Source organism: Papio anubis, chromosome 2, assembly GCF_008728515.1.
Source record: "Papio anubis isolate 15944 chromosome 2, Panubis1.0, whole genome shotgun sequence".
NCBI lineage: Eukaryota > Metazoa > Chordata > Mammalia > Primates > Cercopithecidae > Papio > Papio anubis.
Window position 1 is genome coordinate 101,418,303 of NC_044977.1, and position 60,948 is coordinate 101,479,250.

Here is a 60,948-nt window from a genome sequence, read left to right on the forward strand (position 1 = left end):
TTTAAAATGCATCCATGTTGTAGGAGATGTACATGCACAAAAATTTTCACGGCGACATTGTCCAAACTAGCAACAAACTGAAAGCCACCTACGTGTGCATTAGCAGCAGAAATGGCAATAAATCACGGACTATTCATACAGTGGAATCCTATGCAGCAATGAGAACTAGCAGTCTACAGCCACACCAACAGCACGGGTGAGATGCTTTCAGAAATACTGAGAAGAATTTAGAGATAAAGGCACAATTGGTCCATATCCACAGGGCACTTAATCTAGTGCATCTCCACCAGACACAATTTGTATTTCCATGAGCAAGAGTCATTTGCACTGCTATCTGCTATAACCTACGGTGCTGTAAAATTAGCTCAGGCAATAAAAGGGGGAGGTAGCCCCAAAGAGTATGCTAGAAAGGACTCCCAGTCCTTTCATCACTCAGTGTGTGTCTATTTTCAAAGTCTTTCATCATTTTTCCTTGTAGTTACTTAGTGTGGAATTTGAGACCCCTCTCTTTGTCCCTCTTCTCCCTTTTTGGCCTTGGCTTTCTCTGCATCCTTCCCGGAAGCCCTGCACTCAGCCTAAACTGACTTTCCTAAACACTCCGGGAGCATGTGGGTCCCTCCCAGCTCCACCATCTTTACTGCCTTCTGTTTCTGTTTCCCTCTGCCTGGCCTTGGCCCTGGGAAACCGTCCTATGCTCACACCCTCTGTGACTTTGTCTTCAAAGCCCACCCGCTATTCACTGCCACCTCCATCTTGGCCAACCCGGAAGACTTTCCCCATTGTTAAAACATCAGCTCAAATGGCAGCTTTTTTTTTTTTTTTTTTTTTTTTTGGTAATATCCTCTTGATCACCCTCCCCCAGTTTTTAAGGAGACAGATATAGAGGTTCAATCCTTGGGCTTCCCATAACTTTTCTTACATTCTGTTACTAAACAATAATAAACACTTCTAGGAACTGTATCTTAAACACTTTTGCCTCTACAGAATTTAGTACAATGCTTAGTATTGGTGAAATAGAATTAACAAAGTCTTCTTTCAACACAGAGATTCTCTCCACAAAAGGAGTAGAGAAAGAACAGTTTTATTATGGAATAAGCAGTAAACCAAAACGTTCAGAGCATTATAGGCCTTCTACTAAGAGGTTGCAAGAACAGAAAGAAATCTCCCCCTTTTGTATAGCCAAGTGGATACAATCTGTTACACACGTGTTATCAAGACAAACAATAACGTTCCTCAAGTAAAAGGTCTTGCCAGCACCGTTTGCCATACATGGTTCACTCTAAATTTACCTGGTAATTAGGGTAACAACTTGTGTTAGCTAACTGGCTCTACCCAGAGGAAAATCAAATTTATCTTTAAGACAAGGGATAATTTTGCAGCACAGAGCAAGGTTCTTCAGTTAGGCTCCTACCTTCCCACAGAAACTAGGAGATAGAAGCACTGTCTCCCTTAGGCTTGTTTACATTTCAAAGAGATGACGCCCAGGTCCTTGGAAAAGACTAGCCTAGCTCATAAAGCTGACAAAAAGCCTATATAGTTTCAAAAGGATTTACATGCATTCAAAGAGAGGAGAAAATACATACAGTTTTCTAGGCGGGCACGGTGGCTCATGCCTTTATTCCTAGCAATTTGAGAGGCTGTGGAGGGTGGATCACCTGAATTCAGGAATTCGAGATCAGCCTGGCCAACATGGCTCTACTAAAAATATAAAAATTAGCTGGGTGCTGTGGTGGGTGCCTGTAATCCCAGCTACTCGGGAGCCTGAGGCAGGAGAATCACTTGAATCCAGGAGGTGGAGGTTACAGTGAGCCGAGATTGCACCATTGCACTCCAGCCTGGGCAACAAGAGTGAAACTCCGTGTCCAAAAAAAAAAAAAAAAAAAGTTTTCTAAAGTAAATGCTCTGAGAAAAAAAGGAGGTGAGGTGATCTCTGTCCTAATTTTTAACAAGAAGAATTAAAGGTTTTTATTTTTAATTTTTACTTATCCTTAGACTAGAATATGGTACAGATGCTCAAAAATATTGACTTAATTAATAATTAAACAATTAACAAGTCCGTCTTTCTCAATTATGAAGTATTTGCCTTCAAAATTTTGCAGTTTACTTTGACATAAATAAATAAATACCATAAAGTATTTTGAAGAGGAAAGGGAAGGGTGGGGCTTCAAACACAAAATAATGGCAGGTTTTGTAAAGGGGCAATTCACTAAACCCAATAGGATTCTCCTGTTGCTGTTTTTTTTTTTTTTTGGTGGTGGCTGGAGGGGGTGGTTGGGTGTGCATTTGGCCAGTGTGAAACCCCGGCGGGTAGACAATGCCATGCTGTTCTAGGTGGGCTCATTGCTATGGGAATAGATAGTCACTGAATTTACTTGCATAGGGGATGGGGTATAAAATGTTTCCTCATGGCTCCTTAACATGGAACTCAGCACTCCTCTCCCCATCAGCCTTTGCTCTCTCTGCATCCCAAGGGATGTGTATTATAAAAATAGCTGCCATCATAAATGAGAAAACCATCAGGACCTGGTAAAACTTGGCTTCCCAAACAGTCAGGGGTCTGGGCATGGCAGCCAACTGAGAACCTTTCTGTCTAGTGCAAGGTAAACAAGATTTGCCAAGACTTCATCAACTGATCCAGCTCCCTGTCTCCAAACAGAACCTCATCTGAATGCTCAGAGGCTTTGCCCCAGAGGTGTCATGTTGCCTGTGCAGGCTGCTGGGCAGCCTCTCTGTTGGCAATAGACCACACTTTTGCTGACCTAGGACTCATGTTGCTCTTTAAGACTGCTTCCTTGGCCAGGCATAATGGCTCACACCTGTAATCCTGGCACTTTGAGAGGCCCAGGCAGGAGGATCTCGAGGCCAGATGTTCAAAACCAGCCTGGTCAACATAGTAAGACCCCATATCTACCAAAAATAGCTGGGCATGGTGGTGCACACCTATACTCCCAGCTACTTGGGAGGCTGAGGTGGGAGGATTGCTAGATCCCAGGAGTTCAAGGCTGTAGTGAGCTATGATCACACCACTGCTCTCCAGCCTGGGGAACAGAGAGAGATCCTATCTCAAACAAACAAACAAACAAGCAGTTTCCTTCTGTTTGATTCTTGCTGAAAAATTGAACATGCCAGAGCTAGCAAGGCTCTTAGAGGTGGTCTGGTCCAATGCTTTAATTTCATACATCAACAAACTGAAGCAGAGCGGAGTGACCTGCCCAGGGTCTCTCAGCCATTCATCTTCGGAAATGTGTGGGCTCCTGTGAAACATGTGGCTCTTAAAAGCACTATCATATATTTGAAGGCAGAAACTAGGCTAAACCTTCAACCTTCAGACTTTTCCTCTCCAGAGAAAATGACCCCAGTTTCCTCACCATCGTTAATGGGAGCCAGATTCCTGGGGCTCTGGCAGTGTGGACAACCTAGTGGTGGCTGGAGGAGCAAATAATACCCCACCTTCCATTTTCCACTCACCAATCCCTGAGAGCCAGCCTGCTGGGTTATGAGCCTAGAGGGGAAAACCCCAACCAATTCAGAGATGCATCATGGACCAGTTTCTCTTAAGGGGCCTGGGTCTGCTATTTTCAGTTCTACTTTGAGAGAAGTGGCCTGCAATATCCTGCAGATTTCCCCTCCAGGGAGAAAAACATTGTGCAGTGCAAGGAGCACAGGCTTTGTGGAAAGAGGCATCTGGGGTTAAGATCCTGCCTCTTTTGCTTCCTTGAAAACCAGTTAACCAAATCTCTGGGCCTCAGCTGGTTAATTTATACCATGGGGATCATCATTTCTCAAGTGGGATTGTGAAGAGAATATGGTGGGATCTTGTATGTGGAGCATGACACTTAGCAGGCACCCAGGAATGGCAGCCTCCTCTCCTTCTAAGCTGGGACTTTCTGAGGGTAACTTCAGATTCTGCAACGCCAACAGCACAATGATATCCTCATAAGGAAAGTTTGGGTTGGGGCTCCTCGAGCAATTCTCTACTCTCATTTGGTACAAAGAAAAAAATTAAGCCTTACAATTTTCTTGGCACCAGACTGAACCTCAAACCTAGTCTTCGCTTTTACTAAAAAGCCATAAACAGAGACCAGGAGAGTAAAAACTACCAGAAGATACACTGGATCTAGAAAACAGTAAGCTAGATGTGAAGCCAAAAGAGAAGGGGAAAGCAACATAAAAGGATGTCAGATAGAAGAAGAAATGGATTTGGGCCATCTAAAGAAGAAGGGAAGTATAGAAAAGGGAAGCTGATTGGAAACAATGGGTAATGATGAGCGTCCCTCCCCTAAAAAGTTAAAAAATAAATAAGCAGGCATGAGAAAAGGAAGTAGGCCAGAGGAAGTAGACCAGGATCAGCCGCGGATGTGAGTGGGGAATTTACAAATTTCTACTTGGGTGTGAAACGTGTACACTCAAAGCTCTGTCTAGGTTCACCGAAACTCTCAGCTCAAGGCCATTTAGTAAAACCTTGGCTTAACTGAATAGTGGGTAAGGAGGCCTGAGGATGGCCCAGAGAAGGTTTAAATTCTTACTGGCTACTGCACTAAGTTGTAAAGTGCAGCCTTAGTTGATGGTTCTTTTATTAGTGCAACATCCCAGAATGCATGTGTCTTACAACCCTTGTGGATATGAAACCCAGCTGGGTAGACACTGCAAAGTCTTACCTCATTTGATTCTTCCATTTGGTTTCTATTGTCCCTCAGGGACAAAGGAAAGCCATGGTCCAGCCTAAGATGAAAGCTATTTAGACCTCTGGCAGGCCTTTAACCACCCTGCAGGCCACCCCCAAGGCATGGCCACACTCCCATCTGCTGCCAGGGGGCCCTATCTTTAGGCTCAGCTCCCAAACCTTGAACATCTTGGAGGATACACAAATAGGAGGTGCACTCAACTCAGGCTCAGTATTCCTTAAAAAGCACCTTGCTAAAGCTATCAAGTTCACTGGAATAATTCTGTGAAGGACACATCTTCACTGATGTCAGATTTCTGATGTAAATGGTGCCTTCACATGCTCTGGGGCATTTGGCTACCAAGGGTGGGTTTGAACTAGTTCCAGCACACAGAGTACAAGTCCCTTCAGAACCAGGCAAAACCCTATGTTGCCCCATGACTCATGCTGTTCTTGAGACTTGCATAGAAAACAGAGCTGCTGTTACCCACGCTGATATCTATTTCATGACTACATATGTTCAAAAGCCACATGTGAGAGGCATGGTTGAAATGAGAGGTTGTGTTTTCCAAGTTGTTTTCTGACTGTCTCCCTTCCCACATCCTCAGGCCTTCAGAATCCCTCTCCAGGGATAATTACTATTACCACCACCAGTGTATTCCTTAAGAGATATTTAAACCTTGTACAAAATACGCACACATCATTATTTCCCACAAATGACAGCATACTATGTACATGGTACCTCACCTAGCTTTTTTCATTTACCAGTATATCTTAGAGATTGTTCCATAACAGAACATATAGATTTGCCTGTTTTTGTTGTTTTTCCCAAGTTTCCAAGAGCTGGAAACTGTGTTTTTAAGCAGCTGCTTGGTATTCCATTAATTGGACTTATCGTAATTTGATCTGTCCCTAGTGATGGACATTGGGGTTGTTTCCCTTCATTTGTATTTCAAGCTTGCTGCAGTGACAGTGTACACACTTGCTTGAGCATCTATGTGTCTATGACAAATCCCAATAAACAATTTAAACTAATTTAATTCTTATGCTCTCAAAAAACCTAAGAGGTTATTTTTTAGAGGAGAAAGCTAAGGCTGTTGTTTTGATGCCTTTTTACCACTGGATTTGGGACTCAACTGTTTGGTAGTCATTGTGTCCTTCTCCCCTGCCAGGATTTGAACCCTAAGCCCAGGGCCCGAGTCGCCTCCATCTTCAAGGGAGAGTGGGAAGAGCACAGGCCTTGGCCTCAGTCCCGCTCCCCGTGCTTCCAGCTGTGGGATGGGCCAGGTGCTTCACCCAGCTGTGCCTCCTGTGAGGCATGATGTGTGCAAAATGGAAATGTGAATATAAAGGTCAACAATGTCCCTCAATGACCAGTGCTGATCCTCAGAATCACGTGGGAACTCGTAGAAAGCGGTATCTGTACCACTCTTTCCTCTGTAGCATGGTCCAGATGACTCGTAGCAGGGACCACAGTATGCTGGGTGAGCACCCACTGCATGCACTCACTGTGCCAGCACCGAGAGACTCCTGTGGGAGCCATGGCAATTCTAGGGTCTTCACTGGGGACTCTGAGACAGCAGGGAGCTAGGATGAGGGCTGCAGAGTGTTCTTCTGCCCGCACTGAGCAGACCCCTTGGATGGCAGGGAATAGTCCCAAGCCAGATGGGTGCCCATAACTAGCCATTTGGCTCTCAATACATAATACCACCACGTGTCAGGCAACATCATCCCGCCCAGAGCATGACCTGAATTTGCATCCCATCTTCAGAGGATACATTGACCCACTTCTTCCATTCTGCCTTAACCAAAGCTTTTATGTGAATTTTCCCCATTGAGAAGACAAGCTCCTTCCTGGCTTAGACTGTGCTTGACTGATCTTTTCATGAGCTCCCCACCAAGCCAGGACCACCCGAGGCTTATATGGAGACTCGGTGCACATTAGAGATGTTCCTGTGCACCTGGCAGCCCTGAGCCCAGGCACCCAGTAAGGCAAAGGGCCAGATTTGGGACCCGTCTGCCACTCAACCAGAAAGTCAGTTGCTTATTTCTAACTTCCCTGCCTTCTCCACATTTGTCCCATTCCTTCCTCTCATCATGAATATCCCCAGAGCCATTCAACAGGGCAGTGAATTAAATATAGAACCTTTTTTTTTTTTTTCAGAATTGCAGAAAGGATTAGATTGATAATGATCCAAGTAGAGCAATAAGCCTGACAGTTTAGTAAAAGCTCAATAAAGGGCGGCTTAGTTCCCCTCCCCCAAAATAATCTGAAAAGAAAACGTGTCTTATTTCAGGGGGAAAAAAAATAAAGTGACCTTTAAAGATCAAATTCCCAGGATACCCAGGGTAGAGGTGGAACATGGGAGTCCACAGGCAGCCTTGATGATTCCAAAGATCCAAAGGGCTTCTGCTTCCTCACATAATGCAGGAAACAAATTGAACATGTATTAAGTGCTTGCTGTATGCGACACACTGTGCCAGGTGCTCCCCCTAAAACAGTTCTGTGTACAGGCATGAGAATGAATCCCGATCTTACAGACAAAGAATGTTATACTCAGAAGTTTCAAGCTCACCCATCACTCAGCCAGAGAGGACAGATACAGGATTCAATCTCGGGAGCGCCCGAGTCCACAGAAGTTCCTGGGCTAAAGGACCGACCACAGGCATGTGAAGAGATGCAGGACAATTTTTATTGGATTTGAGGTCAGCTTTGCCAGCTCTTCTCACTGGGGGAAGGGGAGGGAGAAAGTAGCTAGCTCCAGGGTCCCTAACATAGAACCACCAAGGACTTGACTATTTTTACTCATACAGCAGCGTGTCTGGGAAGATCATGCTCTGTGACAAGCTACAGGCACTAAGTAGCAATTTCTGTTTCCCCACATATAGCTTGAGTCATATGAAACTGACATGGATGTGGCTCAAAAATAGCTGCATGTCAGCCATTTTATACCATTCGACTTAAATATTATTAATTAATGTCACAACCAGAGATTATTCTCTGAGAAAAGGGCATTGCAGCCTGAAGCAGAGAAGGCATACACGTTCCCTGAGGTTGAGAACTCATCACAGCCTGAGACAGCTTGGGTCGTAAAGCCCCGGCCCACTTATCCCAGGAGATTCTGGGTGAGATGCAGTCCTCAAAGAAGAGGCTGGGAAGGGAGAAGTGACACCCTGGCTGGGTGGGCCTCATCTTGGTGAGACACCGCCTGGGTAAAACCATCATGGAAAGGGTATAGTGGGGCGTGGAAACTCCCTCAGTTAAAGCGTGAGGCTTTGCTGTAAGTTGTGGTAAAGAGGGAGGCGGTGACAACCAGGAGGCCTGTTTTGAGGGTTTCTGAGGGACCCATCTGCATCTGTGGTATCATAAGGAAGGGAGGAGGAGACACCCAGAGGAGCAGTGTGAAGGGGCTGCCTCCCAGCCAGCTCTGGAGTGAATGACCAAGTCCTGGCTGCGAAAAGAAGGGGAGTGCAGCCTGCAGAAGTGTCTTCTTTTTTCAATTCCTGCTCAGAAAGTAACAGGAGATAAGAATAGTGGGGAAGACCAGACCAAAGTGAAGTATGAGGCTGGTAATGGTAAGGGGGAATTAGTCACTCGGAACCTAGGCCAGTAGACATCGGAGCCCCATCCTCCATCTTGGATCAGCCAGCCCCTCTATGACTGCAGAGCCCTGAATGATGGCAACATCTCCTCTTCACTTAGGGTTGTAGGATGACCAACAGTCCTGATTTGCCTGGGAGTGGGGGGTTCCCAATAGGTGGGACTTTCAGGGCTAAAACCAGGAAAGTCCTGGGCAACCCAAAATAAGGTAGTCACTCTAGAGTGTATGACTGTCTGATACCTGCTAAGAAAGAGAAGGACTTGGTTATAAGGAGAAGAGAAAGTGAAATGTTTCTCAAAAAACAAAGATGAGGGCTTCCCGGTGCTGTTCTGCCCAAGGCTCTGGGTCTGAAGCTTCTCTCTCCAGGCCTAGCTTCGTGGAAAAGTAAGGAGCCAGAGAGTGGAAAAGATGGAAATAAAGGAAGAGAATGGAGAATTGCTTTGGGGAAGTTTAGACTGGAAGTGTGAATTACAACTGCATCCCCAAGTCACCCCATCTCACCCCTGCCTCCTGCTCAAGGCTCTCCCTCTCTCATCCACACATTGGTCAAACTAGCTAGCTTTTGGAGAGAGTTTGGACAGTCAAAGAAAAACAGATCTGTCTCAAGCTTCAAAAAGCCTAGAGCTGGCCAGGCGCTGTGGCTCACGCCTGTAATCCTAGCATTTTGGGAGGCTGAGGCAGGTGAATCATCTGAGGTCAGGAGTTTGAGACCAGCCTGGCTAACATGATGAAACCCCATCTCTACTAAAAATACAAAAATTAACCAGGCATGGTAGTGCACGCCTGTAATCCCAGCTATTTGGGAGGCTGAGGCAGAGGAATTGCTTGAACCCCAGGGGGCAGAGGTTTCTGTGAGCTGAGATTGCACCACTGCACTCCAGCCTGGGTGACACAGCGAGACTCCATCTAAAAAAAAAAAAATTCCTAGAGCCAAATGCTCACGGAGCCATTTACTGCATGACTTTGGGCAAGTCAAAGGACTCTGCCTATCCTGTCAAAAGAGTCTGTTGCAGTCTTCATCGCAAGACTGTTGTGGGGATTAAACAACATGGCAAATGGGAAGCTGGGAAATGTAGTGTGCACCCAACCAATATTTGTTTCTTCCTGCCTGCCTACATATAAGGCCACACAGAATTCCAACTTTGTTTCTCTGAGAACTAATGCAGTTACTTGTTTTTCTTTCTGATCCAGACTGTCACCATGGATCCGTTCCCTGAATCAGTTACAGAAAACTTTGAGTACGATGATTCAGCTGAAGCCTGTTATATTGGGGACATCGTGGCCTTTGGGACTGTGTTCCTGTCCATATTCTACTCCGTTGTCTTTGCCATTGGCCTGATGGGAAATTTGTTGGTAGTGTTTGCCCTCACCAATAGCAAGAAGCCCAAGAGTGTCACCGACATTTACCTCCTGAACCTGGCCTTGTCTGATCTGCTGTTTGTAGCCACCTTGCCCTTCTGGACTCACTATGTGATAAATGAAGAGGGCCTCCAAAACGCCATGTGCAAATTCACTACCGCCTTCTTCTTCATCGGCTTTTTTGGAAGCATATTCTTCATCACCATCATCAGCATTGATAGGTACCTGGCCATCGTCCTGGCCGCCAACTCCATGAACAACCGGACTGTGCAGCATGGCGTCACCATCAGCCTAGGCGTCTGGGCAGCAGCCATTTTGGTGGCAGCACCCCAGTTCATGTTCACAAAGCAGAAAGGAAACGAATGCCTTGGTGACTACCCTGAGGTCCTCCAGGAAATCTGGCCCGTGCTCCGCAATGTGGAAGCAAATTTTCTTGGCTTCCTACTTCCCCTGCTCATTATGAGTTACTGCTACTTCAGAATCATCCAGACGCTGTTTTCCTGCAAGAACCACAAAAAAGCCAAAGCCATCAGACTGATCCTTCTGGTGGTCGTCGTGTTTTTCCTCTTCTGGACACCCTACAACGTTATGATTTTCCTGGAGACGCTTAAGCTCTATGACTTCTTTCCCAGTTGTGACATGAGGAGGGATCTGAGGCTGGCCCTCAGTGTGACCGAGACAGTTGCATTTAGCCACTGTTGCCTGAATCCTCTCATCTATGCATTTGCTGGGGAGAAGTTCAGAAGATACCTTTACCACCTGTATGGGAAATGCCTGGCTGTCCTGTGTGGGCGCTCAGTCCATGTTGATTTCTCCCCATCTGAATCACAAAGGAGCAGGCAGGGAAGTGTTCTGAGTAGCAATTTTACTTACCACACGAGTGATGGAGATGCATCCCTCCTTCTCTGAAGGGACTCCCAAAGCCTTGTGTCTACAGAGAACCTGGAGTTCCTGAACCTGATGCTGAATAGTGAGGAGAGATTTTTGTTGTTGCTTCTTACAGGCACAAAGTGGTGGACCCAATGCACACAAAACCACCCTAGAGTGTTGTTGAGAATTGTGCTCAAAATTTGAACAACGAACAAATTGAACTCCCTTACTGCAAATGTCATCAGAACTTTTTGGTTTGCAGATGACAAAAATTCAACTCAGTCTAGTTTAGTTAAAAGGGGGTGGTGAATATTGTTCATATTGTGGCATAACAAAAGGGTGTCTGAGCCCTCAAAGTGAGGGAAAACCAGGGCCTGAGCCTAGCTAGAATTGCCTCTCTCTGACACTCAAATCGTTTAGTTATTATAGATCCCCCAGACTTACATGACATAGCTTTATCACCAGAGAGGGGCTGACACCCATGCTTCTCTGGTCCCAAGGGCAAAATTCCCAGGGAAGTGCTCTGATAGGCCAAGTTTGTATCAGGTGCCCATCCCTGGAAGGTGCTGTTATCCATGGGGAAGGGATATGTAAGATGGAAGCTTCCAGTCCAATCTCACTGATAGATAAGCAGAAGTACATATTTCCAAGAAGTTGAATTTGTACTGTTCTGATTACACAGAACAAATGCCACACACCACCCTTACCATGTGCCTGACCCAGCCTCTCCCCTGATTACACCAGCCTCATTTCCATTAAGCCCTCCTCCATCACATCCCCAAACCTATAAGGGCTCCCCACTGCCTACTGCATTGAGTCAAAACTCAAATGCTTGGCTTCTCATACCTCCATCATGGGATCCTACCAACAGATTCCCCATTGCCTCCTCCTTCCCAAAGGGCTCCACCCATCCTATCAGCCTGTCTCTTCCATATGACCTAATGCATCTCCACCTGCTCCCAGGTCAGTAGGGGAAACAGAAAAACCCTGCCCCCAAATAAGAAGGGATGGATTCCAACCCCAATTCTGGTAGCTTGGGACTAATCGAGCTTCCGTTTCCTTGTCTATAGAAGAGGGATAAGCCTTTCACATAGAGATCATCCTTTCCAGCAGAAGGAACTAGCCACCAACTCTTGCAGGTCTCAACCCTTTTGTTGCTTCTTAGACTTCTTAGACTTCTGCTTCCCCCACACCTGGCACTGCTGTGCTATGCCCAAGTTGTGGTGCTGACAAAACTTAGAGAAGCCTGCAGGTGCTGCTGCGTGGCATAGCACACAGAAGAGGCTGGTTCTTACGATGGCACCCAGTGAGCACTCCCAAGTCTACAGAGTGATAGCCTTCCCTAACCTGACTCTCCTGGACTGCCTTGAATATCCCCTCCCAATCACCTTGTGGCAAGCCCCTGCCCATCTGGAAAAATACCCCATCATTCATGCCACTGCCAACCTGGGGAGCCAGGGTCATGGGAGTAGCTTTTTTCCCCCCTAGAAATGTTTGAAACAATCTAAAACTTTAAAGCTTGAAAATCAATTGTAATAATGCTAAACAAAATGTCATCCAATCTAACCACATCAATATTGTCATTCCTGTATTCACCCATCCAGACTTTGTTCACACTCTCACATGTTTAGAGTTGCAGTCGTCATGTACAGAAGGTTTTATAATCTGATTTGTTTTCTTCTTCACATTAGACCACAAATAGTGCTCGCTTTCTATGTAGTTTGGTAATTATCATTTTAGAAGACTCTACCAGACTGTGTATTCATTGAAGGCAGATGTGGTATCTGATAAATTGCTGTGTATCTGATAGCTCTTTGGCAGTCTTCATGCTTGTATAATGAATGAGAGAATAAGTCATGCTCTTTCAAGATCATGTACCCCAATTTACTTGCCATTACTCTATTGATAAACATTTAACTTGTTTCCAATGTTTAGCAAATACATATTTTATAGAACTTCCATCTGTATAACTTTCTTTCTCCCATTCAATTATTTCCTGTGGTTAAATTCATTGCCATGGGGAAAACTGAGTCAAAGGGCATGGGAACATGTTAGCTTTGGATACACACATATGAAAGTCAATATTACACAACCTTTACTGAGTTGTATTATATACAAAATGTGAATGCACATCCAGAGCTATTCCAAAAACGATGAGACCAGGCCTCTTCCCTCAATAATTTAACATTTAAATGCAGAAAAGAAGTAGAGGAATAATCACACTTTGCATTAGGTGGTAGCACAGGAGTACTGTGTGACTTCTGACCTGAGTCTTTAAGAGAAAGGGGTTCTCCAGGTAAAGAAAGGTGGCATTCAAGGCTGAGGAAACGGCATGTACAAAGGAAGTGTGTGAGAGCATGAGGATCTCACAATGTGAAAAACCTCTGTGTGAATATTAAAAGGTGTTGGAAGTGGAGTGGGTGGTAGGAACCTTCTGAGCTGAGCTGTTAGCTGTGGGCTGAGCTAAAATAACCAATGGAGCGGGTGCTGGTTCTCCTCGGGGTGTTCACGGAGTTTCTTCATTATTACCTGATCCTCATTCCAACTGTTGAACCATAAGATTTTAATTAAAGTTTAAACTATTTCTGGACTTCCAAGAAGTAGGAAATAATTACTTTGGCTTGAGAAATAAAAGAAGAGAAACAAACACTTTCATTTCTAGACGAAAATTAAATTTGTATCATTAGGAACCTATATTTACTCATTCATTCATTTTTCTGAATAGAACAGAATAGGAAGAAAATAAGGAAGCTCATTGAAAAATCCAAAATAGCAAGGATGTTGGTGTCTAAATAAAGGAAGGCATTTTTGGAAAGGACAGTTGGCCCTCAGAGCACACCTGAATCAGACCCACTCCTGCTTCTGAGCTCTGGGCTTCCCAAGAGCAGAAGGATCTGTCTGTGATGAATCCCAACATATTAACTCTCTGCTTTGGCAGGTTATTTAACATCTCTGAGGCTCAGTCTCCTCATCAGAAAAATAAAGGTAAAAGTAGTTCCCACCTGGTAGGGTTGGAGCAGAGGATTCAGTAAGATTACCCCTGCAAAGATCACAGTGCAGACCTGGCAAAGCAAGCTCGAATGAATGGTGGCTATTATTTTTATACTTATTATTTTTATTATTAGACTGAGCTTTTCCCAGCAACTAAACACATGCTGTCTTGTCCTTTCCTTTTGCTTTTCTTAGTAGCAGAATCGCAGACTCTTGGGTGGTTGGAGATAACTGGGTCCAAATCCATATTTCGTGGGTAAGAAAACGGAGGCTCAGAGAAGGCCAGCAGGTGGCCCAAGGTACCACAGTGAATTACTGGGAGAGGTAGATTCAGTCTACCATTTCCTTCCTCATCTTGATAAAAATACAGATCAATCTGGCCTCTAAGAGCAGAGAACACAGAAGGAAGGTCTGCAGGCAGACAATGAGACAGGGAAGAGCAGCCCGCAAAGTAGCTGCAGAGTTTAACAGAATCAATCTGCACATGGACAGGTGTGTGCTGTGTGGCACAGCCTTTGGCAATTGCAGTTTGGAGACATCTGTATCTGCAATGACAGATGGTGTCAACTGAGACTCAGCAGCAAAGGCTGCAGAATTCCCAGAGGCAAATGCTATCAGGCACCTGCTCCCAGGTCAGTAGGGGAAACAGAAAAACCCTGCCCCCAAATAAGAAGGGATGGATTCCAACCCCAATTCTGGTAGCTTGGGACTAATCGAGCTTCCGTTTCCTTGTCTATAGAAGAGGGATAAGCCTTTCACATAGAGATCATCCTTTCCAGCAGAAGGAACTAGCCACCAACTCTTGCAGGAGGATCTGGGTGGGTGGGCCAAGCCTTAGACAGACTGGCCATGGTGGAGGGACAGCCATATCCAGGGGCTGCCCAGTGCTTGGGCAAAATGCTGAATCCCTTCCACATAATTCCACTCACTTCATGCTTATCTATGGTCATTTAATGACATTCTAAGAGAGTGTCTCCTTCCCAGGGACCTTGCTATCAAGAAAGATGGAGCATATTTGCTTTTATTACTAAGAAGAGCTATCAACCCTTGTAATCCATTGTACCTAGAGTGTGTACAGGGTCTCATGGCTTTTCCATTCATCTCTCTCTGAGATGCTGTCCCTAAGCATCCAGGGAGAGAGTTCACCTCTGGCCTCAAAGGTCAACAACTACACCTGGGAGCATAAGAGCCTGAATGAGAGGTCCACCTTGGGTAGTACTTGGGCCCAATTTGATGCCCATTTGTGCCTTCAAAATTGGAGCAGTTCTCTTAACTCAGCAGCTAATTTTTTCTCCACTTGCACGGTACTCACTGGCCCACGGGGACCACTTCAGTTTCAACATGACTTGTAATATTGTTTGCTTAACTTGCTGAGTTGGCAACAAAATTTTGGGCTACTCAAGAGTAGTGTGATCTGAGAGCAAGTGAGAAAAACGAGTTTTAGCAAATTTAGAAATATCCGGTTTCTCTTCAATATACTCTCCATCCACAGGGGGGCCAAGGGCCAAGTCGTTTTCTGAGGGATATGAGGCATCATGTTTCTATTTCTGTTACATTACAGCAGTTGTTAGGCAACAGGGAGAGTTCCTCCAGACACACCCGGGGCAGCGGCAGTGGGGCAGTGCTAGCAGCTGCAAAACATGCTCAGCAGGAAGATTACTCTTTTACTCCATATTTCCCTTATTTACTGAGATAGAAACACAAATAACATTTTAATTTGCATTTCTTTGAATACTAGGTAAGATTGTTCATTTTTCAAGGCATTTGTTTTAAATTATTTGTATATTTTTCTGATTCTAAAAGAAAGATACTCATTATAGAAAACATGAAAAATACACTTTTTAAAATTAAAAATGTTTTAATTACACGATATTCAACCTCCCAGAGACAACTGTGGTTTAACACTGAAGTTATTTTCTGCCATGAGCATACTTTTTTAAAAAAAATACATAAGAGTAGACATTTCTCAAAAGAAGACATATGAATGGCCAACAGGTAAGTGGAAAAATGTTCAACATTTCTAATTATTAGGAAAATGCAAGTTAAAATCACAATGAGATACATCTCAGATTTGCCAGAATGGCTTTTATCAAAAAGACAAAGAGAATAAATGTCAGCAAGAACGTGGCAAAAAGGGAATCATTGTGCACTATTGGTAGAAATATGAATTAGTACAACCATTATGGACAACATTTTAGAGGTGTCTCCAAAACTAAAAATAGAATTACTATATGATCCAGCAATACCACTTCTGAATATTTACCCAAAAGATGTGAAATCAGTTTGTTAAAGAGATGCCTGCACCCCCATATTCATTGCAGCACTATTCATAATAGCCAAGTTATAGAATCAACCTAAGTGTCCATCAACAGAGGAGTGAATAAGGGAAATGTGGCATATATACACAACAGAATACTATTCAGCATTTAAGAAGAAGAAAACTCTGTTATCTGCGACAACATTGATGGAATTGGAGAACATGATGCTAAGTGAAATAAGACAGGCACAGAAAGACAAATACTGCATATTCTCACATGTATGTGGAATCTAAAACAATCAAACTTGTAGAAGCAGAGAGTAGAATGGTGGTTACAGATGCTAGGGGGTGGGGAGAAAGGAGAGAGCTGATGGTTAGAGGGAATAAAATTTCAGTTAGATAGGAGGAATATGTTGCTTTTTTCTTTTTCGGAGTTTTATTACACAGTATGATGAATCCAGTTAATAATAGAGCAATTCACATTTCAAAATTGCTAAGAGAGTAAATTTCAAATGGTCTCACCACAAAATATGTTAATTATTTGAGATGATGAGTATGTTAACTAGCTTGATTTAATTATTTCACTTTGTATTCATAAATCATAATAGTGCTTTTTACCCCATAGTTCTATATAATTATAAATTGTCCATTTACAATTTTAAAAACTGAACAAAACCTAAAAGCACTTGAATTTCATCAATAAGAAAATGGTTCAATAAATTTCAATTCAGCCATACAATAAAATATTGTATAATTTAAAAGAATGACATAAAAAAGGATGAGTTCGTGTCCTTTGTAGGGACACGGATGCAGCTGGAAACCATCATTCTCAGCAAACTATCGCAAGAACAGAAAAGCAAACACCGCATGTTTTCACTCATAGGTGGGAACTGAACAATGAGATCATTTGGACACAGGAAGGGGAACATCACACACTGGGTCCTATTGTTGGGAGCGGGGAGGGGGTAGGGATAGCATTAGGAGATATACCTAATGTAAATGACGAGTTAATGGGTGCAGCACACCAACATGGCACATGTATACATATGTAACAAACCTGCACGTTGTGCACATGTACCCTAGAACTTAAAGTATAATAAAAAAAAGTTTTAAAGAATGAGTCAATTCTATAAATATGATCCTAAAAGGATGTCCATAATATAGTCTTAAGTCAAAAAGACAAATTTCAGAGCTAAACAGATTTTTATTTTTAAATATAAACATATATATGTGTTTATATATAAAAAAATTTTTATTTTTAAAAACTTTGAGATCAGAACATATATACAGTTTTATATCTTCTTTTTTCAATTAGCATTATAGTATGATCATTTTCTCATCTATTATAATCAAACATGATTTTGAATGATTGCATAGGACTCAATAATAGACTTTGTCCATCCAAGCCCTACTGACAGACATGGGTGCTACTCCCATGTTTTTCACTACAAGGAATGACACTATGATGAACATAAATCTTTGCACAGATCTTTGATTGCATGAAAGGAATTAGTTGACTAATAGATTTCAGCATTTATAAATCTCTTGCTAGCTACTGGAAATTTACTTTTCAGAGAGATGACAATGTGTTGCTTGCTCTCTAAGACTCCCAATCCCTGACCTTAGTACCACCTACCTTCCTAGTCTTTGAGGTCAGGATATTGTGGGCTTTTGTTATTGGGTAACAAACCAGCTACTGACTTTAACAGGCAGAAAGAAAAGACTTCTGTTCTTAAAAGGAGATGGTAAGGCTGCCCTTTAGCGAGAGAAAAGAAGAGGGATGAGGAGATTTTTAAAAAGTGACCAATAACATCACAAAACAGTTATTTTAAGGGAACAGAGACCACTTAGCACCTGGGCTAAGGCGACACAGGAGAGGCCATCAGAGCCATACAGCATCAGGCAAGAGCAGGAGGTGGAGAGACTTGTTCTGGGAATAGAGGGGTTTCCTAGCAGGAGAAGAAGAAATAGAGGTGAGCAGAGCAACCCTAAAGCCGTTGTGCAGTTTGAATGTTTAAACCATCCGCTTCTATACAAAACATAAACAACCTGCAAAAGGCAACAGAGAATTGATTCAAGATTTAGCACAATTCATTGGACTTTCAATGTATCTACCGTCACTCTGGATACACTTGTACATAGCCATCTCAGCATAATGTAGAGCTCACACCTGTAAAATAAAAGAAAGAACGAAATCGAACATTAGCAACTTTATTTAAATATTTCATAAGTTATCTCTGGGTTGCATTTCACAAATTATCTACACTTTATATGGAAGTAAAATTTATTAAAAGTTCAAACCATAGTGACTTTATGGATACTCTATACCTTGGGCTTTACTGGCAGCAGTGATGCTCCAATCAGCCAGGGAAGTCCATGAGTTCCAGCTGTAAGAACTCCTTGGCATATCCAGGTACTCTTGCTTTGGGGAAGAGGATGCCCAGCTGCCAGACTGGGAAGCCTAATAGCAAAAGGCTCATTTACACTTCCAGAACTACTGTATGCATTTCCCTTTGAAAGCACATTATTTCACTGAGGAAATAGAACCAGAAAAGAACTTCCACAGCCTTCCCCAACCACATCTTCCCATCTCCCTGCAGCTGTGCCAGTGCACTCTGCTGCCCCTCCTCGTATTGTGGAAGAATCGTCCCTGTGCTTATCTAAAGCCAAACCTGCCACCTGAACGATACATCCCAGCCCCTTCTACCTTCCGCTCCTGCATTTATCCCCTCTCTCCTGCATTATCTGTCTCTCCCCTCTGCTGGATAATTCTCATTTGGTATGCAAGCAGGCCAGAATACTTCTCATTTTTAGGAGCCTCCTCTTGATGCCGCATCTCCCCCAGCTCCTGTCCAGGCAGAGGCACTCAAAAGAGTTCTCTCCAGACAGCTCCCTGTCTCCCATTCTCAAATTTTCTTCTCACCCCTCCCCCAGACACACTTTTGTCGAAGTCACCAGTGTTCTCTATGTTGCTAAATCCGATGGTCCACAATCAGGCCTCCCCTTACTTGACCCATTAGCAGAATTAGGCAAAGGTGATTGCTCCTTCTTTCTTGAAGCACCTTTTCCTTTCAGCTTTGGAGATGCCACTCTGTGTTCTCCAACCACCTCACTGAGTGCTCCTCTGCAGTCTCCTTCCCTAGTTCCTTCTTGCCTCCCTAACCTCTATGCATCAAGGGCTTCAGGCTCCGTCTCCAGACTTATCCGCTCTTCTTCCCTTCCAGCCTCCCTCTTCTTCTCCCCTCCCTTCTCTTCTGTCCTCTCTCAGCCAGTCTCTCCACACTGACAAGGTCCAAGCCTTTTCTCCAGTCCAGACTTCTCTGAGGTCCAGATGTGTATATTCAATTCCCTAACAACTTCCCTTGGATATAGAATCAGCGTCTCCTGGCACTCAAAGCAAAACCCGCTCCCCTGCAGTCTGCGCTGTCTCAGTAAATGACAACTTTATTCTTCCAGTTGCTCTGGTCAAAAACCTCGGAGTCATCCTAGATGCTCCACTCTCCCTGGCACTCCATGTAGGGCAAAACCCACAGTGGTTTCTTTTTTAAAATAGCTCTACCATGTAGAATGCAGATTCCTCCCCGATTCTCACAAGGTTGTTTCAGTCTTAGTCTGCAGCATTATTGAGCATTTTCATCTTTTCCTGTGTCTTAATTAGCATTGCGATAAAATATTGGAAAGGACTGCCCAGAAGCTCTTACCAGATGCCATTTAAACCTGAAAGTCAAGAAAATGACTTTTATTTACAACATATTTATCATGGTCGTTCATGTAAACTGATCAGAGGCAGCAGAGACGACACTGCATTAATTCATCAGTACTCCAAGTGCAGGCAGATAGATATAGGCTGGAGAAAATAATAAGCAATTAATGCCCATGCCAACTCCTTGCAGTACTGACCGCACTCCATTTGGCTACTTCATAAGGGCATCCAGGTATTTTTATCTGTGGTGGCACGAACCGCTAAGACAGTACCAAAACCTTATACCAGGAAGCATTTTTTTTAATGCTCAGTCTAGGGGTGGTGTAATTGCAGCAATTAAGAGTTGAGAGTATCTCTGCAATCTCCTATACATTTACTGGCAAAAAAGAATTGAAAACACCATGTGTAAATCCTAACTACACTGTCAGAGCAACCTTGAGAGAAGTAAGGAGCCCAGGTTCTCAACCTTTAGCCTGGTCACTTTTGGCCACTCCCAGGCTAAGGGAACCCCTGCCCTAGACTACTCTCTTCCTCCTACTATTACAGGTGCCATCCGTGGAGTCCAGACTCCCCGACTGCACCACCTTCAGTGAGACCAACAGGGACCCAAGGCCATTTTGCTACTTCCTTGCCTACCAGGATCTGCCCTGGCCCCTGCTCAGACCCTGTCTCTGAAGCTGATGAGCCTGAACTTGAAGATTAGACGTCCACGCTCCGAGAGTGTTGCTCTTTGGAAATTACTTAACTGCCTTGTTACTCAGAAAAACGGGGTGGCAAGGCCTATATTCAGGCTTGAGGAGAAAATGAGAGAGTGCAGTGAAAGCATCTAGCGCAGTGTATCGCCCACAGCAGAGGCTTTGAATAGGCCCACTTCCCTTTTCTTCTGTTTTTTGCCCCAAAGGACACAGCCAGCTTCCCCAAAGTTAAGGGGCCCTCCCCGAGGCCCTACTGCTCCCTCTACCAGAGTCAACTGGACCAGCTTGTTTACATTCTTTCCTGATACACCACAATGTCAGCTTTGCTCTTGGTGATTTTACAGGAAGCTTTTCTTGCCCCATTTTTAACCCTTCTATAGCCTGCAACCCAATATCCCTGGCCTGTCTTTTACCTTGAGGTGAGCTCATGCTCCTCCAGCCTTTGTCTCCCATCTTTTGTGCATGAAACAGCATGGTGGCCTTAACTCTAGTGTCTAGAAGCCTTCCCATGGACTCCTCACTTCTCTTCCCTCTTTAGGAGTAGAATGAGATGAAGATTTGTAGCCTGAGACCTCATGCACACAGGTATCCCCAGGTATGCAGCCTAAGCTGCATATGCAGATTTAAACCTGTCTTGGGGCTGAAGTAGGACCTAAAGTTACATGTACTTTTTCATAAACACAGTTTTGCACAGGAGCAGAATATGAAGGATGCAGAGATGAGGAGGCAAGAGGTGTCATTCTGCTCTGTGATGAACCTGAGTGGTCCCTTCGAAATACATGACTCTGGCTTTAGTGGCATGTGCTGGGTAAATTCAGCTGCTGCTATTCAGATGGCACAAAATATTACTAAAGTACTAAAGGCTTGTTGGGGTGAAATTAATGCAGCAAGAAAAATAGTGATTAAGTTTTCACTGGTAAAATCTTGACATTTGGCTGAGTAGGAGATAACCTGAAATTGTAGGAGTACCTATAGTTAGCAGTGCACTGATATTTGTGGACTATATTTAAACATGTATAAAAAAGGATGCACTTCTTTGGTATTTATGACTCATCTTTATAGGATGAATCATTTGCATGAATTAAATTTATCTCTTAAATCTAAAACCACAATTTGCTATTTTTTTCCTAATAAAAGAATAGTTTCTTAGACCATTTGTGCTGCTATAACAGAATACCATAGACTGAAATATTTTAAAAGAGCAAAAATTTATTTCTCACAGTTCTGGAGGCTGAGAAGTCCAAGATCAAGGCACGAATGTTTGGTCTGATGAGGGCCTTCTTACCATGTCCTCACATGGCAGACGACAGAAAGACAAGCCACCAAGCTAGCCAAACGCCGCATGAAGCCTCATAAGAGACTTAATCCCATTTACAAGGGAGAAGCCCTCATGGCGTAATTACCTCTTAAAGAACCCCACATCTTAATACCATCACATTGATAAGACCTGGATTTTAGAGTGGACACATTCAAACCATAGCAAATGGTAAAGAAAACAGGCCTAAGGTGCCTGGGTGCCAGGTGACAGTGTTATGGTGCTGCAACCACTTTGGGCTGCCCACTCAGGACTTCCCAGCACAAGAGCCACAAAGCCTCCCACTTGTTCATACCACCTTCTGTTGAGTTTTCTGTTCCTTGCAGCCCCCTGCAATAAGCTGGTAACTACCCTTCCCTGAATCCCCTGCTTGCCACTCAGGTGTTCACCAGACATCCACCTTCCCACCTATACCGCAGCCATTGAGCCACATAGGTGGTCCCCTGTTCCTGTCTGCCTTGGCCCTCAGGTCCAGCTACTGTGCCCACTTTCCCATGCCACACTGGAGGCCAGAGTCACTCTGCTGCACCCATGCCACACCACATCGTGGGCCTCTCCAAAACATTGGTTATGGCCATCTGCCTAGACCTATTCTCTCCCTAGGGTCTGCTCCTTCCCAGGACTCTGCCTAGGGAGCAGGGCACAGGTCCTGTTGCCACTGGATCTTACACATGATCATGGGTGCTGCAGCGACTGCAGGGCTTTGCCCAAGAGGCAGAGAAGGGCTTGTTCTCTGTGACTCACCTGAGTCTATTCATTTGTAGCTGCCCCGCCCACCCCCTGTCTCCTCCTGCCCAGGAAATCTGTTTACAGTCTAGAAAGAGAGGAAAGGGGAAAGCCTCCTCTTTACCATTGCCTAAGGAATTTAGATCTTTAAAAGGTAGAACCAGAAAAAAATAGGTTAAAATTATCCGTGAATTGTCCTGCTCTGCAGGGCATGGTAAAGACTAGGTGTCAGATAAATGTGAACGAATTTGGAAAGAAGGGAAAAAAGAGAGGGCCAGTGTGCCACAGGGCGTGGCAGAGCCTCTGAACATTGGAAGTCAAAGAGGAAGGTTTCAGGTGGAAGAATTAGATGATGCAGGTGCTGCGGTTGGAGCCTTAGAGACCAGACAAGACTGGAAGAATCCCACAGATATGCCGTGCTAACTGGGGACAGGGCATGAAAGAAGAAATCACAGAGGCACAGGAAGCAGCAGGCAAAAGTAGCCCCCAAGTCCTCTTCATCCTCCACTTCACACAGTCAACCCTCACAGTCAACCCCTCCCTGTTGTCCTTCAGCCAGACCCTCTGTCAATAGCTTCTCCCTGCCCTCACTCTGTATACTACTATCACCACTAACTCCACCGCCAGCACCAAGGCCGGTCTCCCCAACACTGCCGGCACACCTGAGTCTCCTGCCCCGGCTTCTCACCATGCATCCTCCTAGCCATTCCTCCCCAGGCCTTCCATGTTCAAGGCCACAGCATGAGAGGAATGGGATCACCTTTGCTGGAGCTCCTTTCTATCTTGTCACCTCCTTAAAAGACTGTCAGCACTGGCTGGGGGTCTTCATCCCTCCATCGCCATTGTGGCTCCTCAGTCCTCCTGTGCTGGGGGCTGGCCAGCAGTCTATGGGCCTGGTTAGAAGAGTCCCTAGGTCTGTGTGCATGCACACACACACACACACATGCACACGCACATGTGCACACCTTCCTAGAAGCAAGAGAAGGGCCAGGTTTCATGGAGGGTGTGGCAGTTGGGCTTAACGATGTGGAAATGTTGAGAATAAGAAGGAAGCCCTGTGAGAACCCAGGAAGCTTTTGGGAGAAGCCACAAGTCACTGGGTGGGTGAGACCAGGCTAAGAAGGTTGGTGACTGCTTGAAAGAGCAGTGATCCCGGAGACTTGGAAAGGTCCTACTGACATGTGGGCAAAGCCCCCAGCTCTCAGATAGACCCTTCCCCAAACAGCCCTCACAGCCAGACAAGTCAAATGCCCTCCTGGCCCATGGCCACCCACAGGACCATTTGTGAGGGGAGCCTGATGTCCGCAGAGATGCCCCCTCTCTCCGGTCTCCTTATCTCTCCTCATCAAAGAGCATCACTGTCCCCACCTCCATTCATCACTTTGTGTCCTAACTAACTCTGTGACTTCCCTCTCTTTCAGGTTTTTCCACCTCTGCTATAAGGAAGAGCAGGGCTGTTACACACGGAGGCAGACCCAGGCTTCCATCTCTGTCCAACACTTCCCAGCTGTGCAGTGTTTCATCTGAGCCCTCCTGAATCCAGGCAGCTGTCCCCTGGTTAGCAGAATGTAGTCTTCTTGGGGGTAACTGGCATATAGCTAAGGAAGCCACTTCTGTGCAAAGGTATCTGGGATCAGCGATGTGAAAAGTGTGGAGAAAAAGAAGCAGCAGGTATCTGGCCCCAAACCTGCCCCAGAACTTTTCAGACCCTCTGAGAACTCCCTGGAACTGAGTGAAAGCCAACAAGGCTATGGCAGTTTTGGAGTCTCAGGAACTCTGTAGTCACTGGAGTGTACCACAGACAGTTCTGCTGGGAGCCAGGAGGAGATGTGATAGCAGACGGGAGATGCCTGATGCCTGGCAGATGTGTAGGATGCCACTGGAGGGCCTGGACTTGTCCCTTGAACACCTGTGAGCTGCCCTCTCACTCCAGAAAGGTGTGAGGAGATGCTGTCCTTACTCGGAAGACTGGAGACTCAAGATGATGGAGGCTTGATGCTCATTGGGCCCCATCAGTATCCTGGGGCATTTAAGCCACAATAGCCTAGGGACAGTGCATTTATTTCTGAGCTTGTCTCAGCTTCTCCATGTGAAAAATGGTAGTAAGAGCAGCATGAGGCTTAAGCAGGTGGGTTCAACTCCCAGCTCCACTATATATGTACTGACTACAAAACTTGAGGCAATTCATTTAATGTCTCTGTGCCTTGATTTCCCCTTCTGTAAAATAAACATAACAATGGTGCCCAGTGTTGAGTTGTCTGCTGTTTTGGCTTCTCCAAGAAGCAGATGCTAAGATGGGAAGGAATTGGACGTATGAGAGGTGTTAGGGAGAACACCTGTAAGGAAAAAAGGGAGGCTGTGAGAGGCCGAGAAGCCTTCAAACCACGACACAGGTCTGCCCCCTGTGTTGAAGAGATGGAAGGAAAGTTTGGCAAGGCCACTGGGATGTCATGGCGCCCAGGTGATATCTGCCGGGATTGGATCTGCCATACTGAGTTCCTCGACGGGGAGCAACTGCAGAGCACAGTGGTCAAGTTCTCTTCCGACCGTCAGAGCTCTGAGTGCACTTTCTTATGTCTGCCACTGGGCTGTCACAAAATTTAAGGATTTGCCTAATTCTGATAGAAGTGCTGAGAATAGAGCTAGTCTTATCTGTGTTGAGCCCCCATCATGTTCCTCCCAACATCCAGCCTGCTGGAACCATCTGTCTGCCCTCCACTCTCCCCTGCTCCTCCCTCCTTCAATAAGCCTCCTGGTTTTATTCTTTTACCTTCGTCTTCTTCCTGTTTTCTCTCTTTTTAGGTCTCCTCTCAGATCTGCCCTCCAGCCGCAGTCCCCTTCCAGGAAGGGGAAAGGCCACAGAGGGGTAGGTAGGGGGAGAAATGGCACTGGGCAGGGGGTGTGGGAGATGGGTGGTGTGGGGCACGGTGTGCAGCCCTAAATGTGAGTGAGGGAAGGCCCAAGACCGATGCCTTCTTATGCCTGTGCCTCCCCACACTGAACCTTCAGGAAGTGTGGGCCAAGCAGGAGTCTTCCTCAGAATCAAAGCCACACCCCCTACTTAGAGGACCTGTGTCTGAGCCTCCACCCTGGCTTACTTCCCACGGGAGGCTAGGAAGCCCTTGCTAATCAGCATCCAGCTTTCACCTGTCTGCTCCTAAAGAGAGAAGAGAGCTGAGAACAGAGCTAAGAAGAGAGCTGAGAAGAGAGCAGCACTGGGAGCTTCCAACATTCATTCCTCCTGCCTGGCACAACAAAGATCTATTTTAATTCTCTCTGTCCGCTAGTCGCTAGCAGAGTGGAATGACATTAATCTCCCTTGTCAGGGGGAAGCTGAGGAAGCCAATACTTCTCCTTTGAGGTTTGAGTTGCAAAACTCTTCCTCAATCTCCAGCATTATAAATCCTGTTTTTACTTTCACAGCTTTCACAGCTATGTGCAAAATCCAAATAGCACCTTTCTAAAAATGAATAAAATAAGCTATGACTTGTCCTGAAATTAAGTTTCCAAGGCTCTAAGAGGAGAGAACTAAGAGGGGTTATTCCAGTAGGGACACTGCTATCCTTGATGGGACACAAGAGGAGTCATGTACCCTGAAGAATGACCTGACTCCCTCCCTTCAATTTCTAATTCAAGGAACATGGCCCAGGGTGAGACAGTCTAGGAAATTATGCATACCCAAAAGGGTGGCATCGTCTGGGGAAATGTCAGCATCTCAGCACAAACTGACTCAAAGAAAGGAACTACCATCTGCGTGTGTCTGCTGAATACAGGCATTGTGCTGAAGTAACCTTAGCAAGGTGGTCTGCAGTCCTTTATGGCTTTTGGTGATAGGTACTCAACCACAGGGCAGTCCTGAAAGTCTGAGAAATTAGTCACAGCATCATTCGAGTCACACCATTGTGGTGGCTGTTACCTGAAGGAGGGAAACAAAGGTTACTGGGTATACTTGCGGGGTGTGACTTCAGATTGACCAAGTCAAGTGCGTGATCTTTCCTGAGTTCATTCCTGGAGAGTGTCTGTGTGACTGGTTCCTGCCTCAGCCCTCCTGGCAGAGAGCCTGTCTGGCTGAGCTGTCATGGTATCCACTCTGGGTGCTCTCTTCCTGCTCTCAGTGGAGGAGGGAGGCAGTTCATAACTGAGGTGTGAGTGAGCCTCAGATGTTTACTAGGAGGAGTTTCAGGCACATATACTCAAAGAAAAGGGCTGGTCTTTTGGAACTTGCTAGCTGACCCACTTGCCACCCAGAACTAAATTCGATGAAACTTTATTTCATCCCTTATAAAGGATCTCTCATTTTGTGGATTGGGATTGATTCCTTCAAAAGTTGCCCTTACAGATACCATATCTGGAATGGTCCAATCATAAGGGTGACCACTCTTGGTAAACTATGTACATGCTCTGCTTGGGGGCATTAAAGATTAACATGTCCATGGACCGGCCTCTCCTCAAAACCCAACCACCAGCCAGTTGCCTTTACCATAACTCTTATCCTTAAAAGCCACATCTGACGGCACGGCCATGATGGCTAAGTTGGGTGTGTGATGAATCCAGACAGAAATTTAATAGTAGACCAAAGTTACGAGATTCCAGTTCTGGAAGGTCAGCCTACATCCATCTGAAAGAGGCTGTGGTGTCGTGGGGACAAGTGGGAGCTCCCAAGGATGCTGCCTGGTGCAAATCCCAGTCATTCCACCTGCCAGCTGTGAGACATTGGGCAAGCTCTTCACACTTTTTGGTCTCAGTTTCTTCCTCTGTAGAATGAGAGTGATGATAATGGCTAACTTCACAGTGTAAGAATTAAATGAATTAGTATTTGAGAAGTTCTTAGACCTGGGCCTGGCACATGGGCCAAATTCCATGAACTCTGTAGTAGTCATGACGGTGATCATTATTCCATATGGCCTAGCAGTAGAAAGTGGTCCAGCTGGGATTTGAACATAGTGCCACATTACTACCCAGCCACACTCCTTCCAGGAAGATGTTTTCCATTTGGAAATGTCCATTCCTTAAGATTCAAAACTAAAAATTAGGAACTGAAAGGTAGAGAATTCATCTTCACTGGGTATTACTGGGTGTTTTTACATCACGGCAGGCTTTCCTTTCAGCCTGTTGGGTGTTGCCGATGGCTCACATAGGCTGAAAGCACCCAGCTCTCTTCCTCTTGAACCAGAACTATTGTTCTATCTATGGGAATAGAAGGATTGACTTTCAGATTTGGAAAAAATTAAACAAACCACTTTAAATAGCCCGAAAACTGACTGCTGGAATATTTAACTTGATTAAGAATTAAATTAAGAAAGTTTCTTTTACCGTTTTCCCCAACTTTTTATTTTTAAAATGGTAAAGCTAAGAAGTTAAATGAGCACTACAACAAACACCATATAACCTTTATCTGGATTCTGCAACTTTAACATTCTACCACCTGTGTTTGATCTCTCTGTGTGAGAAAAGAAGGAGAAAGAAAGAGTAAGAAAAAGAGACAGAAAGAGATTTTTCTTTGACTAAACTATCAGAGAGTAAGTGATAGATATGATATTACTCCTAATTACATTAGCATATGTGTCCTAAGAACAATGACTCCTACCACATAACCACAATATTATCACACCCAAGAAATGTAACATTGATTCAGTAATATCACTTAATGTACAATCCAGTTATACCCAAATTTTCCCCTATTGCTTTTTAAAAAAAATCTAGGATCCAATCAAGATTCAGCATTGCATTGACAATTGATCGTCATGTCTCTTTAGTCATCTTCAAGGCAAAAGTCAGGCAAACTTTTTCTATGAAGAGTTAGATAGGACTGTCTCTACTACTCAACTCTGCCATTGCAGTGTGAAAGCAGCCATAGACAATAAGTAAATGAAAGGATCTAGCTGTGTTCCAATAAAATTTTATTTACAAAAGTAGGTGGAGGTCCAGATTTGGCCCATGGACTATAGTTTGTCAACACATGAATATTCATGGATTGACAATAAACGTAAGTCATTCCCCCAAGTCTTTTTTTGTCTTTAAGTCATTTACATTTTTGATAAATCCAGGCCACATTATCTTGTAGAATATCCCATATATGTATTAGGTTTGTCTGATTGTTTTCTCCTTATTAGATCAGGTTAAAATATTAGGCAAAAATGCAAGATGGAGCATATATCAGGAGATATATGAAGTTAGTTTGTCACATTATTGATAAGGTTAAGTTTCATCTCTTGGTTAAGATGGTATCTGTCAGATCTCTCCATTGTAAAGGCACTTTTCCACTTTGTAACTAAAAAGTAACTAAAATAATTAAACAGTGAGGAGATTGTACAGCTTAGTGACTATACTTAGTAATGTATTATATACTTGAAAATTACTAAAAGAGTAGATCTTAAATGTTCTCACAGCCAGATAATAACTATATGAAATGATGAATATGTTAATTCACTTGCTTTAACTATTTCACAATGTATACATACATATCGAAACATCACATTGCAAACCATAAATATACACAATTATTTGTCAACTGCACCTTATTAAAATAAATAATAAATAAAATTGAGGGCTAATTTTAAGACTGTATGAATACTTTGTTCCCATGAAACCTTTCACCTAATGATTTTAGCATCATTGGTGGTCCTTGCTTGAATCCATTATTAGGCTGGAATTGGAAAAATTGTGTTTTTCTAATTCTATCATTCCTTCTACATGTATTATCTGGCATTGTAGTGGATGCTGTGGTTGCTTTCCCTATTCTTCTTCAGACCAGGGCACTCACTCCCCAGCTGCTCGGAGTGTTGTCTGCTGAGGGCTCTCAGCCAAGGCTGTCCCCAGGAATTATCCTCCGTGGGAAGGAGCTGCCTTCTCCAATGATTACAGGCATCATGCTAAACAATATGGGGGAGTGGGTAGGAAATAAAAAGACGTGGGTCCCTCACCCCAACTTGGAACAACTTTAATGGGCCATCCCAACTGATAATGACTGGAGGCCATTATCCCTAGCAAACTAACGCAAGAACAGAAAAACTAAATACTGCATGTTCTCACTTATAAGTGGGAGCTAAACATTGAGCAGACATGGACACAAAAAGGGGAACAACAGACACTGGGGCTTACTTGAGGGTGGAGGGTGGGAGGAGGGTGAAGATAGAAAAGTTACCTATTAGGTACTATGCTCACTACCTGGGTGATGAAATCGTTTGTACACCAAACCCCAGTGACATACAATTTACCCATGTAACAAACCAGCACGTGTATCCTCTGAACCTAAAATAAAGTTGGAAGCAAAAAAGAACACTAACATCTGAAATAAGTGTCCTGCATGTTACTGGATGTCATTATTTCTTATCTCTTTCTATGGATAGAGTTAGGATACACACACACAGTTACACACTTTATCTTTTTTTTTTTTTTAATTATGAGTCCATATTGATACTGATTTTAATCCAACAATACAATGGAAATACCCCATTCTGTGTTTGTAGCCCTCTTCTCTCATAGTAAAAACAATTTAAAATGCTGAATAAAATATCAAACTCTCGGCCAGGCATGGTGGCTCACACCTGTAATCTCAGGATTTTGGGAGGCTAAGGTGGGTGGATCACTTGAGGTCAGAAGTTCGAGACCAGCTCGGCCAACATGGTGAAGCCCCGTCTGTACCAAAAATACAAAAAATTAGCTGGGTGTGGGGGCGTGCACCTGTAATCCCAGCTACTCAGGAGGCTGAGGCAGGAGAATCACTTGAGCCCAGGAAGCGGAGGTTGCAGTGAGCTGAGATCATGCCACTGTACTGCATCCTGGGCGACAGAGCGAGACTCTGTCTCAAATAAATAAATATATAAATAAAAATACAAAACCCACCTTCTTGAAAGCACATTTAATATGGGAAAAGAGGAATGTTCCAGCAGGGACTAATTTAGTGTGTATAAGTAGAGCTCTGAAGCCAGCTTTAACCTTAACAGCATTTATAAAACTTTGTGAAATTGAGTATGACTTTTTCTACTTCAAGGAGCCAAAGAGACAGAAAAAACTCGTGGCTTGCTCAAGGCAGAGAGTCTAAGAGGATAATGCTCCAAAACTGGAACCCCAAAGGACTGCATCCATACTGTAACAATGAACTAAACAATGAACTCACCCTTCTCCCACTCACCACCCTCAAGTAGGCCCCAGTGTCTGTTGTTCCCTTCTTTGTGTCCATGTGTGCTCAATGTTTAGCTCCCACTTATAAGTGAGAACATGTGGTATTTGGTTTTCTGTTCCTGCGTTAGTTTGCTAAGGATAACAATGAACTGCCTACATCCTAACCCAGGGAAGTAAAGATCTTGATCCTTTGTGCTGAACAGAAGCAGGAAATATCTCCCCTGGCAATTGTAAGCATGAGCCATTCCCTCACATGTATTTGAAGCCTCAATTCACTCTTTCCCAGTGGTCAGAAAAGCTCACCTAATAAGTTAAGGTGGTCCTGGAACAGATAGCAACCCTAGTACCAGATAAAGGTAAATTCAAATCTCTGGAGGAAACTCTACTATCCCAATTCTGAAAGAATATCCACAAATTTCAAAGGTATTGAAAGTTAAAAATAAATAAATAAAACATACAAGGAAAAAAAGCACCATGGGTAAAGGCTAGCAGGGAAAAAAACTGACAGAATTAGTCCTAAATAAATTCAGATATCGGAAATTAAAGAAATAGAAGATAATACAATATTTAATTTGTTCCAACAAGTAACAGAGAAGCTTGAAAATATTAGTTAAAGGGAAACAGCTTCAGGAAAAACAAATAAAAATTATGATACAACTAAAAGCTCAAAAGACAGACTTAGTAGTAGAATAAATACAGCTAAATAGAGAATTAGAAAACGGGGAGGACAGAATTTAAGACAGGCCAAAAGGCACAAATGCCCAGGGTTGGAGCCAGGATCAGTGCGGGAGGTTACTGGGAATCAATTCTCCAATTGACATTAGGGAGAACTTGCCTTCTTCTGCACAGTGTTTGTTATATAAATAATAAAGGCTTGTTGAAGAAAATTTGGAACATTATGGAAAGCTATTTGAAAATTAGCTTTATCTCACATCCCAGAGATAAATATTCTACATAGATTTCTCAATTATTATATTTCCTTTGTTATTTCACTTATTTATTCAACAAATATTTATTGGACACACTCTGTATGGGATGGAGTAGGGGAAGACACCAGAGAAACAGCATTGAACAAAATAAACTCATTTCTGTCATCACAGAGCTGACAAGGGAGAGAGGCAGAAAGAGGGCACATGAGAATACAGAGACCCTTCACCTAGCCTTAGAGTAGAGAGAGGTCAGGATTTCCAGGGGAAGACACACTTAACCCAGGAATTAAGAGTTAAAGAGAAACTAGTTTAGGGGAAGATGTAGCAGAATAGGGTTACTGGCAAAAGAAACAGTATGTATAAAGTTCTGGAAGAAAGAGAAAAGAAAGAAGAAAAGAAGATTAGTGTGCCTGGATGGTAGGAGGTGGGAAAGGTCAGGGCAAAAGGGATGAATCTAGAGAGACTGGAAAGAAAAGTCTTGGATCTTAACAGCCAGTTCTTGGACGACTTTGTAAGTCATAGTGAAGGATTTGGACTTCGTTGTGCATGCAGAGTGGGACCATTAAAAGATATAAAGCATGTTTTCACTTAAGAATGAGAGCTAAATGATGAGAACACATGAATACATAGAGGATAGCAATACATGCTGGGGCCTGTCAGAGGATGGAGGGTGGGAAGAGGAAGAGGATCAGGAAAAATGACTAATGGGTACTAGGCTTAATACCTGGGTGATGAAATAACCTGTACAGCAAACCCCCATGACACAAGTTTACCTGTGTAACAAACTGCACAAGTACCCCTGAACTTAAAAGTTAAATTTAAAAAGATATTAAGCAAGAGTTATGCAAGATTTAGAAAACTCTCTGACTGCAATGCAGAAGGATGGGGAACATGCAAGAAGAGGCATTTTTGGAAACAACAGTGATATCATGGACTCTGCTACTATTTCCCCAGCAATGATTCTTCCCCCATCTCATCTTATAGCAGCCATGAAGTTTGGTAGGTTTGACCCCTCCCAGCTCATAGGGTAGATTCTGACAGACTCAGAGGAAACAATAATTTCTCTTTACAAAGAGACTAGTTGAAGAACGAGGTCTAAGCCAATCAGCTTATGGCATTTTTCTGCCTATGTGTGGCTTCAAGGATAACCCAAGCAATGTAAAGTGTATTGATTGGAATTTGGGGACACACATTCTGGACGGTGTGGTGTTGAGTCCATGAAATCTGAAGTTGCTGTAGCCTCTTCATCTCCATGAGAGCAGTCAGCCTCAGGGGGAGGTTGAATGTAGGGGGAAAGGAAGAAAGGAAATTTCAGAGAAATTGAACTAGAATTCTGATCAAACTATATCTGAGGCCAATATACCTCTGGTTTTTATGATTAGAGCTGGTATGAGTCAGATTTTCTGTTACTTACTTCTGAGAGAATTCTACCTGATATAAATAAGGGGGTCCACCTTGCAAGCTGATTTTGAAGTACCTATGGGATATATAAGTGGTGCTGCCCATTGTTCATTTTCTTTTCTTTTTAAACTTTTATTTTAGGTTATGGGGTACATTGCAGGCTTGTCACGTAGGTAAAAGTGTGTCATGGGGATTTGTTGTACAAATTTTATCACCTAGGTATTAAGCCTAGTATCCATTCGTTATTTTTCCTGATCCTTTTCCTCCTCCCACCCTCCATCCTCCAACAGGCCCCAGTGTGTGCTGTTCCCCTCTATGTATCCATGTGTTCTCATCATTTAGCTCCCACTTATAAGTAAGAACACATATTAGGTTTTCTGTTCCTGTGTTAGTTTGCTGAGGATAATGGCCTCCAGCTCCATCCATGTCTCTGCATAGGACATGATCTCACTCATTTTTATGACTGCATAGTATTTCATGTTGTCTGGGTACCACATTTTCTTTTTCCAGTCTATCATTGGTGGGCATTTAGGTTGACTTCATGACTTTGCTATTGTGAATAGTGCTGCAATGAACATACACATGCATGAGTATTTTTCTAAGTCATAGATGGAGTCAGTATTTTTTAAATGAAGGTGTGTGCCATTTTTATATAAAGACTATTATAAAACTACTGTCCAATTTTCTGTTTTCTCTTTCGTATTGTTTGTGATGGATGTTGACATTTAAATGCTCTTAATTTTCAGTTAGACAAATCTACTAACTGCTTCCTTTATGAATTCTTTTATGTTAAAATCAGGGACTTTGATATGCTCTAAGCTGTCCAGAGCTTGAATGGATCCCCGTGGGAAGCCTATCATATTCCACACTTCTGACCACAGAGATGGGTCATGGATAAGCACATGTACTGAGATGACCCAAAGAGAATCAATTTCAACTTCAGGACATTTGTGGGAACTGTTGGGAAGCAGTCTCGCTCGCTCGCTCTCTTTCTCTCTCTCTCTCTCTCTGTCTACTGGAGTTCCTCAACTGGTGAGATAAAAATAAAATCTCATAAATATCTTGCTACCATTAGAGACAAAAGCAGAACAAAAAGATGGTGAAAGAGAAGCAATCCCAATGACCTAGCTCAAGGACCTGGATCCCAACACACCCAGGCTGTGGCCTGTTCATTATGTAAGCCAGTAAAGTCCGTTTTTTACTTACTTCAATTTAATCTGAGTTTTTATCACTTGCAACCTAAAGTGTTGGGCAATGAAGAACATGGAAGAGAATCTCACCCTGAGACAGTTATTTTAGAGACTAGGACTTCCCTAAACATCTCTTACTGGAAGTAACTTTGTCTAAATTGCACACACCCCCACCCACTAGAGAGGCTTTGCCTTTTCCTGCCTGAGGCACTCTCATACCTACTTCAGTTTGGCTCCCTGAAGGTCTCTGGTGACTGTCACTTGAAGGGGGATAAAGAAAAATAGCCAGACAGAGGAGAATAGAAAGACCCGAAAGAGTTGAAGAAGCCCATTTTTCCTATTCACACCTTGGTCTTATTTCATCTTCTGACTCAATGTGCTGACTCTCCATCCAGATACACCTGCCTTTAGGTATCTGTTTTTCCCACCTGAGAAACCTCTGAATATCTCTCTCAGTCCATTTAGCACTCTCAAAAGCAAATGCACAGCGGAGCCAACAATACCTACTTCTGAAAGAATGTTGTGAGCATTAAATAAGGTAAATTATGTTATGTAAAAACATACTTTAGCTTAGAACCTACATTAGTCAGAGTCCTCCAAGATCCAATAGGACATATACTCTACTGGTGGTGGTAGTGGTGGCGGTGGTGATGGTGGCGGTGGTGGTGGTGGTGGTGATGGTGATGGTGGTGGTCATGGTGGTGGTGGTGATGGTGATGGTGGTGGTGGTGGTGGTGGTGGTGATGGTGGTGGTGGTGGTGGTGGTGGTGGTGGTGGCGATGGTGGTGGTGGTGGTGGAGTGCGTGGTGGTGGTGGTGGTGGTGGTGGGTGAGTGGTGGTGGTGGTGGGGTGGTGGTGGTGCTGGTGATGGTGGTGGTGGGTGGTGGTGATGGTAGTGGTGGTGTGGTGGTGGTGGTCGTGGTGGTGGTGGTGGTGGTGGTGGTGTGTCTCTGTATAAGAGAGAGACAGAGGCTTGGAGTTGGCTCCTTTGGGTGCCCATAGAATGGCAAGTTCAAAATCTGCAGAGAGGCTGGCAGGCTGATGATCCAAGGAAGAGTTGACATTGCAGTCTTGAATTATAAGACGGCAGCAGCAGCACATCTCTGGGACACTGGCTTTGGGAGGCTCAGGACCTGTGTTTTAGAATCTCTTAACTTCTGAAAATAGGAATGTTAAAAGTGAAATCTCCTGATATTAATTGGCAACCAGTTCAAGGTGTTACTTAAAATACTCTGTGGGCTAGTCTAATACCCAGCATCTATAAGTAAAAAACAAATTTAAAAGAAGAAAACAAACAACCCCATTAAAAAGTGGGCAAAGGACATGAATGGACACTTTTCAAAAGAAGATATATATGTGGCCCACAAATGTATGAAAAAAACCTCAATATCACTGATCATTAGAGAAATGCAAATCAAAACCACAACCATCTCACACCAGTCAGAATGGCTATTATATAAAGTCAAAAAATAACGGATGCTGGCAAGGTTGTACAGAAAAAGGAAGGCTTATATACTGTTGGTGGGAATATAAGTTAGTTCAACCATTGTGGAAAGCAATGTGGTGATTCCTCAGAGCTAAAAATAGAAATGCCATTTGACCCAGCAGTCCCATTACTGGGTATATACCCAAAGGAATATAAATCATTCTACCATGAAGACACATGCACGCGTATGTTCATTGTAGCACTATTCACAATAGCAAAGACATGGAATCAACCTAAATGTCCATTGAAGGTAGACTGGATAAAGAAAATGTGGCGCATATACACCGTGGAATACTATGCAACTATAAAGAGAGCATGTCCTTTGCAGGAACATGAATGGAGCTGGAGACCATTATCCCTAGCAAACCAATGCAGGAACAGAAAATCAAATATCACACATTCTCACTTATAAGTGGCAGCGAAATGATGAGAACACACGGATACACAGAGGGGAACCACACGCACTGGGGCCACCTGAGGGTGAAGGGTGGGAGGAGGGAGAGGATCAGGAAAAATAGCTGATGGATACTGGGCTTAATACCTGAGTGATGAAATAATCTGTACAACAAACCCCCATGACACATGTACCCCTGAACTTATATGACAAACCTGCACATATAACTCTGAACTTAAAATAAAAGTTAAATAAAAAGAAATAAGTAAAGAAATAAAACATTATGAGGGCTAAAGAAAACCCACACATTTTCACACAATCCTGCCCAATGTTTGAGAGAAAATAAAACCTGCTTTCCATGATTAGCTTGACACATAGATGATCAATCCAGCCAAAAATCAGGGAAACAAGAATTGCTACATTTGCCTATTCCTTGAGTACAAGATATGAGGATGATCATCTCTGGAAAACTCAGAGGCAGAAAAAATAGGGACCTGCTCACCGTCCCCATTAGATCTCCTGTTCTTCTACCCCAAACCACTCTGGGAACCCCTCGCACCCCACCTGCCCTCATCCCTTGACTCATAAATGCTCCTAGCAGCTGGGCAGTTAAGAGAGAGCTAAGAACTGGAGGACATACCTGAAACTCCCCTAAAGTACCCACAGGACTCCAGCTATCTCTGCTCTCCATTTAAAACTTCAGCAGCTTATGTGAGCAGTTCCTTTGTTGAGATATCTATTCCTAGCAAACCAAGGAAAATAAATAAATAAACTCTCAAAGTAATATCAGAGTCCCACACACTGGGACCTCTAGGAGGGAGAAAGTTAGGAAGAGGGAGAGAATCAAGAAAAATAACTAATGGGTACTAGGCTTCATACCCGGGTGATGAAATAATCTGTATAACAAACCCCCATGACACACATCCTTTGTCAGAATAAGGCCCAGAGAGGTTAAGGGACTCACCCAAAGTCACACACAAGGTCTTCCTATAACCTTCCCCAACCCCTAAAGATAGTGATGGAATGTTCCAGAAATAGTCCCTCAACTCTCCCCTTTCTAATGGGATATATGAGCTGACACCTAATGATATGATTTAACAAGCAAAATATAGGTTAATATTTTGAGATATTAATGTATACTTCTTTCTTTCTGTATTTTCTCCTTCTTCTCTCCCCATATGAGCAGGTAGCATGGACAGAAGAGAAAAGAAATATCCTAGAAGGCTGGTTGCTATAATAATATTCATAAATACTACTATTATTAGACTATAGTTTAAATCCTTAGGAGAAATGACTTGCAGCATTTTGACAAAGGCAAGCAAAGAAAATGCTTTCATTGCCTCTAAGGAGACTTCCCAGGGTTGGACCTGATCTGACACATCTGCGTGTGTTTCCGTCTCCCCATCTGACTCTGAGCTCCATGAGACGACAGACTTGGTCTTTCTTATCCTCTGCTCTGTCCCCAGCACCCAGAATAGTGCCTGATGCAAAGCTGATAATAAATATTTGTTGAATGAATTAATATATGAGGGGAGGCGAGAGAGAGGAAGAAGGAGATTGAGAAAGGAGAGACTTCAGAGCCTTGGAGAAGGAGCCAAGAAGCTGTCATCCAGGATGAGCTGGTGGGTGAGTCTGACAAACGGCCACAGGAATGCTATTGGGGTGCTCAGTTACTTTCTGTGACTCTCAGGGTTCCATTGGGGGAAGGTCCTACTATCACCAACACCAGGGACTGCCAGCTGTTTCCTCCACCGGCCTTCACAAGGACTTCATTAGTGTCTGCCCCTTACAGATCACCCAACAGCATTGATGCCCAGCAAAGCCCCAGGGCTTCACTCAGTCCTGGTCTAAATTCACCACATGGACATTCCACACCACAGCACCTCAGGACAGCCCTAAACCCAAGAACAGAGGAGTGGGGCCCTGGAAAAGGTCTTATCAGGCTCCTTAGAAGCAGAAGCTGAGACAGGGTTCAGGTGCAGGTGATTTGGGATCAGGGATGCTCTCAGGAGAAACTCCGGAGGGAGGGAGGGAAGCAGGATGGGGCAGGGGAAGAAGTTAAGCAAGGATGTGGGGCCAGCTGATATCAAGGCTCAGCCGGATGCCTTGGAGAGCTCTGGGCTATAAAGAGCACTCAGTCTGTCTTCCTCCAGGCCAGAGGACCAGAATGTCATTGGTTATGGGCACAGGGGGCACACCTCCCAGGCACCGGTGGGGCAGTGCTCTATCCTCCAGAAAGCAAGCCTCCAGAGAAGTCCCTGGTAGGAACCTTTGGCAGCAGCTCTAGCTGCTAAGACAGAGATCAGGGGTCGGGGCAGGGTAGCCCCTGCTGCAGGAAGGAACCCTCCTTCAGGTACTGAGAGATGAGCACGGGAGTGGCTTTTGAGACCACCTGTATTGGTTTCCTACAGCTGCCGTGACACAGTACCACAAACTGTAGGCTTAACATAACAGAACTTTACTCTCTCACAGTCCCAGAGGCTGGAAATCTGAAATCAAGATAACTGCAGGATTGGTTCCTTCTTGGAGCTCTGAGGGAGAGAGGATCTGTTCCACAGCTCTCTCCTAGCATCTGGCGGATGCTGGCAACCCTTGGCATTTCTTTGCTGGCAGACACATCACTCCAGTCTCTGCCTGCATTGTCACATGGTGTCCTCACTGTGTGCCTGTGTTTCTGTGTCTTCACATGTGTCTTTATGAGGACATCAGTCATCAGATGTAGTGCCATGCTAATCCAGTGTGACCTCCTTTAACTTAATTGTATCTGGAAAGACTCTATTTCTAAAGTCACATTCACAGGTACCAGGAGCTAGGACTTGAATATATTTTTGAGGGGGAGTACAATTTAACCCTCAACACTCCTGAGCTGCGAGAGCCCTGAACAGAGCCAGTGGGTAGTGATGTGAAGTATGGCAGAGGCAGCCTATGGCCTCACACTTCTGGGTGTCACTCAGCAGGATCTCTCTGGGCTTCCCAACATTTCCACCAGCCTCTCCAACGCAGAAACCACCAGAATGGTGCCTGTAGAAGGAAGGTGTCCTGTTTACTGCAGGACTTAATCTCAGGCTGTGCCCAGCCACCTCAGAGAGTCATGGTGGAGTCATAAAAGGTTCTTTTTCTGGATGAAGAAGACAAAAAATAAAACAGTGACAGACCTACTGAGCGCCAACTATCTGCTCAAATGTTCACACATAGAATCTATGGCCAGACGACCAAGAAACTGGTTTCAGAGGGTACCTCTGGCAAGAGCACAGGGTGGCTAAGGACAGGGAGGGGAGGAGGATTAATTTTCAGCCTGGATTCTTTTTGTAGTTTTGGAATTTTTAATTATGAATATGTATTTTCTTTTCAATAAATAAACAAATTAAGAAAACCATCTATTTATTTGAAATGGGGTTTAAAAAATTTTCTATAACAGTAGGACTCTAAGTGTTAAAGTTTCTTCTAGATTGAATATTATTATAATTATTTATTGGTGACCGTTGAATCAAAATAACATATTTTGATAAATAGCAAACATAAAAAATAAAATTCCAATGAATGTGCATCTCATTGAGATGAAACTTGTGGTTTTTCCTAATTAGTTCGTGTTTCCATAGGTGAATGTAACTTATTGACAGCACAAGACAGAATTTGGCATCAATTCTATTTCTGTCTTTTTAACTATACAAATAAACAGATGGGAACAGAAGGATTTGTGTGTGTGTGTGTGTGTGTGACGGGGTCTCACTCTGTTGCCCAGGCTGGAGTGCAAATGGCACCATCACAGCTCACTGCAGCCTCAACCTCCCAGGCTCAAACAATTCTCCTGCTTCAGCTTCCCCAGTAGCCGGGATTATAGGTGTGTGCCACAACACTCAGTTGATTTTTTAAAATTTCTCTTTTTTTAAGAGACACGGTCTCCCTATGTTGCCCAGGTTGGTCTCGAACTCCTAGGTGGGGGAAATTCTCCTGCCTTGGCCTACCAAAGTGCTGGGATTATGGGTGTGAGCAACTGTGTCCAGCTGGGTTCTTTTTTAATAGCAATGACATTCTATTTTTTGAACCCTTTCTAAGTGAAATGCTAAAAATCATTTGGAAAATTTGCCATCATCACAGTGTATTTTAATTAATTACATGTCAATTGTAACTCTATTATCTTCCTTCATGTTTGCCAAAAACACAAAGACACAAAAACACACTTTTGTTGAAAACACACAAAAGTTGATATAAAATCTCTTTATACTTTTTCCTTTTTAAAAATGTGTTTTCTTTTTTAAAAAAATTATTAATAGAGATGAGGTCTCACTATGTTGCCCAGGCTGGTCTCGAACTCCTGGGCTCAAGCGATCTGTCCCTTTGGCCTCCCAAAGTGCTGGGATCACAGGCATTAGCCACCATTCCTGGCCTCATACTCTTGCTTAACCCTTGAAGATGATTATGGATTTTCTGTAAACATTTCCTTATCTTTTCTCCCAGGATCTGTGACCATTTCAGCCACTTCCTCACCATTCCAAGGTCTGCCCCACTTTCCCTATTGACAGCCATATTGCTAATAGCAAGCTCATTAATTACGTCACCATTTGGTGTTCACTATGACCCCGGCTCTCTCTTCTTGCCAGTTCTTAATTTCTTCCCTAGGGTAAGTGATGTTTTTAATGCTCCAAATTTAATGCCCTGAAGTCATCTATGGAGCTAATCCTTAAATGTCAACTTTCTCTAATTTATCAGTTACAATTAAAGCCTTTTTTCCTAGGTCATTTTTCCTAGACTTCCAGCTAGGAGCCTTTGCATCCAGAAGCAAGGACGCCTCACCCAGGTCGCCACACTAATGCAGGAGGGGAGGGGCAAACAGCAGCTCTCTGGGTGTGATCTTCTCACCTCTAAGCTGAAGGAGACACCCACTTGCTGCTGGGGTCTCAGCAGATCTGCTGCCGTTAGCAGGAAATAGAACCACTCCCTTTCTCAGCTCCTTTTCAAAGAAATGCAAACCTAGACACTTCGAGACAGAGGGCATTGCCCTGTAGTACCACTGAGTTATCTCTCAGTACCTCCTACAGGTTGACAGTTTTTCCATTTATTTTTACTCATTTTCTCCTGCATGAGAAGAGACTAGCAGGTATAGCAGCGAAGAGAAAATTATATTGGCTTGTGCACAAGGGAGCTGGCACTAAGAAAGGAAAAGGAATAGGCTGCTCCCCAAGGGCAACATGTGGGTTAGTGTTACAGGGTCTTTCTATAGGGAAGGTTTACGTCAGGGCACATATAGGAGGGGTTTTTCTAGTGCTTGCACAGTGGCTCAACACGCTTCTTTGTACATCGTATGTAGCATTAGCATTTTAAATCTCCATCCCTAGGCATGATTTTTAGCATTAAAATGAGGAAGGGTAACTATAGGTTGGAGTTTAAGTCTAACTGCACACATGGGGCTCTGAAGAAGCAGCCAGCCCCCTGAAATAGAAACATGACACCTAACAGCTTTTTGAGTCTTTTGTTACTAATTGGCTAAACGTTAGATAAGCTAGAGCTTAAGTGAAGGGCTTTTATTCTTCGTCCCCACTGAAACCATCTTAAAATAGGGAACCAACCAGCCTGCCTGTCTCAGTAATACATGAAGGTCTGACAAGTGGGATCAGGAGAAATTAAATGAAGAGCACAATTCCCACTTTGTATGGTTTCCATTCCATCTCTGGAAATCCAAAATAAAAAATGCACAATGCTGTGCATATTCTTTTGGCAGAAGCAGGAAAGCAGCCCATCCAAACACACCTTGCCATTCCTTGGCTCAAGCTCGCAGTCCAACATGAAGTCCATGTCTTTGCCCTCCAAGTCCATGCTCTTTCCACTGTACCTGTTCTAGCATCTTCTAGAGGTGAGCAACTTTTTTCTGTGGTAATCCATTGAAAGACAGTTTTAAAACACCTCCTTTCTGTCAGGCATGGTGCAAAGTGCTAAAGTTACCAAGATAAAACGGGTGTAGTCCCTGTCCTCAGAAGGCTTAATGGGAGAGACATTAGAAAGCTGGAAGAAGTTGATTGCAATACAGACAGAATCACCAATGTAAATAATAGAGGTAAGCCGAATGGTCCACATAGGAAGGTTGGCTAGGTAGGGGGAGGGGCAGAGTGGTCTAGCAGAGCTGCACAGAAGAGGAGGTCCTCTTTCTGTTTCTGGAACATGATAAACCCATTTCCAATTGACAGTCCCATCACATATTTACCTAGTTTACTCCTTGCTTCATACAGGGTTGTGATCAAAGGTTGTCTGCTCAGAGAAACCATCTGTGTGAAATAACTTCTATCACATTCTTTATTCTCTTTTCTTCTTTTATTTTTCTTCACTGAACTCAATTAATTGCATTCTCTGCCTTCACACACATTACTAGATGAATTGTCCATTCTTCTACTTATAGCTAACACTGTGTGCTTGATGTCACCCCTCTTGCCTCTTCCTCAAGGACATCTTACCAGCATTGCTCTCCTCCTTCCCTACATTATTATTTTTCCTACTCTTCCCATGAGCATGCAAACTTCATCTTTGCATTATCTTTATGTAAATCCTGGACATATAAAACAAGCATAAGAAACTCTGGAAGTTGGAGACAATGAGGCAGACTGGCTAGAAATCTCAGGACCCAAGGCAGGACATGGCAGTGAGTCCTCTGGCTTTTTCATTTTGCTTCATATATCCTGGCTCAGAGTGGAAAAAGCTAAAAATCCAAAAACACCTATGGGCACAGACAAAACAAAATATTTTTAAGCCCAATAAAAGACTTTTGTCTCCAGCCAAAGGAACAGTAAAGGGGCAGCCTAGCAAGACAGAAAACTTTTAGACAACTGCTCTACTCCAGCCAAATACCACAGAAAACACAGAGGTCTCACCCCAACTCATGCCAGCAAATGCAGGGTGGGGACTCCACACTTTGACCTTCCTGCAGCTGTAGCAAGCCCTCCCCTCCAACTCCCACCCTGTATGGTGTTAGTAGAGACACCATGAGGCCCTGAACTTTCACTCATGCCAGGCAATAATGAGACACCCCTCCAACTCTCCACTGCGGTAACATTAGAGGAGGCCTGCTGAAGAGTCAGGACTTTTACCACTGCTTAGTGATAATGAAGGCCACGTGGAGAGTAGTAACAAAGCACCCCTACCCCTTTCAGCCAAGGAGGTATCAGTGGAGGCCTAGTGGACCAGAACTCCCATTCCCACCCAACAGTAGTAAGGAGTTTCCCTCCTCAGATGTAAACAAAGGCCAAGTGGAGAACCTGGACTTCTACCTTCACCTGCAGTAATGAGGCAGCAGCACCCCTCCCCCTACTGGACTGGTGTCAAAAAAAGCCAGCTAAAATAGCAAGTTGAAATAAGACCAGAGTCTCATAATATAGTAGCCAAAATATACAGATTTCAATAGAAAATCATTCATTATACCAAGAACCAGGAAAATCTCGAATTGAATTTTAAAAGACTACCAACAGACGATAGCACTGAGATGTCAAAAATGTTAGAATTATCTGACAAAGATTTCAGAACAACCATCACAAAGATGCTTCAACAGCAATTACAAACATGCTCAAAACAAATGAAAAAATGGAAGGTCTTAGTAAGAAAATACAAAGTCTCATCAGATAGATAATAGATATTAAAAAGAACTAAAGGGAAATTTTAGAACTAAAAAATGTAATAACCAAAATTTTAAAACTCAGTGGATGGGCTCAACAGCAGAATGGAGGGGACAAAGGAAAGAATCAGTGAACTTGAAGATAGAACAACAGAGAGAAAATAGACTAGAAAAAAATAATAAACAGAATCTCAAGGATATCAGGATTATAATTAGAGAACCTGCATTAATGTCATTGGCACCCTGGAAGGAAAGAAAAAAAAAGGCAAGCCTGAAAAAGTACGCAAAGAAATAATGGTTGAAAACTTCTCAAATTTTGCAAAAGACATAACTCTACAGATTCAAGAAGCTGAGTAAAGCCGAAATCTAAAATTTCAGCAAAATTCACCCCTGAATATATAATAGTAAAACTTCTGAAAACTAAAACGAAGAGAAAATCTCAAAAGCAGCAAAGGAGAAATCACAATATACATGCAAGGGAAAATAATCCAAATAACAGTGGATTTCTCATCATAAACCAGAAAGGCCTGAAGGAAGTTCTTTCAGCATTTTTCAAGTGCTTTTTTCAGTTCTTTCAAGTGCAGAGAAAAACAGAAACTCTCATATCTAGAATCCTATATCCATTGAAAGTATCCTTCAGAAATGAAGGAGAAATCAAGACATTCTCAAATAAGGGTAACCTAAGGGAATATACTGCCTACAGACTTGCCTTGAAGAATGACTAAAGGAAGTTCTCTAAACAGAAAAGAAACAATAAAAGAAGGAATTTTGGAATGTCAGGATGGAAGAAAGAATATAGCAGGAAAAATATGGGTGAAAATAATACATTTTCCTTATCCTCTCAAGTTTTTAAAACTACGTTTGATAATTGAAGCGAAATTATGACACTGTCTCATGTGATTCCACATGTATATAAAATAAATATTTAAGAAAATAAAATTATAAGTGAGGGAAGGCAAAAAGATGTAAAGGGAGCAAGGTCTCTATATTTCATTCAAACTCGTAAAATGTCAACATCAGTAGATTGTGATGGTAGATATATTTAAGGTAACACCTAAAGCAATCACTGAAAAATACTATACAAAAAATAAGCTCAAAAACATTATGGATAAATCAAAACTGCTTTCTGAAAAATGTTCAAGTAACCCATAGGAGACAGCAAAAGAAAACAGATAAAGAAGAAAAGAAAAACAGAAGATAAAATAGCAGACTTAAGTCCTGATATATGTATAATTGCCTCAAATGTGATGGTCTAAATACATGAATTAAAATATAAAGCTTGGCAGAAGACATTTGAAAACGTAACCAAATTATAAGCTCTCTACAAAAACCTCACCTTAAATATAACCTAAATCTCATGCCTTACACAAACTTAAAATGATCACAAACCTAATTGTAAAATGTAAAACTAAAAAACTTCTAGGAAAAAAAAAAAAAAAACATAAAAATAAATAAATAAATAAATAAAAGGAAAAAGCCTAGTAAAATATCTTCATGACTAGAACTAGGCAAAGAGACTCGACATCAAAATTACAACCCATAAAATTAAAAAATTGATAAACTTGACATTACCAAAGTTAAAACATGTTTTCCACGCAAAAGACTCTTTTAGGAGGATAAAAAGACAAGCTACAGAGCGAGAAAATATTTGCAAACCATATATCCAGCAAAAGAGTAATATCAATAATATATTTCTTAAAACTCTCAAAACTAAACAGTTAAAAAAGCAAACAATCCAATTAGAAAATGGGTAAAAGACATGAAGAAATATTTCACCGAAGAGATGTATAGAAGGCAAATAAGCACATGAAAAAATATTCTACATCGTTAGCCATTAGGAACATGCAGATTAAAACCATAGTGAGGTACCACAATAACTAAAAAACTATAACTAAAACTATCTAAACTATAAACTAAAAAACTATCAATTACTTAAAAAAAATAGTGACATCACCAATGCTGGCGAGGATGTAGAGAAACTAGGTCATTGATACGTTACTGATGCTGCAGACACTCTGGAAAACAGTTTGCAGGTTCTTTAAAACTGAACCTGCAACTACCATATGGTTCAGTAATTGTACTTCAGGAAATTTGTCCCAGAGAAATGAAAGCTCGTGTTCACACAAGAAAACCTGTACACAAATACTTACAGCAGCTTTGTTTATAATAACCCAAAACTAAAAATGACTCAGATATTCTTCAACAAATGAATGGTCAAACTGCAGTATGTCAGCACCATGGAATACTGTTCATAAATAAAAAGAAATGAACTATTGATACATGGAGCAACCTGGATGAATCTCCAGAGAATTATGCTGAGTTTTTGTTTTTGTTTGTTTTGTTTTGAGACGGAGTCTCGCTCTGTCGCCCAGGCTGGAGTGTAGTGGCCGGATCTCGGCTCACTGCAAGCTCCGCCTCCCGGGTTTACGCCATTCTCCTGCCTCAGCCTCCTGAGTAGCTAGGACTACAGGTGCCCGCCACCTCGCCCGGCTAGTTTTTTGTATTTTTTAGTAGAGACGGGGTTTCACCGTGTTAGCCAGGATGGTCTCGATCTCCTGACCCCATGATCGGCCCGTCTCGGCCTCCCAAAGTGCTGGGATTACAGGCTTGAGCCACTGCGCCCGGCCTATGCTGAGTTTTTTTACAGCCATCCCAAATGGTACATACTCTATGATTCTATTTATATAATATTCTTGAAATGACAAAATTATAGACATGAGTAAGAAGTTAGCAGTTGTTGGGGATTAGGGAGGGGGGTGTGTCTCTTAAAGGGCAATGTGAGAGATCCTTGCAGTGGTGAAAATGTTTTGTATTTTGACACTGTCAATGTCAATATTCTGGTTGTGGTATTGTACCATAGTTTACAAGGTGTTACAATTTGGGAAAACAAGGTAAAAGGAACATGGAATGTCTTCGTGTTATTTCTCACAGTTGAATGTGAATCCACTATTACCTCCAAGTAAAAACTTTAATCCAAATAAAAACTTTAATTAAAAATAATAAGAAAACTTACACAAAAAATTATAAAGAATTAACTTTTAAAATGCCTCTCAACACCACTTCCCCTTTTATACCACAGCTCAATTTCTCTGTTCTCCTTCACACAGCAAGTCTTTAAAAAATAAGTTTTCTTCTCTGCTTACTGACTCCAATTCCTCTCCTTCCAGTCTTTCTTAAATGTGCTCCAATCAAACTCTTGTCCACTTTGTTTCACCGTAATAGCTCTGGCCAAAGTCACCTCTGGCCAAGGTCATTTATAACATTGCTAACTCGTATAGTCAATCCTATTTCTCATCTTTCTCGAGTTATAAACAGCATTTTACACATTTGGCACAACTAGTCAATTCCCTCTTCCTCCTCTTTTGGTTTTCATCTTACTTTGCTGGATCTCTTTCTCAGTCTTCCTTTCTGGTTCATCTCCCCACCTCTTAATGTTTTAGCATCTCAAGACTCACTTCTTTATCCTTCCATTGTTCTGTCTATATTTGCTCCCTACATGCTCAGCCAGGCTCATGGATTTAAATATAATCCATTTCTGATGACCCTGAAATTTATATTTCCCACCTGGGCACCTTCCTGAACTATAGATTGCACATCAAGTGGTTTCCCTAACATCTTCCTCTAGTTGTGTGTTAATAAATGTCTGAAAGTTATGTAAGTCTGACCTACTGACTTCCACCCAAAACATCTCCTTCTCAGTGTTCCCTCTTGGCTTACGGCATTTTGATATATTTAGTTGCCCAGATGTATAATCTTGGATCATCCTGGACTCCTCTCCAACTCCTTACATTTAATCCATCTGCAAATCTTGCCCACCCTACCATCAAAATATGTCAAGAATCCAATACTATATCATGACCCTTAGCCAAGAGTAATTGAAAGCCACAAAGGATTTGGTGTGAACCCAGTGGGCCTCCTTCCTCCTTGTGGGTAACTGGACTTCCATCCTCCTGGACATGGGTCTGTCTGAATCACAGGCAGATTCTCTTCTGGATTGCCTGTCATCCAACTCCTCCTCCCCTTGCTCCTCATTCCCCCCGACAGGCCCCGGTGTGTGATGTTTCCCTCCCTGTTCCATGTGTTCTCCTTGTTCAGCTCCCACTTATAAGTGGGAATATGCGGTGTTTCGTTTTCTGTTCCAACTATGCAGCAAAGGGTCCTGTCTTCTCAAAGAAATGTACTCAGCTGCTAGAACTAAATCTAGAGCTGCCTGTGATTGTTTTTGCTACAGCTTGGGGAGATCTGGTCTGTGAATGAAGGTGATTTAGAAGAAAGCAGGGCAAAGGAATGAAGAGATAATTTTCTGATGACAGTGTTGGAATTTCTGGATCAAGCTGCATCTGAAGCCAGATAAAACCCTGAACTTTTCAATTATGTGAGCCATTAACTCCTTCCTGTCCTTACAGTATGAATTTAGTTTCTGTATCTTGCAACCAAGAATCCTGACTAATCCACTCCCTCCCCACCTCTATGTCCAAGAACTTAGTCCCCTTCTTCTTTGTACGGCATTTTCAGTAACTGATAAAACCAGGGTGCTTGTCTTGGGCCACCAACACACAGACCTTCTCAACATGTGTGGCAGCTGGAAAATCTTAACATCAAAGGTCCAGGTTGTATAGATTTGGTGTCTATTTCCAAAATCCACATGCTGTTATTTCTTAAACTCAATAAACGTTTTTTAAAGCCTGCTATGTGCTTCTCTTGGGGCTGGGAATATAACTGTAAACAAAATGGACAAAGCTCCTGCATTTGTGGCACTTATGTCCTAATAGGGGAAGCTGATAATAAGCATAAGAAGAAACTTATGTAATGTAATACAAGTAGATCAGATATTTATCAGGTGCCAGTCTGCCAGTCCAGTGGAAATATTTCTGTACCTCTGCCCTAAGGCCTGAGTGCCCCCTAGCTTCCTTGCCCCTTTCCAGGAACACCACCACCCTGATCTCTTTATGATCCAGAACTACAGGCTTCATGCTCAGCCCAGCAGGGGTCTCTAGAATCCCTACCTTGTTTCGTACCCTATAGTTCTCTACCCTATTGGATGGACTGTTAAGTATTTTGACTATCACACCTGCTGAGATGATAAGTGCTATGGAAAAGAAAACTGGAACAAGGCAGTAGGGTCAGAACTACAATTTTAAATAGAATGGCCAGAGCCAATTAGTTGAGAAAGTGGCATTTGAATAAAGAGCTGGAAGAAGGAAGGGTATGAGCCATGCAGTTACAAGGGAGGAAAGCAGTCCAGTTAGAGGGATAGCAAAGAGAAAGAGTACAGGAATAGGAGATGAGACCAGGAGGTAGTGATGAGGGTTCTGGATCCTGTGGGGCCTTGTAGGACATTAGGAGGACTTGGAAATTACTCTTCTAAAGGAAAGAAGAGCTCTTGGAGGATGCTCACGAGAGGCAAGATATGATCCAATTTGTATAGCTACAGACAACTTTAATGAGATAGAATTTATATTCCATACAATACACTCATTTACAAAGTATAATATCATGCTTAATTGTACATTCTCAGAATTGTGCCACCATCACAACAGTGATTTTTCCTTTATTATTTTACTTTAGGTTCTGGGATATATGTGCAGAACGTGTAGGTTTGTTACATAGGTATACATGTGCCATGGTGGTTTGCTGCACCTCTCAACCTGTCATCTAGGTTTTAGGCCCTGCTTGCATTAGGTGTTTGTCCTAATACTCCTCCTCCCCTTGCTCCTCATCCCCCCGCAACAGGCCCCGGTGTGTGATGTTTCCCTCCCTGTTCCATGTGTTCTCATTGTTCAGCTCCCACTTATAAGTGGGAATATGCGGTGTTTCGTTTTCTGTCCCTGTGTTAGTTTGCTGATAATGATGGTTTCCAGCTTCATCCATGTCCTTGCGAAGGACATGAACTCATTCTTTTCTATGGTTGCATAGTATTCCATGGTGTATATGTGTCACATTTGCTTTATCCAGTCTATCATTGATGGGCATTTGGGTTGGTTCCAAGTCTTTGCTATTGTGAACAGTGCTGTAATAAACATACGTGTGCATGTATCTTCATAGTAGAACGATTTATAATCCTTTGGGTATATACCCAGTAATGGGATTGCTGGGTCAAATGGTATTTCTGGTTCTAGATCCTTGAGGAATCACCACACTGTCTTCCACAATGGTTGAATTAATTTATACTCCCACCAATAGTGTAAAAGCATTCCTATTTCTCCACAGCCTTGGCATCATCATCACAGTGAATTTTTAAATATTTTCGTCACTTCAAAAAGAAACACCCTACCCCTTAGCCAGCACTTCACAGTATTCTCATCAACCCCTTCCCCCTGCTAGGTCTAAGTAACTAGGAGTCTACTTTCTGTTTGTTTCTATATATTTGCCTATTCTCGACATTTCCTACAAATGGAGTCATATAATATGTGATCTTCTGCGACTGTCTGCTTTCACTTGGAATAGTGTTTTCAAGGTTTATCCGTGTTGTAGTATGTATTAGTACTGCATTCCTTTTTATGGCCAAATAACATTTCATTGTATGAATATACTACATCTATTTATGTATCAGTTAATGGACTTTTGGGCTTTTATGAATGCTGTTATGATCATTTATGTAAAAATCTTTGAGTGGAAGCACATTTTCATTTCTCTTGTGTATACACGTAGGAGTGAATTGGTGGATCAAACAGTAACTATGTGTAAATTTTGCTGAACTGTCACTGTTTTCCAAAGTGGCTAAACCATTTTACACTTCTACCAGCAGTACTTGAAGGTTCTTTCTCCACATCCTTGCTAACACTTATCTGATTATTTTTACCGTAGTCCTCATGGTGGGTGTGAAGTATTATTTCACAGTGGTTTTGGTTTACATTTTCCTGATGACTACTGATGTTGAGCATCTTTTTACGTGCTTAGGGATCACTTGCATGTCTTAGGAGAAATGGCTATTCAGATCCTTTGCCCAATAATTGGGTTGTGTAAACTTTTAAAATTGAGTTGTGTGTGGTCTTTATATCTTCTAGATTTACAAATCTTTTCTCCCATTCTATCAGTTGTCTTTTTACTTTCTTGGTAGTATCCTTTGAAACACAAAAGTTTTTAATTTTTATGAACTCCAATTTTTTTTTCTTTTATTGCTTGTGCCTTTGGTGTCATATCTAAGAATCCATTGCCAAATTCAAGGTCATGAAAACTTATACCAATATTTTCTTTTAAGAGTTTATAATTCTGGCTCTTACATTTTGGTTTTTGATGCACTTTGGTTTAATCTTTATACACGATGTAAGAGTCCAATTTCATCCTTTTGTATGAGGCTATACAGTTATCCCAACACCATTTGTTGAAAAGACTCATTTTTCCCCATCAAATAGTCTTGACTTCCTTGTCAAAATTCACCTAACTATAGATAAATGGGGTTATTTCTGAACTCTGAATTCTGTTTTATTAGTCTGTGTGTCTATCCTTAAGTAAGTACCGCATTGTCTTGATTATTGTTTTGCAATTAGGAAGTATGAGTCCTAATTTTTTCTTCTTTTTTATGATTGTTTTTGGCTTTTCTGGGTTCCTTGAGTTTCCATATAATTTTTAGGATCAGCTTGTCAATTTCTATTAAAAAGCCAGCTGGGATACTGATAGGAACTGCATTGAATCTATAGATCAATTTGGGGAATATTGCTATTTCAATGCTTAATATTTATTAACTATTTGAGACAATATTTATTTTCTTCTGATTATGAACATGGGATGTCTTCCCATTTATTTGTTTTCTTTAATTTCTCTCAAGACTGTTTTGTAGTTTTTAGAGTATGAGTTTTGCACTTCTTTTGTTAACCTTATTCCTAAGTGTTTTATTCTAGTTGATGCTACTATAAATATTGTTTCCTTAATTTCATTTCTGGATTGTTCATTGCAAAGGTATAGAAATTGATTGTTACATATTGACTGCATGTCCTACAACCTTGTTAAACGCATTAATGAATTCTGATAGTTTCTCAGTGGATTTAGTGGATACACATCATCATATAATCTGTAAATAGAGGTAGTTTTACTTCTTCCTTTCCAATATGAAAGCCTTTTATTTCATTTCCATTTTCTTGCCTAATCTGTACATTAGCAAACAGCTGCCTTGTTGAGCATACACCAAATCCGGGTGAGAGTGCAGCAGGAATCCAAGTGAGAACGGATTGCGCCTTGCACCAGGGCAGCAGCAGAAAAAGGGTCACAAAACGGTTCAGATGTTTCTCTTTTGTTCTTCTCTCCTTTATTATTTTTTACTATCTTGATGGGTTTTTTTTGTTGTTGTTATTTTCTTTTGTTTTTAACCTCAACCAACAACAAAGCCAACATTTACTTTCTTAAAATCCTCCTGTGGTTAAATTCTTAGTAAGCAGTTCCACATGAAGGAAGCAGGCACCAGACTGGAGGCTAGAAAAGCACAAACCCTACATGTCCTGTCTATGTAACAACAGATCTAACAAGGCAGGTCTGGTTGGAGGGAAGGTCTATTTTTACAAGACGGGGGAAAAGAGAAGTGTCCATCACCAGGGCTGAGAAATGCTGCAACTCTCAGCAATCAGCTAAAGATAACCCAGGCCAGGAACTCTGCACCCAGACTGAAGGGGCCTCAGTGCTCTGTGCATGCAGGATAATTCAAGCTTCTCCAGTGAGCAGCCATCCCAAGCTACTGGATCCTTCACTTTGGGGACACTAGCTTAACCAGCGTTCCTCAAGAACTTCCTTCTCCCTGAAGGTGGCAACACAGGAAAACTCCCCATCAGTCCCTCTTATCCATACACTTCAAGCCAGATGTGATATCTCTCCCTCCTGGCAAGCAGGACCCTAGAGTTCTAATCTAGGCTGGGCCTAGGGTGAGTCAAGGAAACCCCTAGGGCACTTGCATGACCCTGAGGGTGAGGGCTTCCTTATGTTTTGCATCTTAGATGTTTCTCTTGCCTCACTGGATGGCCAGCCCTGGTTCTAATCCCAGATCTGCTGTTGACAGGCCATGTACATGAGGACAAGTCTCTTGTTCTCTCTGGGCCTCAGTTTACTCATCTGAGAAATTGAAGTGCTGGAGTTAGATCAGTGTTTCCCAGTAACTGATCCACGAACCCAAAATTATCCTTAATGTTCAGATCCACAGAACCTTCAGCAAATGTCCTCACTTCTGAAAATCTAAAAACTTCTCTATAAGAACCAAATGTACGACTATAGAATGTGGCAGATGGAGTCAGGGTCCTCCACAGGACTCATTCCTCCCTAGAGAAACTGCACCATCTTCTCTACAGCCCTGTCAGGGCTGTCCCAGCCACTATTGTAACATCACTAACTGCCCTGACCAAAAGTGATTAGACTAGAGGTAGAACCCAAACCCAAGATTAACCAATCTATAGACTGGACAGAGACAAGCAGGTTATTGCTCTCACAGTTTGGGCATTTCAGACTCCGTAGCCGATAATGGTGGGCAGTTCAGTGGTCAGGTCAGACTCAAGGCAGATGGGCACAGAGACCCACATGCAGGCAAAGAAGCTGATTAAAAGAAGGAAGATGCAGACAGATGCAGTGATGAGTAAGTCTTGTGGCCTATGAAAGTTGAGAAATTACTTTGCTCTTGAGAGAGGGAGAATGTCCCCAGCTCCTGACTTTCCCATCCTATGCCAACACGAGGCAGGAAGGCCCGGAAGCAATAAGCAACCAAGTACCTAGATTATAGTCTCCAAATATCATTCTCAACTTTAGCACTTCTTGCAGAAATAAGTAATTCCAAGGCCAAGGCAGGGAAGTTGCAAGATGAACCTGAAACATTTTCTTGTGCCAGCAAGTAAAGAATTACTCAAAGAATAATGGGACATGTCTATAGCTCATGGGTACAAATGTCAAAGGTTATCATCTAGCCAAATCTGAAATGATTTGATATTAAAATAAATACTGATGATAATGGATTAAATCCGCTGAATCAAATAGGAATCCATGAGCCTACATCAATAAAAATAAGTAGAGGATTGACTATGAGTAATTTTTTTTAAAAGGAAAAAAGTAAGTGGAGGAAAAGGGAAACGTCTTCCTTATAGTAGCACAGCAGCTAATATATATCATAGGAATGATGATAATAGATAAACCACCATTTACAACCGCCATAACAGTGGTTAATTCAGGCAAAAGTAATCAATAACTACTAAATCGAGTTAGTGGAAATTTAATGGGATACAGGATATTGGCATAGTTTGAGAATATCTTCCCACAAAATGTTCATCAATTACAAATAGAAAAATGATGAGTTAATGTGGAGAAACCTGACACAAATTGACCAGGTGCTAACGATGGCCATCCCCAGTGTGGGGACGAGCCCACATTGTATGCCCCCTCGTGTGACGCAGTGAGAAGATGACAACCTCCCTTCCGTATAGCACTCCCAGAACATACGTGTGAACCCAGGAAACACTGGTGGAACCAGGCTGAGCTTCGGCACTCCCAGAGCACAAATGTGAATCCAGTCCTGAGGAAACATTGGTGGAACCAGGCTGAGCTTCGTCCTGCAGACTGAAAAGTCTGCACTCTTTCAAACTATTGAGATAATGAAAAACAGGGAGAGACCAAGGAATTATTCCAGATTGAAGGAGACTAAAGAGACTTGAGTATGAAGTGCAAAGTGTGATCCTGGCCTGGACAGGAAAGAGACATTGTTAGGACAGCTGGCAAAATATGAATACATTCTTTGGATTAGATGTTAGTGTTAGAGCTGATTTCTTATTTCCTGATTGGAAGAGTTGTATGGTGGTTATGTAGAAGAGGGTCCTTGGTTTGGAAAGATGCACACTGAAGATTTTGGGAATTTGGTGCATCATGTTGCAAATGTATTTTTTAATGTATGTATTTATATGTCTTTATTTTATATATTTTTATCTTATGTAATATATAGCTATATCATATGCACATTACTTATGAATATATCATTAGTATCGCAAGACAGAGCTTCTATAATTTTGTCTTTCAGGCTTACCATTGACTTTTTTCATTTTAACAAATATTTCTAATTTCCTAGAATTCTTTCTTGCAAGTTTTTCCATAGTAATCTATTTTTGTTTTACAAACAGAAGATATTCTTGATACTCCATTCAATTTTGGACCTTGCCAATTGAACATTCCACAGTACTGCAATATCAGCCTGATCAAAATTGAACTTCCCATCTTTTCCTACAAGCCTGTGGACCCTATAGTCTTGTGGGCCACTGAAAGCAATAGCTTTCTTTCTAAGTTGGGTAGGGAGCCATTGAAGGGTTTTGAACAGAGAAGTGACATAATAAAATTTGCATTTTAAAAGAATCACCCTAGCTGTATTGAAAATGGACCGTAAGAGGCAACAGAAGAGAAGATTCCAGTTATAAGTAGGATGGCAAATAATCCTGGTTTGTGCAGGGCTGAGGGATTTCCTGAGACTGGACTTTCAGTGCAAAAACTGTGAAAGTACCAGGCAAACTGAGACAAGCTGGCTACTCTAGTTAGGAGACTATTTCAGAAGGTTCTGGTGTGAAATGATGATAGGTTGGACCAGCTAAATGGAGATGATTATGAGATGTCAGATTCTGGATATATAATGGGTATGTTTTGTATAATACATAATGCATGGGATGTGTCATGTGAGGAAAAGAGAAGATTCCTGTGTTCTCAGATTGAGCACTAGGAGACCTGAATTAGCATTTACTGAGGGATGAGGGGGACTGTGGAAGAAACCATGTTGGAGGTGAGGGGTAGGTCAAGAGCTCAATTTTGGACTTTCTAAGCATGAGATGCCTATGATCCAAAAGGAGATGTTACAAGGCAGTGAAATACATGAGCCTTGAGATCAGAGGAAAGAAGTCAGGATTGTAAATATTATATATAGATGGACTTTAAAAAGAAATTCGTGAAGTGTAGATAAAGAAGAGAAGAGCTCAAGAACTGAGTCCTGGAGATCCCAATATTAGAAGAGCGGACAATAGAGGGAGAACCACCAATAGAGAGTGAGAAGGAGCTGCCAGTGAGCTCAGAGGCAAACCAGGAGAGTGCAGGGGTCCTGGAAGCCAAGTAAAGACGGTGCTTCAATGTAGGTGGCATGATTCCCTGCATCCAGTGGAATCTGGGGCCTGCAAATTGACCTTTGGGTTTAGTTATAAGGAGATCATTGTTGAACTTGACAAGATTTGTTTGGGTAGAGTGGTGAGGACAAAATCTTGATTAAGGGAGAATGGGGGTGGGCGCCGTGGCTCATGCATGTAATCTCAGCACTCTGAGAGGCCAAGGCGGGCAGATACTTGAGGTCAGGAGTTCAAGACCAGCCTGGCCAACATGGCGAAACTCTGTCTCTACTAAAAATACAAAAATTAACTGAGTGTGGTGGCACGTGCCTGTAGTACCAACTACTTAGGAGGCTGAGGGAAGAGAATCTCTTGAACCCGGGGGGCAGAGATTGCAGTGAGCCAAGGTCACGCCACTGCACTCCAGCCTGGGTGACAGTGGGTGACAGAGTGAGACTCGGCCTCAAAAAAAAAAAAAGAGAAAGAGAATGGGAGATGAAAGGCAGTAGCTGGAGGGAGAAGTGGAAATGCTCTTTGTGAAAAATAACAGCATATTTGCAGATGGGAATAATACAGGAGAGAGGGGAGAAATGATGATTCAGGAGAGAAGGCAGAGAATGGTAAAGCCATGTCCTTAAGAGGCAGAGAGAGGATAGGATCTAAGGCTTCGGGGAAGGAGCCAGCCTGACCTAAGAGTAGAGACAATTACTGCACACTAATAGGAAGGAAGACAAGGCATGTGAGTACTGTGTCAGGAAACTGGCTGGATCTGGCAATGGGAGCTCATGAAAATTCTCTTCTGACACTTCTAATTCTCAAGAAAGTAAGGAGCAAGGTAATCAGCTGAGGTGGGATGGGGAGGCTGCACTGGAGGTCTGAAAGAGGTAAGCTATAAAGTCATCACCTAGGGAAGTGGATGGAATGGGGAAAAGGACAGTTGCTGAGCAGCACTCTGAGCTACTTGAGGTTTCAGTGGTCATGGATTCAGAGAGAGAGACTAGTCAGCACTTTACAACTTTCAGTTCCCTGAATGCTATCTGGGTTTCTTTTTTTTTTCCTGTTTGTTCATCTTAGTCCTTCTCAATTTTACTGTTGGTTTTGCAGAAATGTCTGGTGGTCCATGGTGGCCCATTTATATTTGAAGTAAAGGGCTAGGTTAGTTCATGTAGGTGACTGAAGACACTCAAAGTTCCCCTCCCCAGTTACTAAATAGGCTGAATGAAAAAAAGACCTACAACTAGACATGTCATGGTCAAGTTTCAGAACACCAAAAATGAAGAGGCAATCTTAAAGTCTTCAGGTACACACACAAAAATGATAACAGCAGTAAAATTGTCACTTGCAAAAATAAAAATAATAAGGTATCAGAATGCCATCAGCAATCCTAGGGGCTAGAAGATAAAAAGCAAGCCTTCAAAATTCTAGAATTCTAGACCTAGCTCAATCACCAATACAGCAAAATGGTAGAATAAACATACCTTTCATCGTACTTATGATGTGTTCCAACAAAATAAGGAAATCAAAGAAAGACAAGGGCAGGAAAGAGTGAATCCATCTCAGAAGAGCAATGAAGGGAAAGCCCAGGATGAAGGTTTACCTTTCATCACTCTTAGTTGCACGCCTTTCCTCAGGTTCAAATGTCTTTACGTTGTGCATTTATCACTTTCACAACTGTTTCTTTTGAAATAGAGTCTTGCTCTGTCACCCAGGCTGGAGTGCAGTGGCGCAATCTCTGCTCACTGCAACCTCCATCTCCCGCATTCAAGTGATTCTCATCCCTCAGCCACCTGAAATAGCTGGGATTACATGCACCACCATGTCTGGCTAATTTTTGTGTTTTTAGTAGAGGCGAGGTTTCACCATGTTGGCCAGGCTGGTCTCGAACTCCTGATCTCAAGTGATCCTCCCACCTCAACCTCCCAAAGTGCTGGGATTACAGGCGTGAGCCACTGCGCCCAGCCTAACAACTATTTTTGTTTAAATAACTCTTTACTTTTTACCTCTCAGATCGTCAAAATTCTGGACACTGTAACTTCTCCCCTCATATGACTCAAAGTGTTGGAAAAATATATAAGCGTAATTCCTTACTAATTTTTCACATCAAACCTCTTTCTTTTTCATATTATCAGAAATATTTAGATTTAACTATTTATAACTGGTTTCATTGTTATCAATAGTTACATAAAATGCCTCTTCATATAAAAATGCCTCTTCACATAAAAATGCCTCTTTATTACAGAAGCTGTCTTCATTTTAATTTATTTTTAATTTATTTTATTTGAATTTAGTTTTCTTTTGGCTGAATCCTTTCAGCCATATTACCCTTTCCAGAAAAAGTTCCTGGGCAATATACTTTCCAAAATGTCTTTCTGTGACTTGTACACATTGATAATACACAAATGGGCATAATTTCTAGGGTTACACATTTTCTCCACAAACTCTAAGACAATGCTCAATTGGCTTCTATTATTTAATTAAAAGAGGGTATGTATCCTTGGCTGTTTAGTAGAATCCTGTTTAGCAAATGCACACACCAGGAAGTAAACATGATCCCCAGTACTGAATTCCATGAGCTACACATTCTATCTGAGCACTACTCTTGTTTTCTCTTCTTTAAAAACATATGGTTGCTTTATTTATTTAGAAGTGGATAACATTAAACATGGAAGCTTTCCATTTGTGGCACTGAATGATGGCCTACACAGAGGATCCTTCAAAAGCTGCAATCAAGTACCCACCCATCTAACACAAACCCAATTGAGATCTTCTGGTTCATTTGCTTGAAATTTCTTTTTGATTCCATCCTTAGAGTTTGTGTAGATCATTTTACTTTTCAGAGGTGGTAGTTCTGGTGCCCACAAAAACAAACAAACAAACAAACAATACTCTTCTGAATTTCTTTGTTTCAAAGCTTGCATCATATAAAGCATATCAGCAATCTTTTTCAGGAAGCATTCCCACAAAGTGCTTGAAAGGACCGGTTATGGTTATACCAGTATCTCCAGCTGAGATCTCTTTGCCCTCTTCTACAATGATGCACTTTTTGTCTGCACTGAGACAAAAAATGACAGTCTTCTTTCTTTGCTTGATTTCTTCTGGTGTGGAGCATTTATGAACTTTCATGTCATGAAAAATGTGACATACTTCATCAGCAACTTGCGTTCCTGAGTCCATCGTTGCTGCTGTGGTCACAGGGACACAGGGGAGGCCACCGGCGGGCACAAGTCTGTGGAGTGTTCTTTTCACAGCTGCAGACCAACACACCGCACTGCTCTTAACTAGAAACGTCTGAACACTGAATATTAAACAATAAAGCCTAAACCCTGGCCACATCCCGACTCTAATCCTAGACCAAACAAAACACTAAAACTCACCTTAATCTTCAGCCCCTTGCCCTAACCTCAATGTTAACCTAAACCTTAATCTTGATGCTACAATTTTAAAGCATGACCATTTGGTCTATGCGTAAAGTGGTTTATCTAAGGCAGTGAGTAAAGAAGGCATCTCCTTCCACTCCCCTTTGCTCACTCTGCCCCAGGCCACAGCCCCTGGCCAGTCCCCTCATTTTCTTCTGGTCTTTACTCACACATCACCTTCTGCAAAGAGTTTAAGCCAATTGTGCAGTTAGAGAGAACAGTCCCCACAAGAGACCACCCTCGCTTCTGACACCAACTGCAATTTAGGGTGCACAACCACCCAAAACCACCCTCAGGTTACATAACTTGCTAGCAGGGCTCACAGAACTCACAGAAAGCTGTTGTATTCATAGTTGTGTTTTATTACAGGGAAGCCATACAGATTAAAATCTGCCAAGGGGAGGGATGAGATCAGCCAAGGCAGAGTCCAGGAGAGTCTGTCTAAATATAACGCTTCCATTTGTTCTCTGTGATGTCATGGGCACCGCTTATCACCAGCGGGCATAAAATCCACTTTACCTATTTGTGTATTGCCTCTCTCTCCCATAGGAATGTGAGCTTCATGACGGCAGGGAATTTGGTCAGCTTTACTCACTGCTGTGTTACTTCTAGAACTGCACCATCCAATATTGTAGCTACTAGCCACGTGTGGGTAGTGAGCACTTGAAAAATGGCTGTCCCACCTCAAAATACACCATAAGTGTAAAATATACATGGAATTTTAAGGGTTTAGTATTAAAAGAAAAATGTAAAATAACTCACTGATAATTTATTATACTGGTTATATGTTAAAATATTTGGTAGATATTAGGTTATATAAAATATATTACTAAAATGTATTTCTCTTTTTTAATAAACTTAAATTGTGATCTGCAATGTGTGCGTGTGTATGTGTCTGTGTGTATCAGACAGCACTGATCTAAAAGAAATGTCAGTAAACTTTTTCTGTAAAGGATCAAGTAGTAAATATCTTAGGCTTTGGGGCTGTATGGCCTCTACTCAACTCTGTTGTTGTAACACAAAAGCAGCCATAGAAAAGACTTAAACAAATAAGTGTTGCTGTGTTCCAATAAAACTTTATCTACAAAAGCAATCCCACAATTTAGCTTATGGTCCACAGTTCTAGCCCCAATCTAGAACATTGATCCATAGTCAATATTCAATAAATACTTGTTGAGCAAATGGCAAGAGAGAAGGCTCATAGCTGCAGCACATAAGCCAGGAGGAGAATGGTAAGATACTTCTGAAGGTAATCAGTGGCCAGAGTGTGTAGCATCTGTTACCCACGGATTTCATTTTAAGCCACTGGAGGAATTTAAGGAGGATAGTGGTAAAATCTAATGCAACTTCTATCAAAGTTCACTGTGATAGATGCTACAGTTTGGCACTCAGACATGCTACTCTCCCACCCCTTTCAGAACTCATCCTGAAGGTTGGCAGCCAAAAGCTCTCAGGTGAGTCCCTCTTCAAGGGTTGCTCATGGTTGAAGAGCACTGCCTTGTTCAAAGTAGCACTCCTGGTCGGGCCTGGTGGCTCATGCCTGTAATCCCAGCACTTTGGGAGGCCAAGGTGGGCGGATCACCTGAGGTCAAGAGTTGGAGACCAGCCTGGCCAATATGGAGAAACTCCGTCTCTACTAAATATACAAAAAATTAGCCGGGCATGGTGGTGTGTGCCTGTAATCCCAGCTACTTGGGAGGCTGAGGCAGGAAAATCGATTGAACCCAGGAAGCGGAGGTTGCATTGAGTGGAGATTGCGCCACTGCACTCCAGCCTAGGTGACAGAGCAAGACTCCGTCTCTAGAAAAAAACAAAAACAAACAAACACAAAAAAAGTAGCACTCCTTTCTCAAAATTAACCCACATTCAATGACTCACTAATGTATGGCATAAAAGTCTGGCCTTCTTGCACCCTGTGCAGACAGTTCCAAAGCACTGCTCCAGCTCCAGAGCTCCCTCTGGGATTGCGAGCAGTGATCTTGGTTGTGGCTGCATGGCATTTCCACAGTCCACCTCACCCCCCACGGGAGTCCATCTGCTTCCATCCCTCTCCCACAGGTGTTGATCTCATGAGCACTCCCCAAAAACCTGCCTGCATGCAAATCTGCATCTCTGAGTCGGAATCCAGAGAACCTGACCTGCAACAGCTTGTACCAGCAGTGGTCCAAGAAAGCAATGCTGATTGTAGGTAA

At 42.6% G+C, this 60,948-nt stretch overlaps 1 protein-coding gene and 1 pseudogene across 2 annotated transcripts in view; one reads left to right on the forward strand and one right to left on the reverse strand.

Moving 5' to 3' along the window:
• The window catches only part of CX3CR1 (C-X3-C motif chemokine receptor 1), a 16,656-nt gene extending 3,515 nt beyond the window's left edge, over positions 1-13,141 (forward strand). Inside the window, exons 2-3 of one of the 2 annotated variants that reach the window (XM_031663464.1) lie at positions 7,205-7,369; positions 9,457-13,141. In XM_031663464.1, the coding sequence (XP_031519324.1) occupies positions 9,466-10,533 (1,068 nt within the window). In that variant the 5' untranslated portion in view covers positions 7,205-7,369; positions 9,457-9,465 and the 3' untranslated portion in view covers positions 10,534-13,141. The remainder of the gene's footprint in view (positions 1-7,204; positions 7,370-9,456) is intronic. The other variant, XM_003894648.5, reaches the window with a different exon arrangement.
• A 44,120-nt stretch (positions 13,142-57,261) lies between these two features.
• Positions 57,262-59,575, reverse strand: LOC108584116 (annotated as a pseudogene).
• Between the last annotated feature and the right edge of the window lie 1,373 nt (positions 59,576-60,948).